At 43.2% G+C, this 72,089-nt stretch overlaps 2 protein-coding genes across 2 annotated transcripts in view; one reads left to right on the forward strand and one right to left on the reverse strand.

The window, feature by feature from the left end:
- Window positions 1-25,239: 25,239 nt before the first annotated feature.
- LOC118231401 (protein FAM160A1-like) lies at window positions 25,240-53,835 on the reverse strand. The gene is given in 13 exon segments (XM_035425162.1): window positions 25,240-26,460; window positions 26,816-26,936; window positions 27,579-27,757; window positions 27,981-28,883; window positions 29,944-30,170; window positions 30,562-30,641; window positions 31,343-31,510; window positions 31,941-32,027; window positions 32,346-32,504; window positions 36,694-37,338; window positions 39,128-39,342; window positions 40,333-40,434; window positions 53,559-53,835. Coding segments are annotated over 11 exon segments (2,898 nt in total). The 5' UTR covers window positions 39,236-39,342; window positions 40,333-40,434; window positions 53,559-53,835; the 3' UTR covers window positions 25,240-26,239.
- Window positions 53,836-57,689: 3,854 nt separating this feature from the next.
- The window catches only part of LOC118232568 (SH3 domain-containing protein 19-like), a 26,448-nt gene continuing 12,048 nt past the window's right edge, over window positions 57,690-72,089 (forward strand). Inside the window, 2 exon segments of the mRNA XM_035427632.1 lie at window positions 57,690-58,116; window positions 67,008-67,047. Of these exon segments, the coding sequence (XP_035283523.1) occupies window positions 58,020-58,116; window positions 67,008-67,047 (137 nt within the window). The 5' untranslated portion in view covers window positions 57,690-58,019.

A 72,089-nucleotide genomic window follows, 5' to 3' on the forward strand; every position in this document is an offset into this window, starting at 1 on the left:
CAGACTTCCTAACTCAAACCTCTTAGAAGAAGTCACTCTTAGAAGAATGGACTGCGTCTGTGAATTAAAGGAATATTAATGTGTTTCTGATGGGTCTGTAATAACGTGGCATACCTTATCTTGGCAAGGTTGGGTGCAATCATACTTCCGGAAGGCCAGGTTGACATTAGTCATTGCTTAGTGGTAGCGAATGGTTTTGAGGATCCCCAGTGGTTTGAGGATCATAAAATGGATGTTAGCTATTTGTCATCGTCTTCTCAGTCACTAGAGCTCAGCCCAATCTGGTTTTTATGGGACATTCAGGAACAACGGCTGAGACAGCCTTTCCACTTTCCTTCAGCATCGCTTTCCTCCAAAATAACAAAAGTTTGTGGATTCTAGCAGGTGGCATTGGCCAGTACTGAGTATTGGCCCTATTAAGTTACTTTAGTGTTTCCATTTTTTGTTTACCTTCATGCGTACACACCATCTTAGAAAAAGAACTCATGCATTTTTGAGCAGTAGAAAATTAGACAGGCCTGACACTTAATTAAATTACGCTGACCGTAGACCATTTTGAAACAGACAAACAAGAAATAATTTGAAGAATAATTGCTAAAATAACTCAGGCCATCACCAAACTGCAAAAGAAATCACGCTTTTTTTTCTCTCTTTTCCCCTCCTTCTGTGAGTAGAGATGGGAACACCAAACATTTTTCCCATAATTATTTTCAGTGCTTTGTTTCAAGGAGCGCTGGCAACATGATTCTTAGCATCATGTCTGTGGCTTTCGCTCATGTTTCCAGAAGCTACATGCATCATGTCTGGCATGAGGCAGTCCAGGCTTTTTAACGTTCTAGAGCACTGAAGTCTTTGCTTGAGGAGATCGCACGGGCAACATCTTTTACGACATCATTTCAAACCGGGACACAATATTTATGTCGCTGATTGGCCCCTTGGCTCTCCTTGGTATTATTTCTGTTATTTGGCAAGAGCCCTTTATCCTTGGAAAAATGATAGCGCGATTCACTGTACAAAAAGCTGCGGACTAAAGCACTGATATAAATTCCAAGGGGCGAGTGCAGAAAACATAATAGTATGAATTACTTTTATGGTCGCGATTATGATTTCTACATACGGTTTATCGTAAAAGCCGGCGCGTGACAGGATTACGGCGGAGGAGCGCTCGTTGCCGAACGTTTTTTCGCGGTCGAGAGTCGTGCAATTTCACGAGAGGCTGCCTCCGGCGCATCTCAGTCGAGGTGACCCTTCCGGGAGACCGGTGGAGGAATTTAATGACTGCCAATCTGATGGCGGTGGGAGTGCTGTTATGCCGCCGAGGGACTAGGGACCGGGATCTCTGGCCTTGCCTTGAGGCAGTGTTTCACAGAGACGGGAGGCGGCGTTTTAGTGATGGGGAGGCGGAGGAGTTCCCCGGCGGTGGAGATCTGCGGGTGCCGACCTTTGACCCCAGTATCCTGGAATGAGAGCATGTTGATGTGACCCTGGCTCTCCGTTGCCTGGGAGAAAGGTGAACGTGGTGGAGCCCGGGAGGAGGGAAGCCATTGTGAATACGGAGCCAAAATGGAGACCGAAGCAGCCGGAAATTAGCTGGTGCGTAGCCGTGCGAGAGGAGAGCTCCACCAAACTCAGTGCATATTGAGGGAGAGAGAAAATCGAATAATCTTCCTGACAGTGTTACAACAAACAATGAGAGTCTATAGCTTTTAGCAGTCCCAGTTACAGACTGAATGCTTAATGGTCATGTGAGCCAAGACATAATTACAGTTCAAGTCCCCTTACATGTGACGAGGTTTGGGATCTGTTCTGTCCACGTTCCAAATGCACCCAGGGCCTTTGTTTGTTTGCTGAGCAGCATAACATCCAATGCTGTAATTTCTATTATAATTTGCCAGATATTTAATTGCAGCATGAAATGAATTTTACGCTTGATGGAAAAAGTCAATAAATATTCGCAAATTGAATCCAAGCAAAGCGCACAAGAAGGACATGGTCCATGGGTCACATTTGCAAACTCCTCCCACTCGGAGTGCGTGCTGAGAGCACTGATCTCTGATCAGTCAAAGTCAGATCAGTGAGTGCTGATCGGATTTAAAACATACGCTCCAGAGATAATTTAAAAATATGAAATCCTATATGCTGAGTACATCCAATGAAACACTTCTCTCATTAAATATTAATATGCTATGTATACTAATTAGTCATACTATACTATGTGTGTGTGTGTGTGTGTGTGCGCGCATTTATATATTTATACATAGACTTATTCACACCATTGATAAAGATGAGCGAAGTCTGCATAAAATATTCAATATAGGCAATGAGCTATATTCAACTATATATTTTTTTCAAACAGCCATATTACAATACAGAATATCCTATAAAGTCATATGGAGAATGTAAACCAATTATCATTTGCAAAGACATAAATGTCATTAACTAGCTCTAGTGAGGGCAGTCATCCCACCACTGGCAGAAGAAAGTGAATAATTGTGTGATTTCTCAGGCAAGGTTCTTGAGTGCCAAAGTAATTCTTGGCACTATCATCATTATGGAAGATGATTTTTTCCCCCTAAAATACTCAAAAAGCTTTTAGCCAAGCACTGAAATTAATGGAAAGGGATGTCAGAAAGGTTTGAATAGTTGAAGTGAAAGTCTTCTCTTGACTTTTTAAAACGAGGGTGGAGGTGGGTGTGGGTTAAAATGACTCTGATGGTTTTAAAGCTCTGTAATTATAAAGGGCCAGTTTATAATTATAATTATATCAAATGCTGCCTTGGATTCCTGCCTGGTTTGGACACCATTTCAGCTTTATCCACAGTAGAGTGTTCTGAGCACGCTCTATGCAAAATCTACACCATATTTCCTTGTGCCAGCTCGTGTTGCATTGCATGTGTGTAGTAATTCATAAAGTTTATTAGCCAGCATCCCCTATTGTACCTTGAAAGCATCTGTTTCTTTTTATCTCCTTGTATTCTATCTGAAACACTTCAGTCTTTTATATGCACATCAGACAGATTTAGGTTGCGCCTGAGGACGGAATATTATCTGAAAGCTTTTACCGGGCTAAAGGTGACGATTGCTCAAAATTTATTTGGACGCTCCCATTGACACTAATGAAAACGAGCAGCCAAAAAGAGCCAGATATTAGTCTGCAGGAGCAGCTGTCAGACCCTGGATTCTTTTCTCTATGGCGCCCCTCACCGTACTCTCTCTAACACTTGTTTTCGATTCACGTTTAATTTGAGCAGCAAATGCTGGTTCTTTGGAGAATATTACTCTCAGACGAATCCATAATTTATCATTATGTCTGAGCACAGGAGTGGATAGCACAGTCAGTCTCGTTGAATGATTGGCAGATGATAGCTCTGCCCAATTCACAATTGAGACCAACAGCCCTTCCCCTTGAGCTCCCTACGGCAGTGGTAACCAGCCCTGTTCCTGCAGATCAGCTGTTCTATTTTCACTCTAACCCGGCCAAAGCACTCCTCATTTAACAGCTAGAGATCTCTCTGAGATTCTAATTAGTAGAATCAAGTGTGCCAAATCAGGGTTGAAATGAAAACCTACAGAATGGTAGATTTGGTTACCACTGCTCTTCAGGAACCTTGTAGTGTTTCTGTTTCTCTCAGACAATGTTGCATGTTCATCCATCAAATTTCCGGAGAATTTTTCAGCAATGCAACAGGCCTACAAGTACAATCCGGCATTCCAAAATGAGAAAACGATAAGAAACAGGATGGGGGAAATGGGAACTATAGCGTATGTGTATTTTCAACCTCCACGAAGAAAGAAAAACCTCCCAAACTCTTCAACCTCAAATTAACTGGCTGCAGAGGATTTAAGATGGAACCACAAACCATGAGTAATGGCCTTTGTCTCGAGAAACTTTTGGAAGAGTTGCAAGGAGAAGCATTGTGTTTTGATCACCAGCAAGAGACCTGAAAATATACAGCAGATCTAGGTGGCATTAGCTGTTGAGATTGACAGACTGGCTTTTTACTGTCCTCGGTGAGACAGTGAAAGCTGATCATAGTTATTAAACTCTCCACGCTCTAGACATTTAACGCCTGACACAGGTGTTCTTCGTGGAGTGTAAATGACGAGTAAAGATGAGTTTCTCTTCCTCGTGTGGCACTTTCCGGTCTCTGCAATGGAGCCGGTACTTTCCAAACACTCAACAAGAACATTATTGGCATAGTAGGACTTTCTGACGTGTCAGCACAGATTCCCTGATTTGATGCAGTTTTTTTTTTTTTTTTTTGAGTGGTGTTTTTAGTTATGAGGACATTGGGATTAATTGGCAGTTGTATTCAGAATGTCCCAATTTTGACTGGAACCCACATTAAATATATATTATAAATATATTTCATCTGAAAATATTTCATCACCTTAAATATATTCTTTCAAGCTACACTGTGCACAGGTCATACCATTATAATTAACTGATGACAGATACTTAATGTATAAAATATGTCATGTGGAAATTGGGCCTCTGACATATGGTGCAGATCACGTAGTTCCTCTTTGTTAGTCAGTCCTATTCACAAGAAAAATTACGCAACTGCATCCATGCAACCTCTAATCAGCCATAGACAAAGCCAGGCACTTGCTGAAGCAGTCAAGTACCTCGCACACCAGGTGCTTAAGGATCACACTTAATCCTCTGAAGAGTCGTTTTTTATAGAATTTCTTCTTTTAATATTCTATGTCAGTGTTCTAGAACTCTATTGCTTCCAATTGCCTGTAGTGATTGTTACATCAGCATTAGAATGTTCAGTTAAGAACAATCTAATTACATATGCGAGACCCATAAATGGTTATCGATTCCGCCTGGCTGTACTGAGAGTAAGTTGGATGAAAATTCTTGTCAGTTAACTTGGGCTGGGCAGGTGAGTGCGTTTCTGCATTGACTCTACGTTGCGATCTGTGTTCTGTGCACCTAAGCAACCTCTTCTCAAAGTGGCGCATATGAATTCAACAACCAGCTTTTATGTACGGAGTAACGTCTGGAAGCCTTTGAAGCGAGCAGAAGGAAAGATCCATTTTGTAATTCAAAAAGAGGAAATATCACAGGTAAATGCAGTACTTTAAATAGAAGTGGAACGGGGGTTGATTGTCGGAGGACTTGGGGAATTGAGAAGATGTTTTGTATAATTCATTCCGCAGAGCCGCTTCGAGGATCCGGTGGCTCCATGGCTCCCTTGGACCGAAACAGCGAAGTAACGGCTAAGCCCTTGGCTGAGGGCAGTAGGGGCCGGACCTCGTTGTGTGTTGGACTCGTTTGTGCGCTCACTCGGTATCTACGCCAAATCAGTCTACCTACGGCCAATCCCAAGTCCCCCTGTAAGCATCTGAGCCGGCCGGTTCGGCACCACTCTCCTCCGCTTTATTTCATGGGGAATTTTCGAGTGGGAAAAGAACTCCCACCAGCTCCGTCTTCTCTCCCTCCTCCCTCTTCTTCTCTCCCTCCTCCCTCCTCCCTCCTCTTCTCTCACCAGCGATTCCCGTGGCGAGGCTGTCAGACGCACGCGTCTGTGGCTTGTGGTTTCCGTCGGTCGAATACTGATCGCTGTCTCCTTACGCTTGGCTGGAATTAACACCCCCCATAGCCCCCCCCCCCTACACCCCACACACACACACACACACATGCACCCCTGACTGTGCTCCTGACAGATCTCTCATTAGATGTAAGGGAGTCGCAGAGCGGTGCGCTCGACACCTCGGATTAGGGGGAGGGAGGCGAGGGGGAAGGTAAGGGAGTGAGGGAGAGTGGTGTGGGCCACTCAGACCAGGTCAGGTAAGTGGGTGAGCAGTGTCTTCAGTGGAACTCCACTGGGTTCCAATTAACTGAGCAAGGAAAGCAGAGAAAGAGACACACACACACACACAGAAATGGCTTTTTGTTACTGACTGCAAATTGTGTTGCTACAAACGCCACGCAGGTAGAGAAACACAGGAAGAGGCGAAGAACTGCAGCACACCGACATGCAACGGCCCTACTCCCACATGTCATGAACAAAGCGTTAAACATCAATGGTGTATTCATGTTCAAAGATGAATAACTTTAAAGAGATGATCCGCTATCTCTTTAAAAATTAAACATTGATTTAAAATGTACACAGCCTAGCAGCAGAATATTTGAATGGGATCAGGGGCACTACACATTGCTGAGATACTGTAAGGAAAACATGAATTAAGATGCATTGATAGTATTTTGGCTGTCCTCGGTAAACAGATTGTGATTCCAATGCCTTTCAGTTGTTAAGATACAGTATGATCTGATTGGCTGTTTCCCACATTCTTGTTTGTGTCATGCCTTCTGTTACATTAATTGCAACAATGATCAAAATTGCTTCTCAGACACAGCCCAATACAAAGAGACATTTCGACTCTTGAATAGTGTGTCCTTCAACCTCAGCTGGCAGATAGTAGAGTAATATTTTTTGCACTCCATCTAAGAGAGTATTGTACAAAAGAACTGGGGAAAAAAAATCAAGATGACTTGTTCCACCTCGTTGTTTGCTTGTCAAAGTGAACACATGAGACTCAATATACAGTGAAACTCCTTCAGTCTACTAAAATTGGCCAGATTTTCCTCATGGCACAGATACCGACATCAACATTGTTGTGATTGATTGATTCAGAATATCAGTGTAAACACACAGGCAGTATTCATCAACGCATCTGTATCATTACAAGCTCACACTTCTGGGATCCAGGTAAATGTCATACTGCCTGTCTCTCAGGGCACAGATATCATATATAAAATGAATGTTCGCACGCATTAACCAAGCGACTCTGTCCGGATTTGAGTAGAGGCAATCAGGGTTTCCTGAGCACAAAGGTAGCCTTGTATCACCTATATTCACTGGGTGTGAAAGCACCACTGGAGAGATACTGGAGCAGCACAGAAGACTCCGGAAAATCATCTCCACATTTTCACTGCACATCGAACGGCTGGACAACCGCCCATCACTCTTGCACAGAGACAGGGAACAGCGTCTCCTTTAGCCAGGTAAAAGCTTCCAGATAATATTCCGTCCCTACGCACACCCTAACTGCAGCAATAATGGGACAGAATTGTAGATGGTCGTGGATTCTCTGTTGCAGAACTGGAACAGCTGGTTAATGGTGTGGCAAGGGCTTGGGGGGGCAGAGCCAGGGAAATGGGGTACTGGGGGGGGGGGGGCAGAGGGTCAAGATAAGTATATGTAATGGGACGGGGGACACGGAAACTGGAAAGACGCCCCCTGGAAGAGCTCTGTCCCAGTTCTACTGTCACCGACTCAGCTGGTAATAAAAGCTGCAGTTATCTGGACCACTGTGTCCTGATCAGTATTCAAGAATGCTTCTAAGCATGGATTCATAGCGGTTGGAATACCAGGGAAATTAAAACCCCCCTCTGAACAATCAATGCTCTTTCCTTACACAAAAAACTACAGGTGGACTGTCAATGAGCAAATGGCACTTTTTGAAATCTTGTGTGGGCATCATCACTGCTTCTCATAGTGTTATTAATGCCAGGTAAGGCATAGGAAACCCAGGTTTGAACTTGCCCCATTTATAAGTCGTAGGTGTGGCTAGCTGTTGGCCTGGAGGGATGCAATCCAGCAGGTTGTTTGCCACCCCATTTAAAAATGCTCTCAAGGCTACAGGGAGAAGCAAATTTAGTTCAACCAAGACAGTGCTTATTGGCATTGAGTTATTTAAAGCCCAGAAGAAGAAAGGGAGCTGACACACTCTGCAGTCAACTTCCAATGCAAAGCATGAACTATAACCAATATCTCCTGCTGTACATTTACATTTTAGGCTTTTAGCAGACGCTCTTGTTAAGAGCAACTTACACAGCTCATATTCTTCGCATACAGTCCATTTATACAGCTATATTTACTGAAGCAGTCCTGACTAAGTACCTTGCTCAAAGGTGCAACTCCATTCTCACCCCTGGGGACTGAACATAGTTATGAGTGGTGATCCCAGGCCCCATACCATTATGGTGTCCTGTACATCCCACACAGCACTGACAGGCATAATAAAGTGACTGTGGGAAGAATCACACCATCATCAGAAGTTCTGTTTCCTTCAGAATACAGTAAGACTGATTCACCTGCATCAAGTCCTTATTATCCTACCCCTGGCCTGAACTTGTACCTCTAACCATATGGGAATATTCAGTATAAATTATACTGTTTTATAATGTTATTCGTTATCAATTTTATATATTTAAAAAAAAAAGATTTTACTCATTCCAGTAAGCACATCCTGATTCTGAACAAGGTTCTTCCCATTCTTTGAAAAGGGTACATAGAACTTGACTGAATCTAGGCCAGACCAAAGGATTCATTAGGCAGTATTTTTGGATTCAGATCATTATGCCTTTCCACAGATGGCATGCCCTTGTCAAAAAAGCAGGTTTTTAATGAAGCGTTGCCGAAGTTAGCATTCATACATTGTTTTCTTTGTTCGTTTATTTGTTTGGCTGATTGTCATGGCAGCTTAATCCAGTTTGCACATATTAGCACAATTAGAAGAAATATGTAACCAGAAATAATGATGCAGAATTAAACATATTTCACTTTTTTTCAGATGGCGTCATAAACCAAACGCTGAATTGTTTCATTGCTCTCATGCTCATCCATTATCTCCCTCTCTCCCTCTCCTTTAATCACTTTAACTTTTCAACTAAAAAACCGTATGCGCGTTCATGCGCGCATGTGCATTTGTGCATGTGAGACAGCAAGTGAGGGCTCCCCCTGGTGGCAAAGCATTTCAAATTAAAGTCACAGCTCTCTTGGCAGACGTGGTTTCCACAGCAACGGCAGTACATAGCAACAACATCCTTGAACACTCCATTGAGAATGGTCTGCTCCTAACTGAAAAGAGACACAATCAATGGCTTTGTCCCAGATGAACGAAATGTAAAAAATCGGGACAGAAAATTGAAAATCTAAGAGTAATTCTTCACGCTCTACCACAGAGCATCCACAATACAACATTTAACTTATACTGCACGCCTAAGCCCTTCTCCAAAGAAGTCAAGGCCAAAACAGAGTACTGACAACTTAACACATTGTTTGGTGAGGAGGGAAATCTCTTAAAGTCACCCTCACAATATTACACAGTATCTTTTATTAATATCTTGTGGAACCAAATGATTATGCTTTTTGTGCCATAGATAATAAGTTGCTCAAAAAAAATAGAATTTATTTTAATCTGATGCAACAGATCTGAATTTCCACTCTAAAATGTGATTAAATTCCAGGCATAAATATGCAATAATAAATAAATAAATAATAAAGATTGTCAGTGCTGTTCTTCTGTTTTCCATTTTCAAGATGTCTCATTTTACTTCAGGCTTCAACATGAGAGTACTTTTCCTATTAATCCAATTATGTACCCAGCATGAAATCCTGATTCCCATCAGTGTAATCTGCAGTGTTTAAGTATGACATTGTCGCACTGCCCTTGAGCAGAGCTTGGCTGTCGTCTTTAGAGAAGAATGTGCTGTTCTTGGTGCATGTGCGTCAGAACACTAAGCTTCAGACCCCGTGCTATCTTGCGTAGCCCTCTCCTGCAATCTTGTACTTCCAGAGTATGAGGGGGGTCAGTGTTCATTCTCATTTCTGTTGCATAGATGATGCTCAATGTTCAGTGCATGCATCCCAGTGTCAAACCATCTCTGCAAGCAAGCAAATCAGGCTGACACTTTTGAATGTCCACTCCAGATTGTGCCTGACATGGACGATGGAGACAAATAACATGTAAATAAAAACTAATTGTGAAATAAATGTTTGAAACCTGCATTTCTGCAAAGTAAAAAAAAGGCTTGGGAGAATGAGAAACAACCTATATAAATACATATTGCAGCAAATCAAACCTGCATAAATAAATAAAAAATCCTCACCTTGTCTGCATTAAAAAATCAATTTTCACCTGCAACTACTTTACAAACTGTAATACACGGGGCGAATAGCTGATATTACTTTTTCCTAGAAAAGGGGGGGAGGAAGGAAATTTGGTGTCTTAGTGGATGTTTTGTGCTCAAATAGACGTTCCTTTCTTTAACATTCAAAAGTCATTGCGAGTGTCTAATGACAACAGAGCAACAGAGATCTGTTTTACAAGAATGAGCCCAACCTCAGAACATCCAAACCTGCAGAACATCTCAAACTCTAGGATGCTACCTCCCCAAAAGTAAATACTGGGGAGATAAATGGCCAATTCGATACGTCCTGCTGTCCTTCAATTTACAATTTGTAGGGCTCACTCCAAGCCCCCCACCCCCCCAAAAAAAACAGACCCCGAGAGAGCCAGTCCCTGTTTACTGTGTTTATTAATCTGGAAATGACACCGTCAAAGGTCAGTGATTCAGACCACGTCCGATCTTTACCGGGTCGATTATGGCATTAAGCCTGTTTCCTTCACGGATCAAGCAGAAAGTTTGAAACTGTCAGTCACACACATACGCAAAACACAAAGACCATCAGATAAATAATGGCTGTTTGTCACCAGATGTTACTACTATTACACCAGATATAAGAGGATATAAATCAGAAGAAACATTATGAGTACCAGTACTTCTCCAGTTTGATTAGTATTTTAGTTCTGAAGAAGTTGAGACAAGGTTGCAGAGTTTCAGGTAGTGCTTTGCAATCAACCTTATTTCTGAAGTGTATAATTAATTTGTAGTCTTACTTGTGTTACTTTGTTTCTTTTCTCTCTGAATTGACTGTAACTTTTTTTAAAACTTCGCTCACAAAAAAAATGAAAGGAGGAGAATTTCAGAGTCTGCAGGTCAGCCAGCCCCAGGGGCCACGCCCAGTCAGGCTTCTCTCTCTCCGGTGTTCTGTTTTACATTCTGCTGTGCTAATAGCACATGAGCCACACAGGAGCTTCTCTTCCTAGAATTCCTATTACCAATTTCAAATAAAAGTGTATACCCCATGTATTCCCCACTTTGAATTGGACCCTGTAACTTTCTAGCTACAGGTATTCCCCACTTTGGATTGGACCGTGTAACTTTGGCTCTCCAATCCACCCTGTTGCCCATCTGTGAAGCACATGGCAGTTGGGTTCACAGTCACTAGAAAAGGTTGCAGTTAGTTTGTGCTTAAGACCTACCAAGCAGAATCTTACTCTCTTTTTTTACAGTGAAATAGAAGAGAAGCAAAGCAGCTACATGCTTTCTGTGTTATAGACCAAGGCTGCTGCCACTGCTGTACTAGGGAAGGCATTGGAGCAGAGCATGTTCAAATGATTTTGACGCTCACTGTACTACACAACTTCTCAAATTCTGTTTGTCCAGGTTGTGCTGTAAGGCATGGTAGATTTTGTTTGATCAGGCAGCTGTGAGGAAATCAATACACATCATGGCTGTGGGATTGAATGTAGTTGTATTCAAATAAAACTCAGCAATGTCCCAATTAAGTCTTTCTCACTAAAGCTCTTCAGCGTGCAACGCAGAAGTATAGATGGGTGCCCTGCTAAATCTGCCTGGCAGCCTGCCAGGTCAGTACTGGTTATCCTGTGGAATTAAAAAGTGTGTGCTTGTTCATCGGCGTATTGGCAGGTTGTGTTTTTGTCTTGTTTCTTTGTGATGGAAGCAGGCCAAAATTGTTATCCCAGCCCACAAATGTAACAGTGTCCTGTACGTCAGTTCAGTACAACGCACAACACGCAACGCGCAACACGCAACGCAAGTCATGTCATCTGGTCTGCATTACATTAGAATTCTTGAAAGAGTTTTGTCCTTGTTTCGTTGGTTTTGATATTTAGATGAACTGAGCCCTGATTGGCCTGGAGGCGGTCCAGGGCTCTGGAACGGAGCAAGGCCACAGCAGGTGTCTCCTGAATGCACGCCCATCACCGCGCTGGCACCATGTCCCAATAAGAATGGCAAATGCCTCCAAACAAACACACACACACACAAAAAAAAAAGATTCATTATAGACAGAGATCTCACAGCAGGAACTTAATCTGATTTCCAATGTCTCCCGGAGAGTTTCTCACTAATCTGCATCATCCTCTAATGAAAACCAGCCTCTGCTTCCTTTCTCTCGCAGGAAGACATGTTATTGGATTCAATTAAAGACTCAAATTAGCATTTTTAAAAAAACCTGATTTGCAGTGGGTGGGTTCGTAAATTAAGTGAAAGCTTAAATCCTGTTTAAGTGTTTTTGTTTTTTTTTCTTTGAGCTTTTGGCATTCATTTATGTGGTCATCTGATTCAAAGGGAGGTGTCCAGTACGTGGCATTACACCAAAAAGATATACACACTAGAGTTTAAAGCATTCTCCCTGAACCAAAGTTGCATCCAATCAGATGTTACTCTGGTTTCAACATGTCATGTCTTTTGACAATCAACTCCGGACATTTACAGGGCACAGTGGAGCATTTTCAAAAGGGAGTCATTATCATGCCCACGCTTCGAATTTGACATCCCGCCGGAGAGTTCATCCCGTCAGCTGAAATAAACATGTGAATGATTGATTTAAAAAATCAATCTGCAATCACAGACTCCTGAAAAGATATGTGAACTGAATATATCCGCTCAATCACCGAGTGTACACACAACATCCATTATGCAGCAGATCCACATACTCAGAACATTTCCTTCAGAACATTTATGTTGTGCCAAAGTATTCATCAAAGGTTAAATGAATTTCCTTTAATTGTAAATGAATTTAACTTAATTTGGGTTGCCACTACAGAGGAAAATGTTTAGTACAGTATTAACGTTTAATCTCTTTCATTCTCAAATAAACTTCAGCAGAGGAGAATTAACATTGAACATTTTGCCATGTATGAACAGAAATGAAGATTATTTGGTCACAGAACACTGCTTTTGAATCTAGCAATTATTCCATACAGCAATAAAAGATTCCTGATGACCTCCTGGGATATTTCCAACCATGTTGTCTACACATAAGACCGGGAACGTGTTTTCCAAACATGAGTAATACTGCCCATTCCGTTTGGAATGTACAACATAATGCAATCAAGAGCCTGTTATATGATCAGTGCTTTGGATGGCTTTTAAAAATGATAATGAAAAAAACTGACCATAGCCTTGTGTTGTACAGTGTGCTATATCCATTACAGAGCTGGTCATACTTTATCTCCAAATACTGTTGATAATGTGAAGTTTTCAATTAAGAAAATGACTTTTAAATAAAATTAGCTTCCACAATATTGCAAAATGCTGCTCAGCAATATTGCAATTATAATTACAGAAGTTATATCTATATTTCACAGATGGTAAAGCAATCCTGGCCTTTGGTTCATCTGTATTCCCAGAGCGCATGGCAATGCTTCCTATAAAAACTCGCTGAAGCTCAAACTTTGATAAGACACAGCGGCTATTATTAGTGTTTCTGCAAGTACAATGAATGCAAGTACATACTGCTGATGACTTCTGCATGACCGCTGCAGAGATTTCTGTTTCTAAGGGCATACCCTTCTCACTGGTCACAGGTGCACTTTGCTACAAATTGATGCTGTTCACAAACCTAAAGGCCCTAACCCCAGAACCCAGGCATTTCAGTGCTAATTCAGCTTTACACAGGGAAGTAAAGCTGCCTCTAGACCTGAGGGAGACGCAGATAAACCAGGTCAGGTTTTCAGTGCGGGTCAGCACTTTATTCAGCGCCGTGGCCTGTTTACGATCTCTCTGTAATAGTGCCCTTTGCGTGAGCTGGACCGAGCCCCGATTCAGGGTTGGCTCCTTTTAAAGAAGTGGTTCTGGTGTCCTTGAATTGATTGGCTGTGGCGAGCCACTGTCCGGTGGCACTTGGGACGGCGTGATGGGCAGTGATCGTGTCATCAGAAATCTGGGCACATATCTCTCCTGCTCCTGCTCCTGTTGAAAATGCATGTGCACTCCCCACCTCTCCTCCCCAGCTCCAGTGACCGCCCTTCAATATTCTCTTTCACCGTACAGCCCCCCCCCCACCCCACCCCCGGGGCACCCTCCACACCGAGAGCCCTGGGGCGTCCCCCCCAGGCTGGTCACCCGGATCAGAGGTCATTTCCTGGGCAGACGCAGGCCCATGAGTGTCCGAGTGAGCCCGCTAGTGTCGCTAATAGGCAGCCTCAAGTTCCCAGGCCCACCTGCAGAAGCTGCTCTGTGAAGCTCTGTGCACAAACAGAGATGGAGATGGATGGACGGTGATCGAGCATTAGCTTGAGGCCGATGCCATCTGCAGCCGCAGCTGTTGCCAAGGGCAGGTGTTAGCTGAAGGTTTGTCGTGATGAAGACCGAAAGGCTACGTCTTCTCTATGCTCTGCTGTCCGTCAGGTATGCTGCACAGGAGTTTGCACCCTGGTACGCTCGGAGTTCACCTCATGTTCCGCTGCCACAGGCAGACCGCGGTTGCTTTGACGACCGGAAGATTCCGCCGGAAGAACCCCACCGACAGGAACCCTCCATCCGTGGGCTAAGCTACAAGAAACTCTACGCCCTCTGTGCGGCAGCTGTGTCACAGTCCACAGACAGTCAACGTTAAATAACAGGACACTGAAAGCCAGAGCATTAGCATTAGATGGGTTACCCAGCAGTCCAAGAAGAGAGTTTTATTCAGCCCCTACAGGGCTGGTGACTGCTGGCTTTTGAAATCTGCTAAGCCTGCTCAACAGTGTTATCTAACAAGAGACCGCAATATCACTGAGCTGCCCATGGTTGTCTTTGCTTCTGGCCAATGTCTGCGTTATCATTTGAGGGAAAGCGCAGTTTTCTCTGGTTCAACGCCACGCACACAAAGGGTCAAAGCTGACTCCGTGAAGCAGTAACGCAGACAGACTCTGGAGCCTTCTGGTAAAATAGATCACTTTGACTGGGGTGCTTTCAAAAATCTTTTAAACACCAGCAAGAATATTCTGAAGAGTACCGCAATTCACACAGCTCATAAATGCTTTGTGGGGATGTTAGTCTAGGAATATTTCATCACAGAGAGAAAAGAAAAAACATTTTATCAATCACATTTTTTATTCCTTTTCTTTTTTAATTCATCAGTGTTGCATGTAAATGTTTGAGGGCTGGAAAAAGAAAGCTAAAACTACATGTCTTCATTGCACATGAGTTGGAGCATGAAGCTACTCCAAATATTGCTCTCTCTCCCTCTCTCCAACCCTCTCTCTCTCCCATTCTTTCTCTCTTGCTCTCTCTCTCTCTCACTCTCTCAGCAGGATAACCCTCACAATGTCAGAAGCCTCTTTAGGCTGTTTACTGCATCATCACATAAATGGCATGCACACCTTCAGCTAGCTCAGAAACTCTTCTTATGGGTATATATTTATATACTCGCTGCTGCTCCTCGACAGGTTCACTAACACAGTTATACTTTCCCAAAGGCTGTAGATTAAATCCTAGTACGTTCGTACGTTTCGCTGTTCTGTTGCCTCAAGCTGTTTGTTTGACAAATATTGCAGTGTTTCTTCTTCAGCGCAACTGAGATGGGTCTTCTGCAGGTATCTCTATCTACACAAAGCACTGCAGATTAAAGTGAATCACCAGCCAAGGTCCAATATTGAAGACAATACGTTTATTCTTGCTCTGAGTATAGGTGGTGCTGCACCCACAAACTCCAGAGTATGGCTGAATTTGCAAAGGTGACTGCCACATTCATTGTCAAGAATTAGGTATCTTTTGCTCCTCAGAGATTCTATTGAAGTCACAGCTACAAACAAAGATTATTCACTACACTAGACGTTCACAGACCTTTCATTCACTAGGCTTTTGCTAATCACTATTTCCTGTGAACCACCATGCAGACTGACATTATGTTATTACAGAATGACAAAATAACTGCACAAACAGGTTTTGTTTGAGTATGACTGTTTGTGGATTGGGTGTAACGTGTTGTGATACACATATGCAAAACACTTGCATGTACATCACATCTCCTCTGATTCCTCTTACAATCCACAGTTTGAGATGAGAACCAATGCCTTACTGCAATGCTTGCTCACTGTGTGGTCTCCATATGGTGACTAGAGGATGTATAGGATTCACAGGTGATCAGAAATCATGTTTGGGTTTACTGTAATGGGTCAAGAAAACAGCTGTTTTGTCTATAACTTTCTGGGCTTTTCCTTTTTGGAATGTTGAGAGCAGCCCTTTTTGTAGGCCGTGGTTTTGGTTTCTCTGACAGATAGACGGTGTTACACTGGCTTAGGAATTTGAAATATTCCTGGTGTAACCCTGTAATGTGAAGTCAGACAAGGTTGGTGGTTAGTGGAGTGTGTAGCACGGTATAATTCCAAACGATATTGGCATGCTAACATTTAATTCAGTGGCTTCACAGCATATTAACTATGCTGTAAAGTTAACACTGGAAGTTCAGAAGGTGAATTTTCCCCCTTCTGAATTTACCAAACATAAAAATGAATGAATATAATTACAAACACAATAAGGTATAATATGCTAATGAAGGAATTTCACTGTGAATGCACAGTTTCACTTGCAGAATATAGCTAAGGCATATGTACAGCTTCCTGTGAGTCCAGAGAAATGACTCCTGTGCCGGATTCTGTCTGTTATTGTGCAGATAATTAATTTGTTGATCAGGCAAAACACACAGATGGTTACGGTTAATTGCTTACTTTTTCATATTTTCTCTTTGCCTCGTGCCAATAACTCTGATTAATGCTCCGGTTCTTCTGGCGTGATCGCCATGGCAACGCATGAAGTGCCGGGGCGCTTTGAGCGGCTCTCGCAAATTTGAGATGATTAAATATTTATCAGCTTCCCTTTCGCTGTTTTTGAACTTCGGACAAAGTGTCAATACTCCGAGGGTGGATTAATTACCGCGAGTGCCATACCTGTAGGCTGTCCCAGCGCGCTCCCTGAATGAGAAGCATTAAACGTAGATCAATTCTATTTCATTACACTTCCCATTACACAGTGGAGCTGGAAGGCTCAGAGGAGCTGCTTAGCAAGTCGCACCGAAGAAACCGTGCCTGAAATATATGTAAAACAGAAATGAAAAGGAATTCCGCTGCCAATCTCAGCCTGCGCGTTCCGTTATTTCCTTTCATTTTATTTGACTGCTGTATCTCTTCTGTTAGCCACTTTATTAATTCTGGGACCGCTACTCAATCAGCTCAGAATGTGTTTTTCTCTTTCAGCCGCCGCTTTAACAAACACATCTTTCATGTTCATTTTTATGCAGCTTTTCCCCCATAATTTCTGTGATCATCGGAATCGTAGCAGATTGCATGAAAAAGGCATTTATTCGTTACTCTAAGTGAAGGACAACGTGCACATGTCACACAGAAGGGCCACAGGACATGGAAGCCTGTTATTTACGGCCTACTTTGGCTCAAGTCCTCCACACATTATCTGAGATTCTGCTATACAGGGGTTAAAGAAAGAGTACAAGCTAATCCAAGCATAAATAGTATATATACATATATATATATAGAGAGAGAGAGTATATAAATGCAGGCATGGTCTTTTATTGATCTGCGAGTGGGTTTCACAGAAACTTCAGCAGATGCAGAAGTCTGATTGGCTGATGCCTGGCGTGTAGCCAAACCTCAGCAGAGAGAGACCTGCCTGCCAGTGTCCAACGGAAGCCCTGCAGCGAGACGCTGCTGCCCGCTTATCTCCCCCTAGCTGATAGGGGGGGGGGGGGGGGGGGGGGCATTTATCCCCAGAAGGTGGTTGTCAACGATTGGGGAGAGGCTGCTAAATGTGACAGGACCACTCCTTGTAGTCTGAGGTACGGGTGAAAATATTTCCACCTGTTGTTGCCCTGGGTGTTCTTTCGGCATGGTGGGGTACAAAACAAAATGGCTGCTGGAAGCGAAATGTCCTGTCATTTATGGCAAATTTTCCAGCAATGTTTAACCCCCTGATTTATGTTTTCCCCTCAATTTGGAACGCACAGTTGTGTTCATGCGGCTTTCTCATCACTGTACCGTCCTTCGTCAGCTTGGAAGAGCACAGACGAGTACACACTCTCCCCGAAGCATATGAGCCAGCCCACCAGCTGAGCTGCATAATTAGTGCATCAAAGAAGTAAAGGAGCTAGAGAACGATGTACAGCACAGTATGTGACGGAAAGAACGAGGAAAATCCCACCCACTCATGCTCCTCTCTCAGCAGTGCCCTTAATGGTGCGCTGTGTGGGGCAGGAGGTCCATGTTCAAATTTTAGGGGATTCTCTTTCAGTTTTGGAGCTTTGGACTGTCCCTGTTCATGATTAGTTCTGATCTGCTGCTATTTCATTGATTGACAGCAAGTGGGTCTCAGAACTGGTTCGATCAACCGGTCATTAACTTTTTTTCGTAATGGAAGCTGAATACTTGAAATGGACTGAACTGCTTTTAACTGCTATTAATTGTTTCAGTAAGAATAATGGAATGTAAATGGCACTGCCTTAGATTCCTTTCTGAATAAGAATTACATTTGATCTCTTAATTGGACCTCTAAAGCTATGATTCACATGTTGCCTGAAAAAGCAATTCAAGGACCACATTAGAGGGCACTTAAAATTGACTAACTTGAACACAGATTTAGTGATGGTTGTTAGTCTGCACACAGTGATTTTGACCGGAACCTTGTTTGAACATAATTTGTGGGCATGACGAATTGGCAAATGTGACCGCGATAAAGCTTGTGGCAGAGCTCCCAAGTGGCTCAGTTAGGAAAGGCACTCACCTCAGTTTCGGGTACAATAGCTTAGATATCACAGTTTGAGCCTGGTCTATGTCATTAGCATCTTGATCCTCTAGCACTTTCATATTAACACTTGTATCTTTATCCAGCGCTTACATTGCACTTGTATCGCTATCTTGAAGTCGTAGATCTATCATCTTGTCTTTGTGCTTCATTTTAGTTTGACTTGTCATAACCTTCTGGCCGAGCCTTACTGTGCTTACTGTGTGAACTGGAATTGATGTCCAGGGCTATGGATAACTAGCTTATCGGATCAGTTTTGTAGGTACTCAGTTTACGTTACCTTTTAAAGCCATTTAATTTGCTCAAGAAATAATGTGCTATTAAGAACGTAGCGCCCTCTTGGCATTATATGATGGCATGATCTGTAAGTCACATATGTCTTACATTTTACAATGGCTGCGATCTCCACCACGTAAACATGGTTTTGATCTCATTGTTAATCAGGATCAGTTTTGTTTGTGTGTCTACACATGTGCAGAAGGCTTGTTTTCTCCACAGACATATAATTGAAATTCGTCCAAAGAATCCTAACTAGAATTGAGCATGCAGTTTAATTCATCTGACACAATGAGGCTTCAGGAATCAGCAGGTTGCATCCATAATCAATCAAATGTTGGTGAGGAGCAAGCCCAACTCAGTGGTGCTACAATTCGCAATGTGTCCTTTTGCATCATTTCCATGTCACTGCACTTCAGCTTCTGGTCAGCAGAGGGCACTCAATTGCAAACAAGCACTTAACTTCCTATTACAGTAATAAAGGATCCTGGGCCCTGTTTTATGAAGCAGGATTACTGAAGTTACCTGGATAACTGTACTGAGTAAAACCCAGAACCCTCTCAAATCTGGAACATGGATTGCGGTAAAAAGAGCAGTTCAGGGTTTTACTAAGCGCAGTTATCCAGCAATTTCAGTAGTCAAGCCCTACGCACAATCAGCAGCATTACTTTGAAGGCCCAGATCTCAGGAGGAGTAGAGAGGTTCGAACATGGATGTGTCATCCTGTGACAGAAAGATGGCAGGATCATTTAAGGCTACTGGCTGGGTGATGATGGACCTGTACAGGCCGTCTGTCAGCCAGAGAAGTCTCCCACTCACTGGATAAAAGACCGACCTCTTAACTACTGTATGAGCCAATCAAAATACAGAGCAAGGTCAATGAGTCAATCAAAATACTGCTCAAGGTCATTCAAACATGTCTGTGAAGGACAAATAAACTCACGACAGTCACACATGTTCAACAGCATAACCCCATCTCATATTAGTTTTTGACAACACGAATATCAAAGGAAATGTTTTAGTTAACATTTGTGACACCTGTTCTCAATTTAGGACTGTTCTTTTTTTCTTGGTGACTGCTGCTTTTGCAGAGAAATTTTCAGCAGCAGGAAGTGCTTTGCTATTTTTTAACGTTTAACACAAAGGAGCTGGAACAAAGGGTTATTTTTGTTGTGGACTGGGGTAGTTGTTTGCTTTGTCCTTTTTAAGTGAATTGCATATTGACTGTGTGTGTGTGTGTGTGTGTTTGGGTGGCAGTTTGGGGGGGCAGTTAGTGCTGGGGGTGCCTGACTCACTGAGCCGAGACAGCTCTGATTATCACTGTTTTACTCCTCCGCTCACTGACATTGAGGTGCTCTGCCAAATTGCCTCTCATTATTTGGGAGAGGTGTTCAGCAGCCAGCTGAAGGCTGTAATGAGTTGTCCATTGCATTGTCTTTCGGCACTCTCTCCATCCACGCACACTCTGGCCAGAGTATTTTCTCCTGATGCTGAGAGACAGTGGGAGAGAGAGAGGCAGAGCGAGAGATAGAGAGAAAGTGAGGCAGAAGGAGAAAGAGACAGAGAGAGAGAGAGAGGGGCGGGATTAAGAGACTGAGGGACAGAGGGAGAGAAACAGAGAGAGAGAGCAGGGAGTCACCAGGCAGAAATGGGTGAGGCTCTTTGTCTTCATTTTTTTACTGAGTTGTTTTACTGCGCACAACTGCATTTTGTCACTTATATCTCACTCATTCCACCTCTAACTCACCCTCAGTCACACCTCGCTCCTGCCTGCGTTTAAACGCCTCTCACTCTCACAACCCAATTTTCACTCGCTCACTCCACATCACGCCCTTTACCTTCCCCCAGTGAGCGTGTAATCCAAACACTTATTGGCTGTCCAACTTCTGGAGTAGTTCCTTTCACCCTCCTGCAGGGGGCAGACATGACACACGGATAAGCCCATTGCACAGTGACTCTCAGTGATGTCCATGTTGATTTACATACATGAACAAGCATAGAAGAAAACCTTATTGAAAGTGGTGTTTAGAAAGCATGCAGGCCTTTGAAATGCAGTGTGGTTATTCTTCCTTTTTTACTTCATTGTTGCATGTGGTAAAATATAAATTTTGACTTTAAAAAAGGAAATGCTGGGGTAGAGAGATGCTTCGTGTGAGGGCATTCAGTGAACTGACAGTAAAATAGCAGGTTACTGTTCCTGCCAGAGAAGCAAAACTGTTGTTGAAATGCATCTCCTGCTTTTGTAAAGAACACAGGGATGGAAGAAAACAATCTTGACAATAAATGTTTGCTTCAAGCAACCCTTGTCACCTCTGTTCCCTTCAATAGCTTCTGTTAGTTTAGAGTTGATTTCAAAGAGCCTCGCCTATTTCTGCCTGGCGTGTCCCTGCTCTCTCTCTCCCCCCACCCCAATCCCTCTCTCTCTCTCCCTCCCTCTCTTTCTCCCTCTGTCTCCCCCCATCCTCCCCCCCCCCCACCCACCCCCACCCCCTCCCTCTCCCTCTCTCTCTGAGAACTGGATTGAAACAAATCAGGACTGGTGGCCCCAAGTGAGCTCCCTCAGTCCAAAAAAGAAGGGAGATTTTTCCCAACATGATTTCCAATTTGCTTTCTTACTGAGCAGATATATACACCATAATTTCTTTAGGTACACTACAACCCATCACAAGGGCACATAGCTCAAAAAATGAACTGATCTTTATCTGCTCAATGGAGTAATTACTGTCCTCATTTCGCTGCTTTGTTGTGCCAGTGGTGCGAGAAAGGGATCCATAACAGAATCCTTATTTCTTCGGCGCTCTGTCATTGTTTGTCATTGTGGAGGAGCAGTTCTGCTGGCGGGCTCCCAATAGCATTGCGGCTACGCCTTCTCCATCATCGCTAATTAGAGTTTTCAGATAAGCCCCAGCTGTCTTCCGCAGTTCATACTCCACAGAACGGAGCATAACACAAACACAGATATTATTTCTTGTTTTGGGACGTTGCAGCACACAGATCAAGCAAATTATCACTCAATGCAGACTGCACGCACATGACATTGATTGCAGCAAGAATGGAACTGGTTGCAGAGCACCACCTTGTGGCCAAGATATGTACATACTGCAGTACAACCATGAATAACATAGGAGGCAAGTATATTGCACTTTGATTTCCAGGGCCTGTATAATTTTCTGTTGTCATGTTGCAGGCATGAATTACATGGTATGAATTACAGCAGTTTTATGTACCCATAATTCCCCAACACATACAGTTAGCCAATAGCTAACATACTTTTGACCATGTAGTGTACACAGGGCTATTTGTATCTTCGAGTCCAATGAAGAGTCTACAGACCATAAGGATGTAAAACATAAAATAACTTTATTGATCAAGAAATCACTCACTATGCAAGCACCTGTGCCAAGTTACAAACTAGGAACATTAGGAACATGAAAAAGGAATCCGAGGAGTTATTGGTTTACCACTGTCAAAAATACATATTTGTGAGACTGCAGAGGAGAGAAGAAGTAGCACTCTTTGGGAGGAATCTCGTCCGCTTCCATTAAGTCCTCAGAAACTTTGTTTTTTAAAGCGAACACTGCCATTTGCTTGCGAAAGCATCCATTGTCAAATGAGCAGACAGGCATGTACAGGAAGTGATCTCACTGTTCACCACAAACAGAGAAAAGAATGAAAGACACCTTGTCAAAGGAGCACAGGACAACATGCACCACGTAAGCAGTCTTCTCTTTCTCCAGCCCCTGGTTTATGGACACTACTTTCCTGGGTGGCTGGAAGTTGTACAGAAACCAACCTGACTGCAACAAACTTCATCCTCAGGAGAGAGTGGACAATAGGCAGCAAGAGGAAATCAGTTCACCCAAATTTAGGCACAACTTTTATCATTAAAATTGTGATAACGATGCCCTACCAATCAATTCAATAGTGGCACGCCCTTGTAGTTGCAAAGTATATCTTCTTCAATTATGAAATTGACATTAAAGTAAAGATAATACAGTTATAAATATATATCTCCATTATAATCAAGGCAACAAATTTAACCCAATCAGGGCATCTCCGTTGATAGCCATGTGTGGGGTGTACTGGTAGAACACCTGTTGCTCTGGCCTGGGGTAAGTTCATCAGGCACAGCACTACAGAGAAACTGATGGACAGAGAAGTACAGAGTTATTGCAATATTACCCCCTGACCCGCAGTACACCTCTACCTCTGAACTCCATCTCCCATAAACACCGCTGCTGAAAATATTTCTGTGTGTTTGTTGGAATTCCCAAGTTCCGTCAGAGGTGCTCTTTCCCAACAGAATGCTTACATGCTTACGTGTGACAAACGTAGAGGAAGAAGGAAATCAAACATTTTCATAGTGCAAATTCCATGTAAAAACACGTAAATATTATTGCTCTCAAGGAAAATAAAAATACCGTTTTACCCCCTCCCCATCTGAGAAAATGTTCATTTTTCATATTTATTCTAACTTGCATAGAATCGTTTCCTTCAAACTAATATATACAAGTGCAAGCGGCACTGAATTAAGGCTTTAAAATATAGTATGACACCGCAGAGGCAAAAACAAGGAGGTTACCCGAGCCACTCTGACAGACTGACTGAGCCCTCTCCCCCTACCAGCACCCTCACCCCAATTTTTGTTACAGCTGGCAGAATGAAAGGGTGGGGTGAAAGGCGGCTGCTCGCTCCATGCACAGGAAAGCGCCACCTTTGGTAGACATGGAGACGGAGCCCTTCGCTAGCCTGGTGCAACTCACATTCAGCCATTGAGAGCTACGCTAGATATCAAGGAGCACAGAAAATAGCTCCCTGTGGTGAAACAACAAAGTAGAGCTTCAGATAAGGGACAACAGGGTTGTTCAAACGTTTACACGGTATTTATAAATCCCACCAATTACAATGCCGAGTTTGGAGTTTGAAACCTGATCACAAACCCTTTTTCTGACATGAAATCGAACACTTATTATAAGCAATAGCCTTTGAACCCATAGGATATTAAAGATAAACTTTGTCTTTGAGGTTTTCAGGGATAATGACAACCTTGATTTACTAGTTACAAGTTTTGACAGGGGACACAGATTTGAATATTATGTACACTTCTTCAGGACACCCTCAGGAGTGAAAGCTTCATTGCAGTACTGGGTACATTCACCTCATTCACGAAACATGCGTACAATCACATTTGATCGTAAACTGTGTGTAAGAACATTTCCAAGAACATTTCGTCATTCATCATTGTTTTTCTGTAACTGTATTTGCTCAAGGCTGTTTCCTTATGCAAATCACATAAACAGGATTGCACATTAACAGAATTAACAGTCAGCATTTATCGTCTCATACACCTGGGACACGCACAAAAACAAAGGTCTGCACGCGTGTCATGAATCCCACATTGTTTTTTCAGTGGAACATTTTTAAGAACAAAAATAAGGATAATTTAAGAAAAGTTTTGTGAATGAGGCCCATTGTCTCAATAAAGTTCCAGTCCATTCCCTAATTCTTTGCAGTTCCTAAGGTCCAACAACACTCTGAAAGGTGAAGGTGTGTATTTTGGCTAAAATACAATTCCCAGCTTTTTCAACTTGGCTATGAACAGACTGACAAGTTCTACTACTACCCTTCCCCGTTTTCTCAGAATATGTCTGTGAATGACACAAGGATCGTCACACGACCACAACAGCCACGAAACTGTTGTGCAATAGTTGCCCCCTGGCGAATTCCAGACCAGTTAGTCCACATTGAGTAATCCAGCAATCCGGAAGAAAGATACCGGTAAACAAAACAGTCAGGGCATCCCACGGGTCTTAAGGGTTAAACGTGAGTTAAGAGAGCGCTTGTTCCACGTTTGAATCGTACCGCACGAAGACATGCTTTTGATTGCGTTCCCGTCATCGATTGCTTAGGATTATACAATCGATGCTCAGGGGGGCTAGGCGCTGCTGTTCATACACTGTGCTGGATAAATATGTTATCAGCCCTGACCTTGAGCATGTGAGCGCCACCGCTCAAAAAGTGTAAGGCCACAGATTCATAGCAGAATCTAAAAATGAGTCTGTTTCGCGTCAATCGTAGCATAACAAGCTTCACATTCCCGGCATTGACAATCAGGAAGATTTCACGTATAAGTAAAGTGATTAAAGAGATTACTTTAATTAAATACTGAGGCCTCAGACCTTTAACCATTTCTTTGGTCATCAAACCTGTGGTGTTACTAACAAATACAGATTTGCTGAAAAAAAAAACGAAAACACGTGATCAGATTAATTGCAATAAAGGGATTGTTGACTATTTCACTGTTCCATAACATTTTAAAGGGCTTTCCAAAGTCATTGTAGAGCACTGAGCATTTAACCCTGTGTAACAGGAGGCATTGTTGACAACACAGATCACTTTGAACTACTACTGCTGCTCAGTGAATATTCTGGAAATCAAAAACTTTGAGGATTTGCAGCAGTTATTACCCTACGGAAGGCTCTGAATTTTTTTGTAAACACGCTTTATTACTAGTTGTGAAAATACTAATAGAAGTGATCTTGAGAAACAGTATTTTCATTAGGTTGAGATCACATTCTCAACAGGATTTATTTTGATGCAAACTGCCTTATCCCCTGGCTCATCTGTAGTGAATAAGAAGCAATACATTGACACTTGTGCTCTTGTGCTTGTAAAATGCATAATAATTAAATGCACTCAAAAAATGAGGAAAAACCCGAAACAGTTTTAAGGGTAGTGTTGAATAATGGCGTTTCCTGACCTGGTGCATTTGGACAGGAGTGGTCTAGACAGTTCAAGGAAGGACATTCACCCAATATAAATCCCTTTTTAAAATCTGAAAACCCGCATGAACTATGTAATGTGTGATACGGAATGATACCTTAAACATTGTCTTCCATTTGCCATAGATAACTGAATTTTATATATTGTGTTTAAAAATCTTTTAGTTCCTCCCCACTTGCCTTGTTCCTTTATATGCTGAGGAACTGAACACAACTGCAATTCACTGAGCTGGTCTACAGTGATCTTATTTTAACCTTGTGAAAATCAAATAAAAATATAATTGAAAAAAACTTTTTGAAGACAGAAAATAGAAGTTCACCAAAGAGGTATCTTTGTAATCAAGTAGTGCCAGGAACGTGAGATAAAAAATATATATTTCAAAAGTCTTTAAAAAAATATTCAGATATCCAGAGATTAAAAAGTAGAAGTAACAGAGACACACACGCACGCACGCACACACACACACACACACACACACACACATGGATTAGAGCTCTAGTCCTCCTGGTGCGTGTGTGTGAGTATAGAGTGCTCCTGAGCGAAGGCTGCCAGCTCTTTGAGGAACTCTGCGAAGAGGACCGTAGCGAACACCCCGTTCCGGAGCTGGGGAGGGATCTTGGGAGGGGGCGGCAGGTTCTTTGTGACCCTGCTGCCGACGAGCGGCATCCTGTCCTCCGGTCCGTTGGGAAGCCAGTCTCCGTTCGAGAGCAGCACCTCTGCGAATAAAAAACAACAGATCACAGAATGTTCTAGAAACATGTACAGTGTTCTAATGCCCTCAGAGCTTCCTTCGGAAATGAACAAAGTCAGTTTTCCACTAAAATAAAAAAACATTTAGGGCCGGTTTCCCAGGCACAGATTAAGCTTAGTCCTGGACTAAGTTTAGTCCTGGAGAATCTCCATTCAAAATCATATTTAGTCCAGGATTAGGCTTAAATCTGTCTCTTCAAAACTGGCCCTTAATAGCTCATTTAAGAAGCAGATGAGCTACTCTCTTGGTGGTTTTGGTGGCTGTGAGCCCCAGCCCCCACAGTAAGGTCCCGGCCCAGGGTTCGAGTAGCGCTAGCTCACCTCGGCTGCGGAGGGCATCGTCTCGGGCCAGCATGTGCTGCCGCACGCCCCTCACCAGCTCTGGGAAGTCTTTCTTCGCTGCAGACCTCTGCTCGATCTGGTTCTTCACAGACGCAAGAACCTACGCAGGAAATCCCATTGAGCTACACCCACACCAGCGTCCTCACATTTTTAAAAAAATCATTTCCATAAATGGGCCACATGAGCCTCTGACTATGCCGGCAGATTCAGCTCATAACCTGGAAGATGAAGCAGGCATCTTTTTTTGTTAATTTGTTTGTTTTTTAAACATTTAGAGCAAAGGTGTGCTGAAAATGACTTTTTAGCTTGAGCGTGCTTGTGTTCTAACAGCTAATTGGGTTGATGTGTGCTTCTCCTATGTAAACAGACAGCCTGTGTGACTGAAACCATTTATCATAACAGCAGGTTTTGAGGGCCCACCTCCGATGTGCCAATCATGTCTCTACATTCTCTCTACTGGTGTGTTCATTTGACAGGCATCTGCTGAAATAACACACCCTGTTAATGACAGGGGTCAGGGGGACCAATCAGTGCCTGCTGGGGAAATCTGTGCTCTGGCAGCTGCGAGCACATGCAGAACACACACACACACACACACACACACACATAAACACAAATACACACACAATCCAACACGCACACGTACACGTACATGGACACACACTCACACACACACACACATAAACACAAATACACACACACACACACGCACACACACACATATAAGGAGGCAGCGCAGCACCTGGTAGAGCAAGCGAACGCTCGGCTGCAGCACCATGTTGGTATTGAGCAGGTAGGAGTGCAGCAGAGGCTGGGGGTACGCGGCTAGCTGCGCCAGGATGCCCGTCAGAAGGAGGTTCACGTGGATGGAGTTCTCCAGCATGTTCTCTAGCCGGGACAGCAGCACGCTGATGAACGGCCCTGTAGGGGAAGAGGACACAAATTTCTGTTTCAGTTTTTTTTACTCCAGAGAGCTGAGAAAATGTTACATTGAGCAATATTTCCCACATTTATATTCGCACCATCTCCCGGCGACAGTAATTCATCATAGTTTTACAGCTCAGGCTGTATAAATATGATTCATAAGTGTACTGGCGAACGCTTGTGGAATAGAGGGAAGGTCAACGGAGGACCCACTTCTCACCTGTGAAAGGTGCGCCCTGCATCCAGGTCCCGCTCTGGTTTTTTGACCCAAATGGCGAGGGAGTTTTCTCTAGCTCTGGCGAGTCGATGTCGAATGATGTAAAGTCCACCTCGTCCTCTTCCGCAGGGCTGACCGGCTTACGGAACTGCCTCTCTCCTTTCACCGGGCTGGTTGGGTCTGCCCCCAAAGCGCGGATGAGCTCGTAGTACTGGGACATGAAGTCATCTCTGGTCTGGCTTGCCCGAATGTGCAGCTTGGAATTGTGGTCAAAGGCATTGTTGTTCTGCTCTTTCGCCACTGGGGGGTGCTGTGGAGAGCTCAGACCATTGCTTAGCGGCTGGGTGGGCTGATCCTGAGTCAGCCGCTCGTCCTGCTGGTGGTCTTTAACTGGCCCTGTGCTCTGGGCCTTTGGCAGGCTGTGTTCCACTAAATCCCTGGTGTCCTTTTGTGCGATGAGGTTGTAGACCAGTACATCATCCTGGAAGTCGGATTCCTCAATGTAGGAGCCCTTGATGAGCATGATGGCGTTCTTCCTCATCTCCTGGATGTGTTTTGGTGGCTCAGCAGGAACTGGGGGCCTGGTCTCCTCATCGGGGGGCAGGACGGCATCGTAACTGTCGTCCCACTCCAGCTCCAGGTGGTTGACCTGCTCCCCGGAGGAGCCCAGGTCCGAGGAGGGGCGGGCTCTCTGCGTCCTCCTGGACGGCTTTCCCGACTCACCCAGGGGGTTGCCCTGGCAAAGTTTGGGGGGAGGGTCCACGCCGTCGTACGGGGCTGACCACACGTGACACGCCTTGACGCAGACGGTGATGCAGATACGGGCATCATGCAGATACCGAAGGTAGCTAACGTCCGTGAGAATCTCAGGCCCAATGACACAGGAGAACCCAGAGCCATCCTCATCTGAGTGCAGCTTCTCCGTGCCTGAAATATAAATATAATTATCTCACATTGAATGCCACACCTGGGAACCCAGAGAAACAAATTCACGGTACAATAATACCAGTGTCCATAACCACCCAAAGGATACTTCACACAAAAGAGTGCTGTTTAACCGTAATAAACATTTAAATAACTGCTCTAATTATGTAAATACAGAGGCTTTACAACCAGCAGAAGACATTATAAGTAGATTATAATTTTGCATAATCCCCATCAGCCTATAGAAATAAAAAAGCATATCCACTGTGGACAAAACCCTTTCGAATGTGATTAAAAATGAAAGCACAATCGTTGACTTTGAAGTGTAGCGTAACTGTTACAGAAGCAAAATATAAAATATTACCCCAATTAGAGAAAATAGTGGGCAAAGGTTATTGCAAACTATCATGGACGCAACACATGGATTTGCGATGACACCCTTACAACCGGGCCTGCCTCACATTTGGATCAGTCCGGTCACCATGACGGAGAACCAACTCCTCTCTCTCGAAGAATTACACTCAAATCAAATTACAACTATATTTATACAGCGCACTTTACAAAGAATTTGTCGCAACGTGCTTCATAGCATAGTTTGTTCAATCAAGTCAATACTGGTTGAAAGCATTTTGAGATGACAACCCAGGAGTCTGATGGACTACCACCTTCAAATGCCCTCATGCAACCAGTACCCCACACAACACTCCACTGTATAGCTACGGTACGTCAGCTAGCTTTATCCTATGAGGTACAATCAAAGCAGCTTAAAGTGTCAGCCATTTAAATGTGTAACTACTACCAACAGGTAATTAGCTAGGGAGCTAAAACAGATTGCACGAATTGTCCCAGCTCTTTGCTCAGCTAAACTGCAACATCCATTAGATTCACGCAGACAGGTGAGTGTGACTTTAATTAGATCGCAGCACTTTAATTACACCTCATTTTGTTCTACTGAATGTGCATTATGTTTTATAGCACGGTCAACCGTGACCGTTGCTAAGGGAGCGTGTTTTTTTTGCGGGAAACCCTATCCGAAACGCACCCTTTCAACAGAGTGTGTTGCGTATTGGAACAGTGAGGGGCGTACCCGTATTTCCTTGGTGGGGGCCGTCCGGGCTTTTCGACCAGTGGATGCGGTCCAGCTGGAGTTCCGGGGCGCAGCAGGACGGGGACAGGCTCAGGATTTTGGCGGCGGACGTGGAGTAGCAGTCCCTCTCCTGCAGCACCCTGCGTTGGCTCAGCATCATGTGACTGCAGGGGATCAGGTACCTGGAGGACCAGAGCTCATCCCATTAGTCACGTACCCAAGAGAACCTGGCCCAGATGGCTTTGTTAGGAGGGGAAAGTTCAGCTGAACAGGTGTAGAGACAAACAGCACGCTGTAATTCACAATCCCTGTCTTCCTAAAATAATTCCACACACCATGTATGATGTCATAAAGACATTCTGGTCCTCCAGCTCTTGCCAGAGACTGATCATTTTGGAAACAGAATATCCCTTAGTAAAATATTACAAGATCTGAAGCATAAAACAGTGTATATTTGCCCACATATTGTAAAGAGTGGTGATATATTGATAAAATATTTTATTTCAATATATTTCCATATTCCATGACCTTTCGTTTTCTTCTCAGCAATTGTGAGAAAAAGAAAATGCTCACCTCAAGACAAGCTGCAGCATCACATCCTCGCAGTTTAAACCAATCAGAGTGCGGAACAGGGCCAATGACACGGTGCCCAGCTGTAATAAGCAGACCCACGTTCACATTTCACCTTCATGCAACAACACCATTCACAGCACGTCCATGCAAGATGGAGCATTGTCATCAATAATTAACTGACAACCTTAATTTGTTCATTTTATGATGTGTGGACAGCTTTGATGTACCTTTGCATATTCTTTTAACAACATAAGCCAAACAACTCATAAAATTACGACTCATTTAATTCCAATGTTTCAGTTCTGGGGACTCACGATGCAACATGTTTTTTTGTTTCAGTTGAGCCGTCATTTAATTAGGTTTTAATTAACTGTCAAAAAAGTAAGTCCTTAAAAGTAAGTCCCGAAGGAACAGCAGCTGGAGAGGGGTTTGCAATAATATAAAAGCAAATAATGTTGTTGAATCAATCTTTTTGTGTTAATATCTGGCCTTTAAACACATTTGGTAGAGCTGCCTGAAGCTTGTTCATCGTTCAATAAATTTTCCCAAGCCCATCTTAAACATTAAAACTCGATGCCAAATCATCAGCTGCTGAATTATTTAAAGGCCTAAATTATTAATGACACCTTTACTTGAGTCTTTTAGTAATACTAAATCCCTATCTCTACCCAGGAATAGTGCAAGTGTATTAGATGGGCATGCTATGACTGCAATGTTCTTTGCAGCGAGAGTCATGAACACTGGCGTCATGGCTACCGGACCCCTCCCCTTGGCGGCCGACCTGGAAGGGCGTGTTGATGCGGCTGACCAGCGTGTCCAGGATGTGCACGTTCTCGTGCCGGTGCAGCAGGACGAAGCTCAGGAAGGTCTGCAGCAGGGCGGGCTCGGTCACGCTGCGCAGGAAGAGGTCCAGGTACGCCGTGGTGGTCATCACCTCCTCCACCGTCAGCTGGGGCACATGAGGGCACGAGCGGTGAGCGGTCAGCAGAACAGAGCACAGCGCTCTGGAGCTTAGCTAATGAAGCTAGCTTACTCAGCACATTGTACACTCGCTTGCATTAGTGATTGAACTACCATGGATCCAGCTTCTTTGCTTGCTCAGAAAAGCTTTTCACTGCCAATACATTATTCTGCTCCAACTAACGGGTAAGCAGCCTGTTTTAGTTTAATGCATGAAAAAGATACCGTATGTCCTGAGCTTAGTAAATGTGCTTTCAAATGCTGTTTTTCCCAACACCATAGTGTGATAAGTGTGCCACTGTGTGTGTGCGTGTGTGTGTGTGTATAGAAACTTATAGTCTGATTGTCCATTCGGGTCCATCATCGTTTTGAGCTTTTTGGGCCTAATCAGCAGTTGAGACCAGCGATCGCAGACTGACCTTGTGTAGAGCCGGGGCCAGTACAGGCACAAGGAATCCGTTATAAATGTACCCCACCAGCTGGTTTTTGATCGAGGAATGGGATACCTGGGAACACACGGAAGGGTTGTGAGTCTCTGCACACCGGTGAATGCACCATCCATAAGCATAACCGGGCGATTTCAGATTCTCTTTCTGTGGTGATAAAATAAAATCCTTTTTTATGAGAAAACTGGGACATGCTCTGATAGCTGTTACAACTTTTTCCGGCCCTCTAGTGGTAAAAAGTGGAAAACCGTTTCTGCTGCATTAAACTGCAGATGGACCCAGGGAAGGCAGCCAAAGGCTCCTGAAAGGGGGAGCTTTAGGAGCCACTTGGGTCTGGAGGATGAGGCCTGGAGTCTGTGCTGATTGGTCGATCCTCACCTGGATGACAGTGCTGCAGAACTCCAGGGAGTTGAGGAACTGCACCAGAGCGGGAATCTGCTGCCAGTCTTCCACCTGGAGGCAGTGCCAGTCCTCACCCCGCGTTGCCAGCCTGGTGGGCAGGGACGAGTACAGACCGCTCAACCCTGTCGCCAGCACCTGGACGCACACACACACACACACACACACACACACAGACAGAGGCATACATACACACAGACAGACACACACAGACACACACACACAGACAGGGGCATACATACACACACACAGAAACACACAGACACACACACACAGGGACATATATACACACACACAGACACACATACACACACACACACAGACAGGGGCATACATACACACACACACACACAGACAGAAAGGCAGACAGACAGGGACATACATACACACACACAGAGACACAGAATCAAACCAGCGTTGATCACTGTGACCATGCTGACCCATGTATGGGTCATTGACATGCACAGGTATATTGACAACAGAGCACACAGCGGGTTTTATTGAATGTCCCCTGCAGTGTAGGTTTCAGCACAGTAGAATATATGGTTGTTGAGATTAAGACCAGAGACACGTGTCCTCTACAGGGGACAAAAATGAATTGCTGGGTGGCTTAGGAGGAAATGAAAACCACTTCTACTGTTGATGACACTACTTTGCAAGTACTTTTACATTCACAGTGGATGAATCTACTATTAGCTTCCCCGAAGCTACATACAGGAATCTAGTGGGAGTAGGAAGCATTTGAACATAACACACTGTCAGTGTGTATCCTGTAGAAAAAATAATACAGGGAAGAACATGGATCAACGGGCGAGAAACAGAGAAGCAGGCAATCACATGACCTGCTGCTGCAGAACAGTGCCCCTTTCCTAAATCTCTCAGTTTGCAATTCCCCCCCGACCACTGCCGGTCACACAGGAGACCTGCAGCTACTACCACGCTACCCTCCCCTGGTTATGTAAGAGGCGGCCGCCATTACCACCAAAACAACGAGAACAACAGCATTGTGGGACGAGCAGGGAGCTCGGCGCCGAAGCGTTTTCCAATCAGCGAACATCTCTCCTTAATCCGCCTCGCTCGAATGAGGTCAGCTCTGCTCCTGCCTGGCCTGGATTTACACTGAGGCCTGTCGTGAAATATCTGACCAAGGACGGGGGAAGGGGGAGGAAAGGATACCCCCAGGAGGGAAATATATTGGCCAAATATATTTAGAAAAACATGTTAGGTCAAAGTGGTTTTTTTTTCAAGCCCACAACCTGGGAATACACTGTAAAAACCTGGAAATAATGTAAGCTGCCCGTGTTAAGCCTTAATACTATGGAGGGAGATATAATGGTACTCTCGTACTGGTTACTGTAGCGTCCGCTGGACCTTATGTGATTTCTTTCTTGGTTTCACTGGTACTCAGTGACGAGCTGAGATAAGGTATTAATTAAATCAGCAACTAACCTGGAGAGCTACTTTCTCTCAGCATACTGAAATCCTCGAGCTAACAAAATGAAATGCTCAATCTGATTGCACTGAAATGCTCAGCACAAGTAGAAATATTCTCTCTGGACAGCCTGCTAAAAGCCCTCATACTGCTTTAGCCCCGATTTCAGCTGGGCTCTAATCTAATAATCTTTATTAACGCTGGAAGGGAGAAGATTGTCGAATCATATCAAACAGCAGAAACCCCTGCAGAAGTGCAGTACAGTGAAACCCAGACAGAGCTGAACTGCAGGGCTGTGTGGCTCTGCTTAAGGAGCTGGGCCTGTAACCCAAGCGTCAGATTTGATTCACACATTCAGTAAACAGCCTGCAGTGTAAATGGATCACATGCTTTGTAAATAATGCCGTCACGAGATCCTGAATTAGAGTCTGCTCGGCAAGCAGTCAAATGCAAATAACATAACATAACACGAAAAGCAAGACGGAACGTGTGCGTTGGATTATTTCGAAAACCAGAGAGTTGGGTGCGCCAGTAACTACCCTGAATAGAGGATACAAGGTGCTTTACCTGCACAGAGCTTTTACACCTGCAGTCACCTCTATGCCTGGAAACAGACACCAGGCCAGTAATTCTGCAGCGTTGGGCTGTTTTCTCCCATGTGGCTTAATCACATTAACGGCCATTACATAAGACATAATCAGCTCAGCCATATCTCCCTCACTCATCACGTTACAGGTAGAGGCCTCTCTAAATGATGATGTGTGAGGTCCCATCAGTACAATGTCTGTTTTCCCTTCAGCAGTACCAGATGTTGAGATGTTTCAGAGGAAGTGGCCAAACACCTCATATAACTCATTTATATCAACATGCACATCTTCAGGTTGACCTTTTTGAAAATACAAAGCATTGTTGCCTACTGTAGGAGGCATACTCTCTCTCTCTCTCTCTCTCTCTCTCTCTCTCTCGCCTACCCTTTTCAGTTTAGCAAGTGATGGGTTCGGAGGTTTGTTCTGCATACAGAGTTAAGCATATTGATAAATGAGATGCCTGGTCATTGGGGTCTAGGTTGTAAATTGTGTGGCTGAAGGTCAGAGGGCAGGGTGAGAAGGGGCTATGCCTGCAATGAGTGGACACCGGGGTGCCATAAGGTATCGGGCAAGACTAACAGCGTGTGCTGTTGATGAACAAATCACGTCATTCTGGAACAAAGAGATAGGCCGTCACAGATAAGATGGACATGGGTGCCAAGTCAAGGCCTCAAAGGGTATTTAAGGCAGGTCAGATGACCAGTGTGTTGAAGGTTGCCCTACCGCAAATGTGTTTGTTATGTTGGTGAGTTCCTGCATTGTCTTGACTTTGATTCCACAGAGACAAGCTGGGTCTTAACCAATTCTGCTGAAGTTCCAAAACCAGAATTACTGGTGACACAATAAGTGCAAATTTCCAAGTATCTGCAGTTTGTACCAGGGAAGACGACTATGACTTATAGCTACAAACAAGTCCTTGGACAGACAAGCAGGCTAATTGTGTGAAGACACTCTCATATTGACGACAAGCAGGGCCTGATTAGATGAATTATGTCACAGTGGCAACCACTTACTGTAAGAACTATTGGCCTCCAGCAGTTTGTTTTTCACTGAAGTAATTTGGCCTCTTCATCAGCTCCCGTCCCATAAACAGAAAGCGAGTCCCTCCTTACGGTGCCAAGGAGACTAAATTTACCACGCCACATCAGAGTGGAATTTACTTTCACCTCTCTATTAGCAATTAACGCCAGATCCACGGCGAGACTTGAAATTTATTAACCGGTTGGTTCAATTATAAAGTGATATTTCAATGTCTGCACCCATTCTTCACGCTCCAAGCTGTGTTTTATTCCATTTTGTATTGCAGTAGTATTACTGTGTGTGAATTTCTCTTTCTCCACAAAGATCTGCATACAAATTTGATCGAGTACACAGGGAAAACACAGCCTTTATAACCAAACATATCATTACAATTAATTGTAAAATATAAGGAAAAATCAGTGAAGTAAATGTACAGATGAAAATGGGCACTTCTAACAACCAATTCAAACTGACGAAATTCAAAGAGAACTAGTGCGTTCCATACTTCCAGACTAGTGTGTGATCCAGTGCAGCAGATATTGATTTGTAATTATCAGTCAAGAGCATCACACTGAGAAGAGAACAGTGTGTTGCCATATTTCACGAGTAATTACTGAAGAATCTTAGAGTTCCCTGCTGCGAGACTCGCTTGACGATTGAAAGCAGTATTGTGAAAACACAGCAGAACCTGAAGGGTAACACATAAAGTGAAGATAACACTACGGGTGAGGCATTATGGATGACTTTTTGGTATTACAAAAACGCTCTTTGGTATTACAAAAGTGTTTAACTTTAAAAAAAAAAAAGATTCCATTTGTAACATTCTGAGGTCATGTGACTGAATAAGATGCAACTGAGTAAAAAAAAAAAAGTTTCACAAAAAAAACAACAGCAGAACTAGATCAATGCTTAACATCTTGCGGTGTTACAAAAGCAATTGTCCACAATGCAGTCCTCTGAACTGCAGAAACTGCTGCTGGGAGAGTGTTGACAGTAATGTACTTTAATACCAGTGTATTAACGTACTACCAGGGTAGCAATGTACGTTAAATCAGTGTTTTTCTTGTTAGAATGGAGGTTGAAACAGTGACAGAGAGAGAGTGAGGGGGGGAGCGGGAGAGAGGGGAGAGTGGAGCGAAAAAGAGAGAGAGGGAAGGGGGAGGGGGGAAGAGAGGGTGAGAGAAGGGGGGAGAGCGACAGAGAGGGAAAGAGACAGAAGGAAGGGGGAGACTGGAGAAAAGGGTTAGAGCAGGGGGGAGGGAGAGAGAGTGAAAGAACAGGGACTCACCGGGCAGAAGTAGGTGTTCTCCACGATGTGCTTGGCCACCACCTGGTTTTCGGCCGACAAGGCCATGATGAAGAGGAGGGCTTCGCGCGCCTGCCGCCCCACCCGGCCCTCGCGGTGGGTGAAGGGGATGAGCAGGGAGAAGATGAGGAAGTTGGCGGCGCCCTGGTCCTCGCTGGTGTGGAAGAAGAGCTCCAGGACCGAGGGGTCCTTGGCCAGGATGGAGCAGAGCTGGTTGAGCAGGAGCACCAGCTCGGCCTCCACGGCGGGGGCCCCGGCCCCGGCGCAGGAGCCCAGCAGCATCATGAGGGGCCGCAGGATGGGCTTGTGGTGCAGGAGGGGCTGGCGGGACTGGCCCACCAGCATCTCGTACATCTTCAGCTGCTCCACCTTCATGTCGTCGGTGAACTCCCGCCTCAGGCTCCAGAGGAAGAGCTGCTCCATCACGTTCTCCGTCACCACGAACTCCAGGATGGGGCCCATGGCGCCCGCCTGCCCGCTGTCCTCCTCCATCAGGAGGAAGAGCATGTGCTCCACGTAGTTCTGCACCGCGCTGGCCTCGTCGCCCGGGATGGGCCCGAAACGCATCCCCCCGCCGAACCCCATCCCGCTGCGCAGCGGGTCGTGCTTCTCCAGGATCTTCACCACCTGAGGAGAAGAACACTGAGCTAAACTCACTGCAGAGAGCCCACAGATCCACTATACAGAGAGCACACTGATACCACAGACTCACTGTACAGAGAACACACTGATACCACAGACTCACTGTACTGAGAGCACACTGATACCAAAGAATCACTGTACTGAGAGCACACTGATACTACAGACTCACTGTACAGAGAACACACTGATACCACAGACTCACTGTACAGCGAGCACACTGATACCAGAGACTCACTGTACAGCGAGCACACTGATACCAGAGACTCACTGCACACAGAGCACCCTAATACCACAGACTCACTGTACAGAGAACACACTGATACCAAAGACTCACTGTACAGAGACTCACTGCACAGAAAGCACAGACAGAATTGTGACTGAGACCCAGATAAACACAAAAAGCTCTCCAGACTCCAAATGCACTTCTCTACTGCAACACAGTGCCACTTAAGTGGAGAGACACTTAGACACCTCAGCAATGTGACCTCCCAACAGAAAACTGAAGATTAAGTGGCTTTCTTAAGACTGGCTATCTTAAACAAACGATTGGCTAAATGTCAATGACTAGCAGGTGGCCCCATTCCTTTTGAAATGTGATTTAGAGTATTTGAAAAGCTGGATGGTAGTTTCTAAGAAGGGAAGGGTTGAGAATGCCACACTAATTTCTGTGATTTACTGATGGATTTTATATATGAAGTAGTTGATGCAAAAATTATCAGTGACTGACAAGCGACAGAAATTTAGGTCCTCAAGCAGCACCCTGTTGTCTTTAATGAGGGGAATATCACAGAACCACAATATCCTAATTCATTTGGGAAAATCTTGGTTAAAAATCTTACTCAGTCGCAAAACAACAAATGTTAATGTCCCAGTGGGTTTGTTGTTATGTTCACTAACACAAGACCCCATACATAAGCTTATTTTTCCCCAATAGCACACAGTATAGCTAGTTGATTTCTCTTCTTGATTTCAGTAAAATGCTGCTTCATTTCTAGAGAAGAAGACAAACAGATGATAAATGTCAAACTCTTAATTTGTCTTTACAGTAAATATATCCAATTTTGATTAATAAAACTGAATATACTAATACAATTATAAAATGAATGCTCCATTACAGACAGTGGAAACTTAAATGTGCCACTTCAGAACCATCAAAATCATACATTTTCTTGCTATCTTGCTGCATGGTCTTCTTCCCCTTCGCAAAAAGCACTCTCTCAAGCTCCCCTCCTGAACATTCTGGAATGTGGCATCCTCTCCACCCCCAACTGGACTAAAGGTCCCGTCCCACGGCAAGCAAAGGAATTTCCTTCAAAGCCGCCTCTACCCCCTTCACTACACATGCGGGATTTACCTCAAAACATCTGATTAAAGCACATCTGCACACCAGCAGAGAGCAGCCTTTTGCAAGGTGCCCAATCAGCAGTTCCACCTAGACCTCTCTCCACACTTCAGTACTGCTAAACCTCAGAGAGCCCAGCAGTCCGCCTCCAAACTCAACCGTCCGGCTCGGCAAACAAAGCCCAAGTTTGTTCTTTCAGGAGCATGAAGAAAAGCTTTCGAACTGCTTGTGTTCCAAAGCCAACTGCTAGACAGTAGCCCTGTGAAAATTTGACAGTAGGCCTTCTGCCAATTATTATGAGAGTGAAAGATGGACGAACAGCACAGTCCAGAGAAATCAGAATATCTCTAAAAAGGCAAGGCTTAGTTACACAACCTCCACCCCTGGGTCAGCTGGAGTGGCCTGTGGTCTGACTGACAGGAAATCAGTTACCTGGGCCCAGTGGTTCTTGAACACGATCATGCAGGTCTCTGGATCCACCCCCCTCAGGATGGGCGACTGCCGGTCCCGGTTGCCGCCGGCGATGACGGAGGCCATCATCTTGACTGCGCTGCTTTCCGGCTACACCATGCTGCGGGGGAACGTGGGGTCGTCACTCTCGCCCCTGGCCCAGCGCGGCCGCGGGGGTGTGTTCGAGCTCCAAAGACCTGAGGACACCACAGACATCACACAACTTCAGACCCAAAAACAAGAGACTCTCATAACAGGAGTGGATATCACCTAAATCAAAAGGGCTATGTGGCTGAGTGACTCTGAAGTGCTCTAAAAAGTTATTTTGCTCCCTCCCTCTTTCCCTCCCTCTCTCTCTGTTTTCCCTCCACCTTCTTTCCAAACACAGACCCAGGATGCAGGGTACTAAATATTATTACAATTCTGATGGCCTCAAGGCTGATCTTCATCGGCCTAATCATGTTCATTCAATTTCAAACCAATCACCCGTATGATAGTCTACTCTAGACTAAGAAACTGTTTCCTTTTGAACTGACACATGCCCAGAAAAAAAAACTTTACAATACTTACACCATTTCATTTTTTTCCATTAACCTTATTACCACCACTGGGCAGAGAAATTCTCATCTCTGAATACTGAACGAGGATATAAAAGTTAAGGCAGGCTTCCCACAGGATTTCAAAGTTCTACGAAGAGACACAAAATTCCCCAAAATCTTCTGTGCTTTTCCAGCTCAACTCACATGGTAAATCACCACAGCACTCTAAATGTATCAGTGAAACGATTTAAGAAACATAAGAATGGCTTTCTCCATTCTTAAAATTTCAGTTTGTCCTTGCATACTATACAAAAACTTTAAATCTGGACCAGCCCAGCATGCCACGAGAACAGCATGCTGTTGCAGCTGCCAATGGCAGTCCAATGAGAATGCGCAGTCTTTGTGAGTCATGTGATTTACAGGGTAGTCTTTAGCCAATCAGACCAGTGCTTCTTCCGTGTGAAACGGTTCAAATTACTCACATTAAAGAGGACGCATGTAATTATGACTGCCAGGCAAGAGGACAAAAAAACGTTAGCTTAAAATATTGACATCTGTTTTACATTTGAAAACAGCCAACCTGAACAATCTCACGAGAATGGGCACGGCAGTTCTGGGACACCATTTACGCATCATTAAAATTCCTACCTTTCCTGGACCATCGTCCAATCTAGACAGCGCTTCCTGACTCTGCGAGGTGTACCATCACAACGAGGTCTGCGTTCTTCTGAGAGACGGACGGACCAATCCCTGCGGAGAAAGAAAGTAAACTTTCAGATGAAGCACACGGGGAAACACTCACTGAACCCTTTTCACAACGGCTGCTCCGTGACTTCTCTGACTTGTGGAATTGGGGGTGGAAATAAGCAGTGTGCCGTTTCCAAACACAAACCACAGACTCTCAGTGCGCTTTCAGCTGTAACACGAGTAAGAGGAAACCAGAGGAGAGCAAGAGAGCTTTTCTTATGGGTTAACCACTCAGACAGATATGAACAGTCTCTTATTAATCACACCTTTCCCACAATGGAGTGCAAATAGCGGCACTGCAAAGGGCAAGAACATTGCTGTCCACTCCAATTACTGAAGTCAGCGCAGTGGCTCTGTCAGCCTGAATAATTTCTGCTCAGAGTTCCCAGGTTCTCACGTACTTTTTATCCTGCAGAGTACCTTCAGGTGACAAGCTGAATAAATGTCCTACCGGTCAAAGCAGGACAGCGTTCCATGGAGTGAGACATCATGTCGCCGGGAGACCAAAAAGTAACAGGTCCATTAGATTTCTCTCATCCTCTGTGAGTTCGGAGCTGTCTGTGACCCCCCCCCCCCCCCCCCCCCCCCGCCCCCGGGGGGCCCTGTTTGGCACACTCTACTTCTGTAATGTTATTCATGGGCCTCTCTCTCCTGTCACGCCCCCCTGCCCTCTGACACCGCGCCGCACGGCACCATGGGAAACCCGTCAAACTCCATTACAGCAGAGGCACCGGAGAATCCCCTGTGTCCTCTCAGCTGAGAGGGGAATCCTCTAAGATCCTTCACAGAACGGAGTCTGAAGCTCACAGCCGTTAATTAACAATGACATGTACAGCATGCCTATGTTCCTCTATGGACAAACGAGAGATTTTTTCCAAACATAGGCTACTTGCAGCGAATGTATATTTAAATATGCATATATATATAATATATATATTACAAGTTGCAGTCGTTACATTACAGTTTATAGCCCTATAGATTTTCTATTGTTTAATCATTAGAACCCCCCCACCCCACAGTTAATGAGGGTGTGCTGTCAGAGGCCTGGGCGGCAGTCATTTGAACTCCCCCAGCATCCCCCTGCTAAGCTCTTTCCGGCTGAATTCACTTAGTGCGCGCTCAATTACCACAGACCCTCCCCTCCGGACACACCCGACCCACGCCGCCGTCCCATCTGGCTCTCACTCCCGAATAACGGTCGCCTCACAGGACCGTGGCACGCGGGACGCGTGGGGCCCAGCTGCTGGGACAAGCCTGCTAGGGGAGGGGAAGTACCCTAAGTGGGGCAGCCCCAGTATAACTGCCCTGGGAGGGATTGTGCATTCTCTGGTGCTGCTGAATTTCACACACTTTACCACAGCGCTGAAATTCAGCGACTTCACACAAGTGCAAATTCTGCATTTGGTAGTTTTACTCTTGATATGCGGTCTGGAAAGGGGAAATCGTGGTACAAAGGAAAATTTTTAAATAAACCACTTATTTTGCAGTTTCCATTGTTGTTTTATGAGGAAATGGTATGGTTTCTATATAAGAGAGAGTATCTTTTGCTCACTGCAACCACAAATGTTTAATAAGAATTGAGGACCTTGTGTGGTGTTGACAGATCATATCGCACCAACACTGTATATGTGACAACAAGCTAGAGACAAGATAGAGATTTTTTCTCTACTGCAAAAAATAAAAATAAAAATGTAAAAAAAGAAATCCACTTAGGCCATCTGTGACCAGGTCTCTCCTAATCCAGCAGTGCCAGAGCCAATAGAATGAGATGGGTTCCTCCCATTGGCCAGGACTGACTGAGCTGTACTTTAATACCTTCATTAATCTGACAGTTTTTCCAGCCATCAGACAGCAGAAACCATAACACATGACCGAGTTTCGCCGGTCGTTCCCATAGAGGCGTGGCCTGCGACCCTGCTGCTCACGCAATGCTGAGCCTGCCACGCGATCTGGCCAATCACACGGGAGCATCTCTTCACGGGCACTCGATTGAAGCCTGCTCGGGATGATGGGTCCTGTGTCGGAACGCGTTTGGTAGTTGAAAACACTCGGGATTTTAAAAACAGTCATTTGACTAATTGGAGAATTTCACACCACTTACACTGCAATTTAGGTAATACATAGGGAATGCCTAGGCAAGAACAGAGGAAGTCGAGGCAGGGGATTAAAACATCACACTGCTAGAAAAACAATCTCTGAGCTAACAAATGCAGCCTGCCTTTTCACATTTTCATAGCAAAGTGAGGGCAAGAGAGTTATCATTGATTTTGATTATCTGTTGATAAAGAGCTGTGTTGCTATTTTAAGAGGTCCAAACCACTTAACATATTAAACACGTTACTTAACATGTTCAAGATGTTTAACTTAACAGTTAAACATCCCAGTGAGATATAGATCTAATGAATCGACCAATCTTTCTTTACATATCATCTACACCAATCACAGAAAGGGGAAAGTCACAAGGGGTGTGCACAGGTCCCCTGTAAGGAAAATCAAGAACTACCACGAGACGCAATGTGCTACTTTCCAAAATAGATCTCTGTGACATACTCACTTAGTGTGATCTAATACAGCATGCAGTGAAACTCAGAGCAGGGCTTTTCCAGGAAAAACCTTATTTCTCACAGTGTGGGAAAGTAAATTTTCAAAAGCTAAAGTAGATCACCACTAATTTCTCATTGTGTGGGAGAGTAAATCTTCAAAGGCTGAAGTAGATCACCACAGCTACCACCTCAAAGAGCCAGCCCAAGAATTCAGATCAGGTGGAAACCACATGCACATTCCCAGGACAGATACGGAATGTGTGTGTGTGTGTGTGTGTGTGTGTGCGTGTGTGTGTATGTGCATGTGTGTGTGTGTGTGTGTGTGTGTGTGTGTAGGTGGGGGATTATTATTGAGGATATTTGTTTAAATATCTCTAAAACAAACTACTTATACAAATACTTTTTGGAAAAAGGTAGTTATGCTTATTTATTACTACTGTACCGACTTATGAAAGACAAAATAAATCAAACCAAAAAAATCCAAAATTATTATTACTTGTGTGCCAATAAGTTTTAACTGAAATTTCCTATATAAAGTATTGCAATATTTTAAGAATATACTAACAGACTACTTAAGAGTGAATGTGTACACACATTGAATAAATAGCCTGACATGAAAAAGGTTCCACCCATCCTTTCATAAACAGGTCACCAGCCGCAGTATATGGGATTGCCCATATGGTCCAGATACCAGCCACACCTGCATTCTGTCAGAACCTGCCAGAGAGCGAGCTCAGCACAAACAGACCTCCCTCCACCCTCTCTGAAGTCTGACTGCTCCAACACAAACACGCGCTCTCCCATGAAACCGTACACTCACGGCTCAGACAGGGAGAAGTCTGGAAACTTCCACGGCTACTGCACTTTGAGCCAATCATTAGGCTGGACGGCATCCTGACTTTCATACAATAACCAGAAGATTCTACATTGTCAGAAACACATTTAGCTGTGTGGCTATGCTGTCTATTGTCTCCTGTCTCTTGTCTTGCTAATATGCGTACACTATACTATGCATTTTTGTGACAGCTCTCTGTAAAAAGCGCCATGCAAATAAAATTTTAATTGAACTGAACTGAACTGTACTGAACTGAACTGAGCTGAATGCTTTCCTTACTTTCTAATGATCTGAAATGTCAGAAAGCTCTGGAACATTACGCCTCAAGTTCATTCAGAAGGGAAACTCTCTAGAAGCTACTGCCTCAGTCAACACTGAAGTGACGCCACATGATCTGCACAGTAATCGTGTGACAACGGGGAAATTTACAGCGTCCAAGGTTACCGTGGAAACGCGGTGATGTAATGGCCACTGATGTGCTGTCAGCTCCTGAAATATTTAAAGGTGGCACAGGACAGAGCCTGATTACACTGGGTATTATTAGCCACATACAACACAGAGTGGAAGTAGAACAAAAGCCAGATAAATACTGCAGCCTTATCCTGTGGCACACTGACTCCTAACGAGTCCCCTAAATCCTGCTAATTGTGATTAGAGCTCCCTGAGGTTCGGGTGATGTGTGCCCACTCCTTAAGCACTAAGAGTCGCTGTGGTAAGGAAAGAAATAATCAATTACAAAACCTTTGTGCAATGCCAAATATAGCATTGAAAAGAGCGTCATTCTTGTTATTCATTCATTTATTTATTTCATTTTTTTTCAATTCCAGAATAAAGTAGCATGATAGTTTCCACATCACAAGGGTGTAGTGAACAAAATTCAATTCCAGAATTAATAAAATGATGTGATGGTTCTGGCTCAAATTGAATACTCTTTTTCACTGCCATGAAACCACAAATACTCCACTGTTCAAACAAACCTTAAAAGAGAAGGATTTTACCCAAGGAAGGATAGGGATTTTACTTCCCATACCTTACAGACCTCTACAATCTGTACTGATTTGAGACCATTTCAAAAACAGACATTACATAGGCCTGGGAGATTAATGGCAGAGTGCAGATTGTTGACAACTGAGGTTCCCATTTATTTACAGGTTTCACTCTGCTGCTGATTTGTTCTTGTTACTAACAGCAGCTATTTGTGTAAGAATGGGACTACAGACAATGGAATCTGCCTGACAAACAGACCGGGGGTAACTCACCAGTCCACACACTGCACCACCTTGTTCACTTCCTAATTCCAAATCCCCTGGCCCAGAGCCTCATTCCCCCTACCCTGCCCCACAGACATAACACACAGCCAGTCTGAGTTGGTTACTAATGAAAATCCTGCCAAAGATCACAAAGTAAAGGCATCCACACCCTGGCTTTATATAACCATATGACCGTACATGCAAGCCATACGAACACACACAATCACGTGAAGACACATCCAACAGAAGAGCAGACATACAGGGTGCATAACCTCACATCCTGGCTCCATGAACCCAAGATCAAATAAGTAAACATAAAGCATGTGAAAACATGAACCAGTCATACAGTAGACACACCTTAAACATAAACATATACATAATGTACACAAGCGTAAGCACACACACACGTACATTCACACACACACACACACTCACACACACAGAAATAGCAAAACACCTTCAAATCTTCAAATCACATAGCAAGAACAGTCCCATGCAATCAATCAGTTTTCTGAGCAGACTGCTAAAATCAGGGTTTCAGTTGATTGTGTTCAATAACACAGAGAACGCGAAAAGATGACTTCCAGACACACGCAATACACAGCCCCGAGATTAATGTTTGAAATCCATTCAGGTTTATTCTTATTGCTGCTTATTATTCTGGTCTGGAACTAAGCTAAGAAAGATTCATTGATGTATTCTCATGCAAATCTATGTTGGTCCTGTTATAATCACAAGGGTTTCACCTTCTACAAAGAAATATGATTATTGCTTGGACTCGGATATGCTTCTTGCCGCCTGGAGAAATTATGACTAGAGTGGAACGGTTAACCCAGATGCAGCCATGCAGGGACAATGGAAATGAAAGTTGTAAAACTACTGATTACATTTTTTGTCTGATGCTTGAACCCTGACGCTTTATATTTCACAGGGTCCCAATAACCCAATTACAACTCAATTTTTGCTTGTGTAATTCAAGTGGGTCCAAAATCTTGCACTCAAGCCACTTGAATTTCAAATGCCGTATGAATAATTAAACAAATAATTATTTTTTAAATAATTAACCAATAATGGATGGATTTTACTGGAATGACAGAGGTGATGTAGCTTGCTCAGGGGTACAACACATCATCTGAGATTTAAGCTCATAGCCAGAGATCCCATCTGGTCTAATCACTGTACCAGGCTGTACACTCACCTCCTGGGGTCAAAACAAAAAGACTGACATTAATCTTCATTCTGACCTTCTAAAATCAAAATTAAATGATACAATAACCAATCAAGAACATACGGTAATACAATCATGTGGCTTCTACTATGCAATGGTCACGGTCGATATAAATACTGTGAGTCAAATCCCAGAGCCAGTTTGTGGTGTCGAATCTGAGGTGTGACAGTGGTTATTGCGGCCAGTAGCCCAACAAGCCGATGCATGATTGGTGTATCACTCAGGGTAGGCAGGGCCTCAGTCGGCTGGTATGACAGTGTCTCATCATGTACCAATGACCCTCACCCGCCCCACACACACACACACACACACACGCTCATAAAGTGTCCACCTGTGCCTCACGTCTGTGTGACAGTTGTGAATTGCGGTGTACTGAGAAGTAGCAGCTGGCACTACATGCTTCAGAGGAGGGCACACAATTGAGCACTTCAAACTGGAAGGAAAAAAAGGGGGCAGAAAGCATTTTTTAAAATGTCACTTTGGGTGAAGGTCTTAGGGAATTCAAGAGAACATGCTATTGATCAATTAAAACAGCTTGAAGGCTCCCTGCATCATCTCAGTACACTCAAACTACAACACAAGACTGCACTCCTGTCCTTCCCATAAAGCTGCCAATGCAGAGGCATTACTGTCTGCGTTTCTCATCCCCCACAGAGCGTGCACTCTCAGTGTACTCCAGCCTTAACAGCCCAAAGCCTCATTTCCTATAGATTTAAAATGTTCTCATTCCAGCATAAAGAGGATTGCATTTTTCATTTCACTCCGGCAAGGGAAGGTCACACAGAGAGTGTCGTGCACAGAAGAGGGCTGATTTCAATCGGTTCACAGAGGCAAATTCGCTCCAGGACCGCCGTTAATCTGCTTGGTGACAGCCTGTCCACCGGACAATTTCAACAGAGACAAGTTAAAATGCTTCACCCTTCTCACGGGCCAGTTGAAGGACAACCAGCGCTGATTTCCAGAACTTTCTCTCTCAGAGAGAAATTGGCATAAAATCAGCAAGGCACATTCGGGGAAGGTGGAATAAAAATACAGCATTTTACAACTTAAAAGTATGCAGTGAATTTGCAAGCTGTCAGGTAACAATATTTGTTCGTTCACTTCATCTCTGAACAATCTGTTGACAAAAGTGTGAGGAAGAATCTATCTCATTCACTCATTATTGTGCAACAGCAACATCACTATAATAATACAGTTTGCTGATATGTAGGTGTAGGTTTGATTGTGTACACTGCAGCTTTGATAGTGGAGACAAAAATAAGGGAGAGTTTGCACTTATTACAACTGAGGGAAAATGGCAGGACTGCCCCATGGTATAGGGGAATAAGTCGCTTGGATGCCGCTAGTAGAAAAATGTATGGCCAACATCCACTTTGGTGTGTACCTGTAAACACCATCGTGTTTGAATTCACACGTGGTCAACTCTTAACTTTGACCATACCTTACCACCAACGTCCAAGACTAGTACATCAGTCAATAAATCAATCAACTACTATTTGTGCACTACTATTAACAAATGGGTTGTCCTTCAACAATTCACCATGGACATCTTCCAGAGGAAGAATTAAAAACAAAATTTTTTTAGAGTGGGGAAAACTAGAAAATTACACCCTGAAAAGGCATTGAAAGCTGGACTATATCTGAGAGAGAAAACATCCAGAGAACAACAGACACACATGGACCTAAGTGTAGTCATGTGACTTCCCACAGTAAGATGTATCTCCAGAATGTGGCCTTGAGGACTGGGCACCATACGCATGTAGGCTTGGTGCTTAACAGCTGGCTTTGGACCATATGTCCAGCCTGGGCGCACAGCCATTCCAGGAGCAACTGGTGCAACGTTCAGTGACGAGTCGGAGTTCAATCTGTTCCAGCTGATGTAAGGAGAGGCACTATCAATGTTTACTTACACCAGTGCTGGAGGTGTGATGTCACAGGCTGCCATACAGTATGGATAGAGATCACATTCAGTGTTTACTGATACCAACTAGAAAGCACACAACTACACTGTATATAATGCTGGAATGTGTTTTTGTCATGAACACATTGTGACCAGACCGTGACCGTGAGTAGTAAAGCTTGCCAATTTTTCCGCAGTACTGTAGAGAAAGAACTGCTCTACGGTGAAGCAGGCAGCTGGTCATGAAGCGAGACTTGTCCGGAAGTAACAACTAAGACAGCAAGTATAAACACTTCTCAACAAGAGAGTAGATGCTCTGCACGAATGACTGCTTTGCCTACGGCCCCTCCCAGAACTGCATTTCCCACACACGATTTGCCTACTCCTTTACCATCCTCTCCCCTCACTGGTGGAGCTGTCTAGAAGGGGGTCGGCCACGCTATAGCTATTTCCCTACCCATCCTCCACCAGTCTATAATCAGGCTATCGGCCCGGCCCATCTGTCTCTTCATCACACCCCTTAATGCCAGAGCCAAAGGATCATGGAAGGATTTCTGTCTAAGCTCTGTGTGCAATGCAACAGCTACAGACTAGCTTCACTGCAGAAAAACATATATAATAATAATAACAATAATAACAATACTAATAATAAAAGTCTACCATTGTTATGTTCAATTCATTCAAGCTGTTTTTACTACCAGGTGAGCCAGGAAATGTTCTTTCACTTTCCTGTGAAAACTGCCCTGTTCAATATGGTTATGGCAGTTCTCCCCAGACTCAACACCCCCCTATTCATTCCTCCCACATGGTTGTGAATTGAAGGCAAATTAAACATCATAAAAAGGTAACAGGGCACTCTTCATACCACCTGTTGGTACACTGTCTGCTGAACTGTTTATACATATTTGCATTCATTCCCTTGGCAGACAATTTTGTCCAAAGCAACTTATAAGGCCATTACCATAAATGCCAGAGAATGAATCCAAAAGGGTAAGATTGATTTACTGGTCAATTGCAGCATTTGTAAAACAATCATTCAGTTCAATAAATGCTAGCCTCCATCATCTAGGCTCAATAATAATGTTGATTTTAATCAAATAATCTAATATATAATAAAATGTCAATTTCGATGGTTCTACATCTCCCAACACTCCACTGCAAAGGGCAAAGTACTCCACAGAAGTGTGTGTGCCTTATGGAAGGCCCCTTTCATTTTCATAAGCTCATAATTATGGCCCTGTGCAACAATATGGCATGTAATAAAGAGAAAGCATTACTGATTACTTTAATAATCTGTTAATGAATCCCGCAAACAGCCCCATGCTCCATCCCAGTGATAATCAGGTCAGCAGAGCTGGGGTAATTCAGAGCACAGGGCAGAGCTTAGCTGAGCTCAACTACCCCCATCCCCCCCCCCCCTTCCCCCCCCCCCCCCCCCCCCCCCAGCTCGCTCCGTGAGAGCAGCCCACACATAGCTACCACACATTGCATAGGAAACGGTGAGAATTTCACACCTGTCCCTCCCGGCATTGTCATCCAACAACGCCAAACCCCCACGCCGCTCTGGCCACTGTGCGTTCTCCTGCTAACAACACCTTCGTTTGCTATCGTCCGGCCTTTTCTCCTTTCCAAAAAAAGCTAACGGCGAAAAGCAAACAGAGTGGATAAATTCGACAGGAGGTAACCGCCCACACCAAATCTATTTATGAATGGCGCAGTTGGTTTATGGGACTTCTGCGGCTGCGGGATAAGAGAAGCTCCATGCCAGAACAGAGACAGCCTATTCTGGTGTGTATGTGGCTGTTCACCCTGCCATGTCTGGCTGGCTCTGAGCTGCCCTGTTGCCGATGCTGCTCACCATCACATTTTTGGTCTGTACGCACGAAAGGCTCCTCCACAAGTCAGCAATTCGCCATTTTCTCCACTGCCTACTCAAAACATGTTCTTTCTCAGCACGCTTCTTGCCGGTGTGCTGTACATCTTCTAGGAATTCTCTTTTAGATCCACCATTTCAATATTGTTTTCAAGCTAATTACATTTAAAATGAACCCATGGGGGCTTCAACGACCAAATAAAACCAAGGGGAAAGTGCTTGGACTTACCAATAGTGTATGAATCTGTGTCTGACGGGTTATAGAATTTGTCTGTGTTCAGCATATTCACCTAAAAGCTTTGCCCAGTGAAAACACACTGACTTTCCTAGAAACTGAACTGAAAAGTATTCAGTATACATAAAAGTATATTTGATGTTGACTTAGCAGTAACTGCAAGAGTAAATACCGACAGAATAGCCTGGGGTTCCATTTAAAAGGAGAGTGTGATTATATATTCCTATAGAATAAAACTGTACCAATAATTTGTAGTTTGAAAAACAACAAATATGCAGTTTTATATTTATGAATGTATTTGTATATATTCATAGAGGCAGATTTACATCTACTCATGAGATATTCATGATATACAGTATTTTACTGGCAACTGCTAAATTCATGCCCTGCGAGTATAGCATTGATGGAGAGTTTGACATTGGCTAAAGTTTTTGGTCGCTGTTCACAGTAGAACCTGCTGCACAACATCTTGTATGCCATCAAGGATTATATTGACATATTCAATCAATGCAGATGAGTTAGAATAAGCACGTAATATGTTTTTAATGCAGGTGTCTAAGTAGCATTTATGAAGGAGTTACATTGCCTGCATCAATGATCATTCACACAAAGTTTGACCAGAGCAAGTCCAGGTGACTTTTTCTTGTATTAATGCGCTGCCATTGGACCAGAAAATCACTTTCTACTTAAGCCTCAGCTAGAAAGAGCTCCTCCAGTATTAGCGAAGGTGTGCGCTTGTTTACAAGAGAGGCTCTGGTCCTTCTGGAACAGTTTGTCACAGCGGTACTGTGGGGCTGGTCGACGCGGTATTTGCTTAAGTCGCAGCCTGTAGCCGGGAGATAAATCACATGACACGTGTGCCCACGTGCGGACGGGAGGTGGCAGGAGACCAGGCGGGCTCTGGGAAAACAAGGCAGGTGTTTACCCGCCACGAGAGGAACAAAGTAGCTCTGATGCCCCTCCGTAATCCTTTCAGTCTGATACCGCATTAAAGGCCAGAGCCTGCCGCCTGTCAGAAAACAACATCTCTAATGGACTTGTGCACTTAAAAGACCACTGTTACAAGCCTGATTTTTTAAAAAAAATATATGATCCTTATGTAAGAATCGGTTTTGTGAAGACACGCATGGCTTTGTGAAAGATTATGGTCATTAGAAGTATGCCCCACAGCTGAGACCAGAAAATGAAATCAATCAGACAAAGAAACCGATAGCTCTAAATGCGTAAGTGATGACAACTGACATACTGTATGTCCAAGGGACCACAGGTCTAAAATCTAAGGAATCTGTTTCCATTCATTTCCTTGACAACGCATTTAACATCAGTTATAATCATCATAAATTACGAACTGGACAACCCCGCGTAAAAAATGACTTGGGCAGGGGACCGCTGACCGATGAACAGCAAATAAACTGAGCAGCAAGTCCCCTGAGCTCTTTCAATCGGTTCAATCAGATTCAGTGAGTTGTGAAGTTTACTCCCCAGCAGGAGAGATAATTACAACACAGAGATACAGAGTGAGAATAAGCTGCAACAGAGGAAGCCAGCGCCAGAGATGTGTTGGCTGTAGGCTCCTTAAGTTCAATAAACAAATTCTAATTGAAGCTTTCCCAATACCGCTTTCTTCAAAGCATCTGACTGCTTTGCAAGTAAAGAGCTTCAGACTGGAGGAACTAAGGAACTTGTGAAGGAAGTAGTCCTAATAAAAACAACTTTGAAAAGACAGCACTACACACAGTCTCAGTACACTGTGCAATGAAACATATTTCTAGGATTAAACGTGTCATGTACATATTATGATAAATAATTCAGCTTTACAGGAAAAAACTTCCTGCCTCACAAACTAGAATTTTAAAATGAAGGGCTTATAGGAATCACTGCCGAACTGTTTTATCAGCACACTTCTGCTCTGCTGTGAAAATAAGCATGGTTGAAGTCAGGAACCAGCAGGGGTTCATATAAAATTCTGTGAAATTTTAACTGTTGCATGAGCAGATTAAACCTCTTAAAATAACTGAATTAGTTATATGTTTATACTGTATTTATGTGTACGTTTATACTTAAAAATTTAAATTCAATATACTTGTCTTTGTAAGTATTTGCATTTTCTGTATTATGAAAATCACTTTTAACTTTACCATTATTGGACAATCAAATATACCTTCCAATGCTTCATATTTAGCTGACATCCAATACTTGCACACACACTGGCATAGCCTCAATCTCTTCATCTTAGTTTTATATTTAAGGTCAGCTCCCCTCCAGATGCAAACGGCTTTAAGCAATCTCTTTCTGTCCAGCTTTTTTCCGTTAATCATTCATGTCTGAGATAAGGTAACTGCTCTGTTTAATGAATTTAATCATGCAATGTGTTGGTCTTAGTTGCCCCATTAACTTTTAATACATGGGGTGTCAGATTAAGTTCAAAGTGGAGGACAGGTAATCCAGTGCAGGTGTCTACTGTTCCATAAAACAGTCACCAACACTGTAGAGGTATACGGTAGAACACACACAGCATCATTTACCTCCCGTAGGGGACATCATCACCAAATATCAATCAAATATTGGGGGTGTTGTCACATTAAACATGGTCAATAAAGAACTGCCATGGCAACATATACTGTAGGACGGGAAAGATAAAGATATACAAGTGTGCTTCTTCGAGGATTGAATGAATCTTGATGGTGTTCTTTTGAAGTGGGTAAAATCAACAGAGATGCACACACACACGGACCAGAGCTGTCAAACGCACTGGAGAGAAACTTATGGGGGGTCTGGGTGTAGATTGAATTACAAAAAATAGCAATACCTGTTACGCACAGGTAAAAATAGGAGCTACCAAGACTGCGCCATGCTACACACGCTCTTCATATTTAATTTAGTATTGCAGCCTACTGAAATCTGCCCCAGCCGCTCCGTTCCCATTGCACCATAGGAGCTTCCATACTTGTTTAGCGCTGCATGCTCGGACACAATAATTATGAATGCAGGATTCATAAGAAAGCCGCGGAATGTTCAAAGGTTCTTTATTGCGATAGACAGAAAATTATTTTCAAACTGCTGGAACTGTCAAAAACACCTAAACGGACTCCACACCAAGTCCGCGACAAGATGTGACAGCTATAAAAACATCACATTCTCTGTCCGATCTAAATCTGACAAAGAGGCAGCAATTACGCATTTTAGTTATGAACTACGACAAAGTAGACCACAACTGAATTATAAAAGCACAACAGCGCGTTAAGCAAAGTAAAGAATCTTACTGTATAGATTCCCAAAATGTTTATTGTCGACCACGGTATCGTTTCTGGAGTTGTAGCCCAGAAATTATATTCCAGGGTGTATATTCCTGTTCGCTGCCGTTTGCTGATATATTCCGATTCCTTCGTGTAACGCTGTAAATCCTACAGTGTTCCCTCCAAGGTAGTCAAACTGTCTAACTCTTTCGAAAGTTCTAAGGTGTTTATTTTACCAAAGGCAGTTTTACTATAGTCTAACCTGGGCTGCGCTGTGGATGGTGAGCTCTGAAACCAGCTTTACGCCCCCTTTCTCTCCACAGTAGTCTCTACAGAATAGGAGATTAATGGCCCGTAAAAAGCTTCTTTCAATTGGTCCCGTCGCGTGAAAACGTCCTGTTGTCACATCATGCACTGGTCTGACCCGCTCAGTTGAGGCCAGCCTATTTCTTTTCAATGTGCGCGTAGCATTCACCGTGGTTTTCAAACCCATTCTTCTATCATTCGAATTATTTTTTATTTACAGAAACTAGAGGTTTTCTTTGTTTGTAGCCTTTCAAGTGCAGGCATTGACCTGATGCATGTTTTCGAACGTTGTAGTACGGCTATGTTTTACTGGATCATACGGGAGTCCTCTATTATTGTTCATGTCCTCTTTATTTCATAAATTATTTGGTGATTTTATAGACCTTTGGTGAGCCATAAATGAAATGGGACAAATCCGAATATATGTTGCCTCGGCTACAGTCGGGCTGTATTTTTACATTGTATTAGCATATGTTCATGACCATTTTCTTTCTAGCCACTTTCGCGCTTAACCCGAATAGTTTCGATTTAGAAGATCTTGATTTAATGACTTACGTAGTGAGAGATGTTTTATCAAATGTCACACAGCTTTCAGTACATACTATTCACCAGGGCTCGTACGATTTGCATTGCAAAGTGCATGGTATCTATGGCTAGGTAAGAGGAGGGCAACACCCACCCGTTTTTATTGTCTCATATGAGATGCACTTGAATAGTGATAGGCTACTTGAATGTTTGTTGTATGGTTGATACTGAGAAAGGTCACTGAAAATATAACGAATGCTTAAAAGTGTGTGATCAGGTTTTCTACATTTGTAGGTTTAGGCAGAATGACTCAAATAGCAGTTTGAATATTCAAAAAACTTGGCAAACCTATTCACCTATGATTTACATATTTATTTACATGCACATTTGCTGTCTTTGTTATAAGGATTGCAACTTAAATCTCTTCATGAGACATGGGTCCATTCTCATTCAGTGGTCTTCTGGGCAGTAGAATATCCAGTAGGACAGTATCATTTCACACTCTGAGTCAGGTGCCACATCTGAAATCATTCATAAAAAGCTTTCGCCTGTATAAATGAGCACAAAGTAAAATGTGAGTGAAATAAGGACCTCTACCTACACTAAGTGGACTGTGATGTCATAATATATTGTGATGCTGCAGCCCAGCAGAGGGGCACTGTGAGTATGGTGTGCTGGGGTACTGGCCAGCTGCCACCTGTCTGTCGTTTCCCACCACCAGATCAACAGGTGGGACGACTCCCGTGTGTGAATTGACTGGGGACAGCAGAGTTCTGTTAACACCCCGCAGAAGACCTGACAGCTGCCCCCCCCCCCCCCCCCCACTCAACAACAGACATGCATCTAAGCGCACTTCTGGGAACACACTGCCTTTCCAGTTGCCTCAGTGAGGAATTTAAGCTCAGCACGGTGAAGTGAACTGCTCCTGCCTCATGTCAAACCTCATCATTAATCTTCAAAAATAAAACGAGGCCACTGGTATAGCTGACCTAGAAACTGTGAATGACTGTTGAGCCAAAATATATATTTTTTAAAAATAATTTATGTGTATGAGCATTATGCATCATGCATAGAGAGTATCCTACATCTCGTTCTATGGAAGTAAACATGCCAATTTCATAATGGCCATCTATAATCAGCTTTCAAGTGAGAGACAAGAAAAGTGCTTACACATATTGTGTCTATAATGCTGATATGCTGGGGAAAAATACACTGGAATCAATGCATCTTGGACCAGGCTGGTCAGTGAAGATTTTGGACCCATTTTATACTGAAATGTGTATCAATAAGGTGTATAGTGACCTCTAGTGTTACAAAGTTGTGCTTGACTTTTTCATTTTCAGACAACTATGAAAATATTATGCTAGCTTTTGAAATGGTGAGATGGGACATGCTTTTATAAAGGACTGACCACGGGACTTTACCACAAAGCAGGATTATTGTGTTTGCTGGATAACTGCATTGAGTAAAACCCCCCAGAACCCTCCTAACTCTGGAACATGGACTGAAATAGAAAGAGCTGTTCCAGGTTTTACTCTGTGCAGTTATCCAGCTAATGCAGTAATCCTGCTTTGTGAAACAGGCCCCAAATAAATAAATATTTTTTTAAATACAAGTAAGAAAGCAAAAGCTTATCTCATATTAATAATGAATCTCTCACTTTCAGAAACTAATATAGGGAGTTTTATGTTCATGCACTCAACACAAGCATTGGTGTACATACACTAGTCTCAAATGCACATCATGTTAGTAAGCACTCCAGACTTATAGAGACATCTGACTGAAGGGGAAGCTTTTCATGCTGGCAGCCCCAAATTTCACAGACCGACAGACACTAAGTTGATGGCTGAATATTATTATTTCATCACAAATGTTTGTATTAATGATTTTCGCTAACAAAATATGCTTTGAAAGACGACATCTTCCCAACACATAGTTATTAGCAATCTCTTTCCCCAGTTTTCGTGATTGAATCATAGACATGCTGGGGTAACACCATTGCCATCACTGATCTTCTCATTTCAGTCTATTTACTTATTTCAATCTACTCTTCAAGCTCGATTTTGAAACAAGGTGTGGTCTAACACGAACATAATACCACTGTCTATTTCCTATTGGAAGAAGAGCTGTGTGAGGGGCAACTTATGAATCAGAGCACATTTTCAACCCATTTACACAGTAGATTTCCATAAGAACACTTTCACACATATTGACCTAGGGCTATAATGACATCACTCCAGGACACTCAGTATCATAACACTTTCAAGCAGCTCCCTGAGGCCAAAATTGTTCTGTTTTGCTCATTTCCTGGGCTACTCACTGAATGACTTGTACTAACTAATTTTTCAGGCAAATCATGAAAATGCTGATTTCAGGATAAAAATATGTTGTCAGAAATCCAGCGACTTAATTTTTCTCAATATGACCAGACTCAAAAAGCTGGTTTGACAGTTTGTAAGACTTGCTAAACAAGATTAGGATAACTCTCCTTGAACTGGATTTACTCCCACAATAAAGCCAGCTGTTGCGAAGGGAAGTCATTCAATAAACTCCACACAGGTACAAGCACCACAACTGAGAACATGTCAGTCAATTCAAGAATACAGTTTCTGGGCTAAGCCAACATTTAAGCACACTTAAATAGTGAATCATCATAAAGATCTTCAGCAATATAATTGATAGATTATAGGCCTGTACACACATAGGCCTATATACCTATGATACAAATAGTGTATTGTAAAGAATCACCTATTCATCATAATATATGTGAATATCAGTGTGGGCTGTTTCATTCTAAATATGTTTTTAAAAATTATGTATATAGCCTGATAGAATGATGAGACTTAACAGTAGCCTATATGTAGCAACTCTGAATCATTGTCTCTCTCCTTTTCCTTTGCAAGTTAAAACATGTTTAACTATGAAAACACTCTGGGTGGTACCATGTAGTGCTTGTTATATTTCACAAAGTAGCCTATGTAGTATTAGAATTATTAAATGAAAACGCCTGGTACATTCAGATTTTTTATTCAAATGTTTTTGTTTTGTTTTGTTTTTACAAACCGGGCAAATGCACCTCGTGCAGCATGTAGTGCTATCGACAATCGGAAACAATGGAGTTGCCAGTAAGGAAGTGGGCTAACACAACATAACCATTGAATTTTCACCGTCCACCGCGGATCATTTTATGATTTTGAACTTGGAACTTCAGTTACGGTGCAGGCAGTTGCATTGCGCTTGAGTGAAAGCCTCTTCTTACGTTCCAATGAGCCAATCGAAGTTTTTGTTGTGGTTTGTGAGCTCTGCCCACTGTGATCGCTTGTAGCGCCACCTTCATTTGATATGCAGCCTGTCTGCGCTTCCTGTAGACGTCGGGATGTGTGGGAACGGTCTGGAAAGGTAGCGATACTAAGTTAGCAAACTAACTTAGTATTTCGTTTTCACTGGATTTCTGTCAACTTCGAAGTTAAAGACGTAGCTAAAAAGGATACTGGGAACGCAGCGTTTGTCTAGAGTGAGTTATGCGAAGTTGTAGGCTACTTTCACCAACTTGAAGTACTTTTGCATGAAAAGCGCCTCCACAGCAATTGGGACCGAACGCGAGGCTAGTAGTAGCAATTTGGATTTTCCATAAACACTTCACGACACTATTCCCTGATGGCTGAAGCTAGGATTGATGAAGAGGAGGAAGAGTTGCGCGAGCTGAGGGAACCCGGCGTTCGGCGAAACTTGAGGCAGTCCAGTCCGGCCACAGGTAAACACAAAATGTATATCGAAACCATGCCTCGTTCTCGTGTCTCAGTTTGGTTTAATTTGTTTGTTTTGCTTGAGTTTTAAAACCACTTTTTACACGGTTTAATGTTTTTTTAAACAGTTGTCGATCAAGGTAACTTTGAAGCTTCATCATTGTTTTTGTTTTTTTATTCAATTATGTAGGCTGTGTGTTTATTGCTTAGGCTGTGAATATACACATCACCTACACCTACATTGCATAGGCTACTAATAGAAAGCAACACAAAATGGGTTGCTGAAATCTGAAAAAAAAAAAAAACATTATTCCAAACCTGTGAAGAACAATTTCTAATCGGCGTATTAAATCCAACCTTTGAAGTTAGTTGGCAAACATCGGCAGCGACATAGTTAATAGTTACCAGTTTGCTGGTCAATGAGACAAATTGTAACAGGTGTATTTGGCAGGGAGGGTTATAGGGTCAGAGCTTCATAATAATTTAGAGTAATCGGCTGTGAACTGAATACAAACGTTATCAAAAAGTAATATATATACAAAGAGTGATTTGGCAGTGATAGGTTAATCAAGCCAGCCAAATATATTGCAGTAGGCTACTGCTCTCATTTTAAGCCATATTTTATTATCTTGGAAGCGATGGCTGCTTAGGAAGTGCTGTTGCTTATACCATATGTGCAGATTATGAAAATATGAAAGTCTGTTTTACTCAAACCATTTCCACGTGTTAATCCGTCATATTAGCTACCTTGTTTCCCTGATACTATGACGTCATTTCAGAACACTGTGTATTCTGCATTGTCATGTTATCCCGAAATCGTTTTTTTCTGTTTATTTTGACTTAAATAGTTAACAGGTGTTGTGTTTATAGTGTTCAAAGGACACTATGAACACGGGGCAGTTTTCACATCCAATGAATTAAAAAAAGGAATGAACATGTCTTTCTCGGTGAAGGAAGAAGCTATGGACTTGCTAATCATTTATCACTTGTGGTATTAACTCATTGATTTTAACAAAAAAATTTTTATAGTATCACATTTTATTAGTTTTCCTAAGATAGACCTAAATGCAGTTAGCTTATTTCTAAGATTTGATAACCGTGGAATGTATGTTGGAATGTTGGTCTTCTCCTGCTGTGAAATTCAGATGCTCAGTGGTGATTGGGGGGCATAGTCATCCAGCAGGTTTGGACACCTACAGTACTGTGCAAAAATCTAAGGCACCCTAGATTTTTAAATATAATATATAGTATATATTTGGTCTTAGATGTTTATTTTTTGTTTTTGCATTAGTGTGTCAGTAGAAAAGAGCAAATTTGAGATTTCCAAACATGAATTTTCCAAAAAATGACAGATAAATTTTTCTATTTTGTTAAGTAAAGTAATATTTTAAGCAGTAGACTACTTTTCAGATAAAAACCTGATCAAGGGTCTCTGGGATTACCTGGAGAGCCAAGACAAGCGAAACAGCCAACATCTGCAGAAGAACTGTGGCAAGTTCTCCAAAATGCTTGGAACAACCTACCAGCCAATCTTCTTATAAAACTGCAGGACAGTGTACCTAAGAGAATTGATGTAGTTTTAAAGGTGAAGGGTGGTCACACCAAACATTGATTTTATTTAGTTTTTAACTATTTCCTGCTCTTTATATTATTTTTTCAATATTTGTAACCTTTCATTTCATTATTTTTGAAAGCATCTTAGCTGTACAGAATTTTTTTTACAGACTTTTGCACAGTACTGTATAATAAACTGGTTCATGCTATGCTCTAGACTGAGGTTGAGTAAATTGTTTGCGTGTACCGACAGCATCATGACGAAAGCTGAGACATTAAGGTGTGTCATGCTTTGGCTTCGTCTTCAGACAGTGTCTTGCCATACCTCAGCATTGTAATTTGCTTGCCCTGACTCCGCTCTTAATCTCTCTCTGACATTATCAGCAGAAAACATGGTGATGCTGAGGGTGTTTCCAAAAGCAGCACAGCAATGCTTCTGGATCACAAATGGCATGCAGCATTATTGCAATGCTGAGACTGTGACTATTTAACCCGCAAGGCATTCATCAAAATAAAGAGTCAGTTTAAAGCCTTTAAAATACCGTTGATATGATTTGTGCGGGTTTTTTTATTGTGCACATGAAGGTCTTTATTGATTTTAATGGATTTGCCAGGTGACGGTGAGACAGAGAAAAGATTCTACTGACGGCAGACACAAACACACATGCTCTCACACACACACACACACACACACACACACGCTCACACACACACACATGCATGCAGGCTCCATCCCAAGTCAGCAATGAAGAGAAACAGAATAATGAAACACAGGGTGGGTGATGACATGTGGCCAATCACGTCAGCAGATATTTTGAGAGTGATGTCACATAATCTGAAAGTTCTGTACACAAAAAATGTCAAAATTCCCATCTCACTTTGCTAAATGATGACTTAACCTCATTTATTATTGCTCACCCACAGTTGAGAAACTTGTTAAAATAAAATGGCTGCTTTCCCAGCTAACTATATTTTCTGTCTTGGTGGTAAATATCCTAATATTTAATCTCATCATTGAAGTGTTCATATACACAGTTTTATTCATAGACAACATGGCTCTAAACCACTGTTAAACACAAACCTCAGTATTTCTGTTTGGTGTCTTTCTTTAATTCTTGAATTCGAGTAGAAAAGTGATTGAACTGAAGGCTGATTTTATGGAAAGAATCATTCTCTGTGTGGGTTGAAAGTTTATCCCTGGAGAATTGTAAAGAGCTTTGTCTTTGTAATTCAGGACAGCATAGTGCTTGTAAAGTTGCTGCTCCTAAATAGCTAGGATGGGTCAAATGCAGAGGACAAATTAGCCCACGGGGTCAATAAATTTAAACTTAACTTCGCTTAGCTTAGCTTAATATAGTTTAGCTGTAGTTAAGTTAAGTTTGGTTTAGTTTAGTTTAGTTTAGTTTAGTTTAGTTTAGTTTAGTTTAGTTTAGTTTAGTTTAGTTTAGCTTAGCTTAGCTTAGCTTAGCTTAGCTTAATGTGCAATGGGTACAGGCCAGTCCGAGGTGTGATGTTTGGGGACACCCTGCCAGTAGTCTTTCTCCTTCCTTGAGTTTCACTATGTACCTCCACATGAGTCTCTCAGCACCGACAAGGTCCAAGATCAGTCTGGACTAGGCATTGAAAACAAGTGCGTCCGTCGGATACACCACTCATGCACCACATATTACATCATCATACGCTTACGTATGTGTTTACATTGAGCCTGTCCTTGTATAATGCATTGTTGCAGTGTCGGATGAAATTGGCTGTGTTACGGATTTACCCCATAGTTGCGTTAATGCTTTATTTACCCTGACAAAGCGGATTTGGGTTCCTTGTTCCTTGAGCTTAGCTCGCCATCAGTGTCGTCAAGCAGCCTTTTCTGAAGCAAGCCAGGAAATACATTTAAAGAAATGACTTCATTGTCCCCCTTCATCCATGCAAAATGAGAGGTGTGAGGTAAGCTTTGTAATATTTTCTAATCTAGGAGGGTGAAGCTTTCCTGGTGATTTAAGCCACGTTGTTGTGTTCTTTGTCATGAATGGAAGGTGCTCACTTTGCGTTCCTCAGCATTTCAGAACCAGAGAGTGTCAAGACAGAGCACAGGAGCGTCCACATCAAGTATATCAGCATCGCAATGTAATATTGAGTATGCCCACTGTGTATGCTAACATGGCTACTCTTGAATCAAAGCCAGTTAACCTGATGTCTCTATGAAAGCATTCACTTTGTCAGGCAGGTGTATTAAGTTATCATTTTAAATGTGAGGCGGCTCATTAATTTAATGTGAAGCAGGATAATTACAGGGAATGGTATGGCATTGCATAGCAGCACTGCTGTTAGATTTTTACCTCTGTGAGTGAAATGACCCCCTCATGAGCTGATATTAATGACACTGTGTTTCGCAACGCAGGGTGCCAGGTGGACATGACGCACAGTTTTAAAAAAATAAATAAAAAATTCCATTTCTGTCAGATCTTAATTTATTTGGGACTTCTTTCACAACCTGCTTTTCTGTGAGTGCTTCTCGGAATAACGGAGCTATGCCGGGTACTCGTCGAAATAAACAGGAAACTGACAAATTCTTCTTTGTCAGTAGGCCTAACCCATTCTTTTTGTCCGACTGTTTGTAAATGCTCCTCTTTGCTTGCTTGTGCGTCGGTCGATAGCTAATTGTCTTGCCGCCAGCCAATGGGGTCGGAGCAGGAAGCGGCAGGTAAAGAGCCCTTCACCAGAATAAGTGGCCACTGCCCTCCTCCCAGTGCTACACTTGACCTGGTTGAGTTCACGGGAGGTCTGAAACGAGCTTCGTGAGTTAGGAGCTGCACCTCCCCGCTACAGCTATCTGTGGCAGGGCTACGTGCAGCAGTCCCACTCTGGAGTTGAGCTCCCTGGGGTTCTGCCGGCTTTTGGCCCTGCAGTTTGAAGTCGTCAGGGGGGAATAGCAGGACTCTGTTTTTTTTGTTTTAACCCCCCCCCCCCTTGCTTTGTGGGGTGGGGGGGGGGGGTGTGAGAGAGAGGGGGGGGTGTGGAGAGAGAGCAGGGGAAGTGTGGACAGAGTGCAGTTGAGAGGTTACAGAGAGGAAGGAGAGAGGGATGGTGTGTTTTGAGAGTGAAAGGATTGTGTGGGGGGGGGGGGGGGTGAAGTGAAGGGGGGGGGGGGTGAGACAGTCAGCGGGGAGCACGTGGTGCCGCTGTATTTGGAATGCAGCAGGAAGGTGCTGTTGGATCTGTGGTGAATTTCCCCAGAGTGATTTGCAACATTCCCTCACACAAGTCTTCCCAAACTCAGAAATCGAGTGTTTTTCCAACACTGCTCCACGTTTGACCCAATTCTCAGTTTAAAGCAACAAACGGCGCCCGTGATGAACAGGTACAGGCACGCTCACTCTGAAGGAATGCAGACTTTGTGAAGGCTTGGCTGAATGAAGCTTGTTTGCCTTACGTCCAGACTGCAGACTCTGGCTAACTCTCTCCCTTTGCTCCGAGGATCTTCTTGAATGCATTTCTTTCTCCAGAACAAACACTTGGAAGGAGTCCTAATTGACTAGTATCCAAGAAGAAGGAATGCGAGGTTAATGGTCCCTGCCTTTAAATGACTAGAAGCTGTGCTGTATGTGAGACTTTTGTTAAAGGGAATGACTGCTTGAAAGAATGCATTTCATTATTTTCGGTGGTTTTTACTGGTCAGCCAGGGCCTTAATTGGTTTTTGCATTAAATGAAAACCAGACTTGTGTTTTAGTTCATTGCCATTTGAAATAAGGGTCTTCACAACGCTAGAATTTTTATGCAAAGAAATATTGCACATATTTTGAAACCGGACCCGTTTTATGTTGCGAGAACAACCGTGTCATCGAGCCATGGAATTTTCCACTGGAGGACAGAGCTTAAAAATGTCTACTCCAGCTGTTTTGTCCTTAGTCTTTATACGCGGTGGATATGCGTCTCTAACCCTATGTGCGGTTTCTCCTTTCGTTTTCATTCAGTCTTTCTTGCCAGTTCACTCTTCTGAATGAACGTCCTGTGTGTGAAACGTGACCTGTGCTATTATGAAGGGTTCACAGAAGGAAGCGGAGGTGAAATCATTAACAGCAGGTAGAATGTGTAACTTTGAAAGGTGTGGCTGTGGAAGGGGACTTTTCTCTCCAGGTCTGGCGCAGATCTGATTTGTCAGTGAGAATTCCCCGCGTTTACCCTCCTCCGTGGCGAAGCGACTTGAAAAGCAGAGGAATGCACCGACGGAGGCGTTTGTGTTAGCACAGGCCTCACGGAAAGCTACCACAGCTAACCTGTGAATTCCATAAATACACAGAGCCCAGACTGGACTTGTGAACCCAAGGCTACGAGTTCAAATCCTTGTTTTGACGCTGCTAGGAGCTTTATCTGATTTTTTCAGTCAGTGTTAAGTTGATATTAAACTGATATTATGGTGATATATCAAAAAGGATGTTACCGTGTGTAAGGGTATTTCCAGCTAAACTAATGAGTTTACGTTTGCCACTGTGCCATCAGAGCTGAATGTGTTCAGAGTAAAGGCCACTGTGACATCACAACTGTACATTCATTTTTGTTACCGGGTTCTGTGACATCAGAGCTGAATACATCACATGCAGGCCATTGTGACCTCAAACCTGGTTCATTAAAGGTCTGAATGAGAACGCATCATTTGAAGGCCACTGTGACATCAGAGCTTGGTATTTTCAGCCACTGGGATCAGAACAGATCAGAATATTGCACTCTAAGTATAGCCAAGGGCTTGTATATGTATTTCAGCAAACTCTAGTTTGTTACAGAAACAAAATTATATCAACCAGCATAAGAAAGTGAGTCAGGTGTTCCACTGCAAGGTCGCTTGTCCAGTACTTGTGAGGATGATCATGGATAATGTATTGTAAGGCCGTATTCACAAAAGTTCCAGACTTGCATTGGTTTTTCACCCTGTGATAACTAGGATAGAGGGGATGTCTCCAGATATGTGCTTCATAATCGCTGATTCACTGTTATTTACACAGGAAACACCCTTATCCGGGGTGACTAATGCCCTAAGCATCAATTCGGACGTACGGATTCAACACCTTTCCTCATGATCCAACTTCTGTGCCCTACCTGGAGATAAAAATGCATTTTCCTCCCAAGGATACAGCTTATATGTTAACAACTGGATATTTACTGAGGCAATTCAGGTGGGGTGCCTTGCGCAAAAGCAGAAAGGCAGAAAGTATGACCCACCTGGCCATTACAGAAACCAGTCTCCTTACAGTAAACTCCCCCCAAACTGTATAGGTGTATGCCCCTATCACTACTGCTGTTCTAAAGATGTTTCAGGAAGAAACATGGAAAATGAATGAAAATGACCTATGAACCCTGGAGTTCTGTGAACCATTCGTATCATATTTCCTCTTTGATAAGACAGTGGAAGCCTTGAACCATGAAAAACTGTTTATGTCTTGTGTACTGAATCTTTTCTTTAACTGTTCTTTAACAAGCGAGCTGAGAACATTTAGGCAGGACGCCAAACACAGCGATCAAGTTTAAAGCAGATCTCAGCTAAAACAGGCAAGTAAATACAGGACTGCAAGCTCGTAATGACATGAGAGAGGAAGAGTTACAGTCGGTCAAAGAAAGGACTGAGCAACTGCAGGAATCTGAATCTGAGAAAACGTTCGTTATTAGGCTGTTAAAAGCTAATCCAGAGAGAAAACTGAGAGTCTGTGAGAAGCATGCAATGCACAGACACAGTGACCTGGCAGTCAAGCCAATAGCATGTTATCATTTTTGATAATGAATGTTAATGGTTAACAGACATAGGTATGCTTTCTTCCACAGTTACGCTGCTGCTATAGCCCAGATTTGATGTGATGTTTTGCAGCTGCCAAACCTGTAAATACACCAAGAAGCTGGTTTAACAAGTTATTTTTTGATTAACATGTAAAGACTAGTTTCTTCTTTTTTCTCAATGAAATATCACACACTGATTCAGTAAATATGGCACAATACAATTTTTTAGTATGTACGGTACCCTCGACTGTTTTTTCTAGCTGTGATGTTTGTTTCATTATGTATGTGACCTTATCCAGGACAATTTGCATAGCATCAGTCAGTCTCACACGAAATCCTTGTGCAAACTATGGATTTCTCTGGAACTACACTGCTTTTATTCTAATTTACAAGCAGATGATTACGGTTTAGTCACACGCAGGTTTTCAACCCTGCTTAATTTGTAGAAATATTTTATCAAACGCATGAAGGTTTATTGTTCCGTTTGTGTTGCGAATCTGCTGTGCTGTTTGATATGCATTCATAAGCTGCTTTGGTTTATTGTAGTTTTTATGAATTGTGACTTCTCAGCTGCACAAAAAAACTGAATCAGGTCAGTCAGACTCTTTCCACGATGCACGAGGAGAGTGAGAGAGAGCGGTTTCTCCAAGCTGTTAATGTCCTCCATCACTGTCCTAAACTCCTTTCATGCATTAGCGCTTGGGTGTAACGTGCATCTCCACAATCCTACAATTAAACCTGATGTATCCCAGCTGGTGCTCTGCAGCACAATACCAAGTTCCCCATCTGGCTTTGCATAGCTTATCGGTCTTATCTGGAGAAAGCATCTCTCCCATTCAAATTTATCTCTGGCGTGTGCGTTTAGCTGCTTGGACAATGGTGTGCCAAATGCTTATAAAGAAATGCTCTTAATGTTCGGTGAGTCACTTTTTCAAGAGGAATATTTTCACAGGTGACTGCTTTCGTTTGATCAAAATTTTAAATTGTATTTAACAATAAAAATAAAAATAAATCAAGTGCACATATTTTTCATTCATGGAGTGTAAATGTAATGGAAGAAGTGCAATAAAAATGATATGTTTTTTTCTAAATCATACTGCCTCTCACTGCTCTCTGCCCCCCTACACTTTTTACAGCAGTTTTGCCCTTTCCTGTGTCCTTCTCAGACTTCTCTTTCCTTGACTGTGAGTACGCCAGTATAGGCGCACAGCTGTGGCGGTGTCGACCAAAAGAATTTCTGCCTGTCAGTAAAAATGTCCGATTAAGTACAATTCCAGACTCTGGTTTCCCACATGAATACTTGTTCAGCGTGGATTCACTGTTTCATATTTACAAACCAATCAGAATTGGAGAATCCAGGGGTTACGTGCGGTAGGTTTCCACATGTATATAAATGAAAGGTTTTTTTTTTTTGCCGAGGGGCAATTTCACTTTGTGCTTACGTAGGTCAATTTCGTCGGCAGCAGGAAAACGCCTCACTTTTAAAGCAGGAATAGAGGATATCTGCTGGGACACTGCTCTGTCTGGAGCAGAAGAGAACCATGGCTGAGTGAATCGCTGATGTTCTTTTCTTCTCCTCTGCAGGTCGGTCTGGGAGGAACAAACCAGATCGCCGTCTGTCCAGGTAAGGTCTCCCCTAGCCTCCGCTACATTTGAGCCTTTGGTTCCAGCACGGCAGGCAGAATGCAATAAGAACTCAAGCGGCAGAATTAGGAAACGGCAGCTGAAGCGCATGCAGTGCCAAATTGAAAAATACAGCTTTGGCAATGAGAAGAAAGGCTGAGAAGTTCGGTGGTGGTTGTGCAGAGTCACCGGATCTCAGTGCATTCCTTATGGGGCATTCTCACGGAATCTGGCTCTCGGCACGTTCTATTAATTTTCTATGGACAGGCCTCACGGTGCATGTATTCACAATGAAGATACTCCGTCCTTGTCCTGTGATAACAAAGGCATTTGTAGTAGCTCACTCCGGCTCACAAAACTCAGATCAAACTTCCAAACTAGACGCTGCAGATACAAAATGAATCAAGATTCAGCAACTGTATTGCCTGTTTCTTGCCTCAGGTGTTTTCAGAAATACATTTTAGTGGACCGTTTAGGTGGAATAAGAGAAAGTTCATCAACGGTCCACCATGTTGTTCTGTTTTGAAAATGGGGAGCCGAAAACCAAGGACCGCCAGGGTCTATCCAATCCCCTGTCGGCAATGTTCCATGGTAGGATGTGTCACTTGATCATATTGCTCCCATAGGGGCACCTATTTGATGGAACCCGCCTACATTATTTACATAGTACCGCCCATAAAACTGACAGTTTGAGGGTTCGGTGAAAGCACAGCATTAGACTGGCGTCACAGAACTGTTGCTGACTGGCTGCACTCTAGACTACCTCGAAGCACGTGTAGTGTGTGCCTCCCTGAGGGACCCTGAAGTTGGGCCATGACCTGCTGAATAGGGGGTTTGAGAAATCCACCACTTCCTGTTTGCTTGGATTAGCAAAACCAGGCTGGAGAAGCTCTTTTTGTTGTCTACTGTTCACTAGAAAAGCCAGTTAGGCTGTTCTATTTAGACTCTAAATTTTAATATTACTTGAAGAGGATAGAACATTGAAGGATAGAATTTATGTCTAAGTAATAATTCTGTAAATTTAGCCAGAGATATTTGAATAATGAATTGTTATTGTTTGGAATATGATATTGAAATGTAATATTTTGATCAAATTGACAGCGAAACTGCATGTGGTTCAGGTATTATCTCACACCCCCTTCCCTCTACAAATAATTTCAAAAAAGAGACTTCCAACTTTCTAAATCTACACTGTACAAATAAAACCCACACTAGCGCACTCAAGGTTCTTAGTCGCTCTGTTTTGCTGAAATAAACTTGGTAACTAAGGCCTTGGTAAAGGGAGTTTTTAAAAGTGAACTTTACCCTCTTTCTGCACCGATCTGTCGAGGTGAATTTACACAAACATTAATTTCGCTGAGTGCTTTTTTTCCTCTCAGCTGCTGAGGACAGACTTTCTGAACCTACTTTTGTTTGGCTTACAGCAATTCCTGCTTTTTACATTTAGAAATTGATTTTTTTAAACAACCAAGCGTCCCTTCATCAAAGTATTATCTCTCCGCTCTTAGACGGATACCATGCACCTCTGGCATTGGTGGGTCGGTTTTGAAGTTTAATGGGTCAAGTTCGGAGCTTAATCTGTTACTGGTGATCGACTGATGTGTAAGTCTGCTGGCAGACAGTGGAGGCTGTCCTGTAACTCAGTGTTTGAGAGAGCAGTCTGTATGTGAGTATAGAGTATATCTGAGTAGAGGCTGTCCTGTAACTCAGTGTTTGAGAGAGCAGTCTGTATGTGAGTATAGAGTATATCTGAGTGGAGGCTGTCCTGTAGCTCAGTGTTTGAGAGAGCAGTCTGTATGTGAGTATAGAGTTTATCTGAGTGGAGGCTGTCCTGTAACTCAGTGTTTGAGAGAGCAGTCTGTATGTGAGTATAGAGTATATCTGAGTAGAGGCTGTCCTGTAACTCAGTGTTTGAGAGAGCAGTCTGTATGTGAGTATAGAGTTTATCTGAGTGGAGGCTGTCCTGTAACTCAGTGTTTGAGAGAGCAGTCTGTATGTGAGTATAGAGTATATCTGAGTGGAGGCTGTCCTGTAGCTCAGTGTTTGAGAGAGCAGTCTGTATGTGAGTATAGAGTTTATCTGAGTGGAGGCTGTCCTGTAACTCAGTGTTTGAGAGAGCAGTCTGTATGTGAGTATAGAGTATATCTGAGTGGAGGCTGTCCTGTAGCTCAGTGTTTGAGAGAGCAGTCTGTATGTGAGTATAGAGTTTATCTGAGTGGAGGCTGTCCTGTAACTCAGTGTTTGAGAGAGCAGTCTGTATGTGAGTATAGAGTATATCTGAGTAGAGGCTGTCCTGTAACTCAGTGTTTGAGAGAGCAGTCTGTATGTGAGTATAGAGTATATCTGAGGAGAGGCTGTCCTGTAACTCAGTGTTTGAGAGAGCAGTCTGTATGTGAGTATAGAGTATATCTGAGGAGAGGCTGTCCTATAACTCAGTGTTTGAGAGAGCAGTCTGTATGTGAGTATAGAGTTTATCTGAGTGGAGGCTGTCCTGTAACTCAGTGTTTGAGAGAGCAGTCTGTATGTGAGTATGGAGTATATCTGAGTGGAGGCTGTGCTTTAACTCAGTGTTTGAGAGAGCAGTCTGTATGTGAGTATAGAGTTTATCTGAGTGGAGGCTGTCCTGTAGCTCGGCATTTGAGAGCGTTGCGTGTGAGGGAGCACCTCGGAGAGCCGAGCAGCAGCTCTTTTCCAGATGTTTTGCATCTGGAGGTGCGGCGAGGCGCTGTGACTATTTTCTGCCGGTGACACAGCGAGGCAGCTATTCGGCTGGGCCGTCCGCTGGCAGGGCAGGCCCGGGGACGTCAGCGCGAACGCGGCGCAGTCAGGAAGTCAGCCCGTCCAAATCGGCAAGTGGTTTTTATTTGTTTTTTAACCCCCCCCCTCCGTTTTTGTTTTGTAGACGCGTACACAGTATCCATGTAGACGGCCAGTGCTGTCTAACAAAGAGCCCCCCCCCCCCCCCTTCTCGTTTTAAGAGGTCAGAAGACCTCTTTGTGTATGCAGAGAGGAGTAGGAAGGCTCCAGCTTTTTATCACTGAAGACGAAGGGAATATTTTACCGCATTAAGGGCCGGTGCTTGTGATCCTTTGAGAATTTTCCTTGTCAGAGTTTGTGAGCGCGGCTAGAGCAGCTGAGTTGTGTGTGCTGCTATCAGGAAGAGGAACCACAGAACCGTTTTGTTCCTGGTTTGAAAGTAACAGTCGATTCTCTTTCATCTTTTATCGGGACTGGACGTGGAATTGTTTCTGCTACTTCGTTTATTTAAAAGAAGAGAAAGAGGTAGGCATTTTCCATGTGATATTATTTCTGCCAGATCTGTTAATCTGACAATGCTGCTTTGCTTTATTGCATCAGTTTATGGTGTTTGAATACATTTTGTGTGTGCTTGTTGAAGTTCTGTACAGGCAGTCATGTAATGCTTTTCTAAAGTCTTGAACATTTAAGCCTTAAACAGCTTTTTAGTTGGGAGGTAATGAGGCATAACTTCATTTCTATTTTAGTGTTTAGTGTTTTGCTAGTTTCAAGTAGAACAAAGGCAGTAGCATACTTAACTCACAGATGTTAGAGACATTTTATTGAAAACGAGCTTCGCGCACGATATCCAAACATTGCCTTTTTTTTTTTTGCTGTGAAATGGTGTTTTAGGCAAGACGCATCTCTTACACTCTTCCGCCCAGATGAAGGATTTTCAACAATAGAAATTCCTTGGAATGGCTGTATAGATAATTAGTCCCATCTGTTTTGCTGCAGTTGTTTGGCCATTTGGCAGCAACATCTGTGTTGAGTCAGTGAATCGAAGAGAGAAAACCGTGATGTAGTGCATTGTGCAAAGAGCATGTCGGCGATGTTGCTCTTGGCGTCCCTTTCGCTGTTTACTCTCGGATAATTGAGTGGAATAAGCTCGAGAGAGACGCTCGGTCTCGACGTCTGCTGGGAGTCTGCCGTGTGTGAGGGGGACGGCGAACTGAAAACGTGCCAAGAGCTCAAACTGCTGCCTCAGGAGTCATGTGACGTTGGAAGTGTGGAGAAAAAAAGGAAAAGGTGTATCTAAGGATTCTGGAACCAATTCAGTGATTAAACATGCGCAGCAATATGTTCCACGTCCAGCGGTACTTTCAAATTACCTTTGGATTCTTCTGGAAACATCAAAAATCATCCATGCATACCAAACGAAACACTTCCTCTGTCCTCGAGAACCTTCACTTGGTACAAAATCCCATTTTAATTTTAGGCTTAGGTGAGGGGGGGGGGGGGGGGGGACATGAATCATGTTTTGATGTAATCAAAGGCTTCTACCTAAAGATACTGGTTTCTTGTGTGTTGACTTACTGTTGGGAAGCTACAGTGTGTGGATGTTTTCTCTTTTTAACCGGTCAAAACTGCTTTATGCAGAGTCTTAATGACATTTGATCATAGTGGTAAATGTTTCCACCGATGTGATTTGTGCCAGGTATTTGGGCCTACATCACTCCTAATAACTGGGCTCCTACGGCTTGGCTTTTTCTGAGGAGGTGGAGTTTGGCGCACATTCAGAAGGTTGCTGGTTGTTTTTAAGAGGCGTCCTTTGTTACTTCATTTAGTAATTAACTTGAGAATTAAATAGGATTGCATGTGCATTAAAATGATTCTGAATCAATTTTTACAGCATTTAAATAGCAGCCCAGTCTCAATTACTGTGGCCTATGCTCTTTCTAAGCTAGAACCTGGGTCCTTTGTCTGGCAAAAAGAGTTTCATAGACTCAGTGCCCTAACCCTGTGAGCTCAAACTGCGAGACATGTATTGAGGTAGGAGCCTGTATAGAAAATGAATATACTGTCTGTGGCTATTTATAGTTCATTATGTCTATTCAGACGTAGATGAATATTGCTTTTGTTCTCCATCGTGGACAGTCATAGTGGCCCATGAAAGAGGCTTTGCTCCCCGGCCTTCAGATGTGGCCTTGGGGCTCCATCCCGTCTGGGGTAGAAATGGGGCTCTCACGTCTTTTAATCTTCACCCTTCCCGTTACTTCATCGCTTCCCTCCCACGTTATTTCTTTG

The sequence above is a fragment of the Anguilla anguilla genome, chromosome 7, assembly GCF_013347855.1.
Source record: "Anguilla anguilla isolate fAngAng1 chromosome 7, fAngAng1.pri, whole genome shotgun sequence".
Lineage (NCBI taxonomy): Eukaryota > Metazoa > Chordata > Actinopteri > Anguilliformes > Anguillidae > Anguilla > Anguilla anguilla.